This window comes from Erigeron canadensis, chromosome 2 (assembly GCF_010389155.1).
Source record: "Erigeron canadensis isolate Cc75 chromosome 2, C_canadensis_v1, whole genome shotgun sequence".
In the NCBI taxonomy this organism is placed as follows: Eukaryota; Viridiplantae; Streptophyta; class Magnoliopsida; order Asterales; family Asteraceae; genus Erigeron; species Erigeron canadensis.
The window spans coordinates 3557246-3618200 of NC_057762.1; the positions used below are offsets into that span (position 1 = coordinate 3557246).

At 34.2% G+C, this 60955-nt stretch overlaps 7 protein-coding genes and 1 long non-coding RNA gene across 13 annotated transcripts; 3 read left to right on the top strand and 5 right to left on the bottom strand.

Moving 5' to 3' along the window:
* The first annotated feature begins 5683 nt into the window (after window positions 1–5683).
* On the top strand, window positions 5684–8109 carry LOC122587528. Its single transcript, XM_043759713.1, has 9 exons — window positions 5684–5733; window positions 6125–6169; window positions 6248–6347; window positions 6436–6513; window positions 6612–6786; window positions 6874–6964; window positions 7049–7134; window positions 7697–7791; window positions 7874–8109. The coding sequence occupies exons 1-9, from the start codon at window positions 5684–5686 to the stop codon at window positions 8069–8071; spliced, it is 918 nt and encodes a 305-aa protein (XP_043615648.1). The 3' UTR covers window positions 8072–8109.
* Window positions 8110–10548: 2439 nt separating this feature from the next.
* LOC122587529 (lysine--tRNA ligase-like) lies at window positions 10549–14640 on the top strand. The gene is made up of 10 exons (XM_043759714.1): window positions 10549–10650; window positions 10740–10862; window positions 10956–11235; window positions 11512–11608; window positions 11705–11861; window positions 12802–12945; window positions 13047–13115; window positions 13656–13784; window positions 13891–13946; window positions 14425–14640. The coding sequence occupies exons 1-9, from the start codon at window positions 10549–10551 to the stop codon at window positions 13930–13932; spliced, it is 1143 nt and encodes a 380-aa protein (XP_043615649.1). The 3' UTR covers window positions 13933–13946; window positions 14425–14640.
* Window positions 14641–15981: 1341 nt separating this feature from the next.
* LOC122589761 lies at window positions 15982–18953 on the bottom strand. 4 transcript variants are annotated; one of them, XR_006322324.1, is made up of 6 exons: window positions 18923–18953; window positions 18183–18223; window positions 17314–17480; window positions 17059–17209; window positions 16878–16975; window positions 15982–16332 (listed from the first exon to the last, which is right to left on the bottom strand). It is a non-coding gene; the product is annotated as an uncharacterized LOC122589761 (long non-coding RNA). The 4 variants fall into 4 exon arrangements; XR_006322325.1 differs by having other exon boundaries at window positions 18114–18223; window positions 18923–18950; XR_006322326.1 differs by lacking the exon at window positions 18183–18223.
* Window positions 18954–21731: 2778 nt separating this feature from the next.
* On the bottom strand, window positions 21732–25326 carry LOC122587530 (lysine--tRNA ligase-like). The gene is made up of 7 exons (XM_043759715.1): window positions 25303–25326; window positions 24808–24951; window positions 24643–24711; window positions 23607–23741; window positions 23454–23511; window positions 22324–22469; window positions 21732–21791 (listed from the first exon to the last, which is right to left on the bottom strand). Exons 1-7 carry the CDS (start codon window positions 25324–25326, stop codon window positions 21732–21734), a joined length of 636 nt encoding a protein of 211 aa, XP_043615650.1.
* An 8784-nt stretch (window positions 25327–34110) lies between these two features.
* Window positions 34111–35379, top strand: LOC122587531 (protein ALP1-like). Its single transcript, XM_043759717.1, has 3 exons — window positions 34111–34315; window positions 34406–34741; window positions 34838–35379. The coding sequence occupies exons 1-3, from the start codon at window positions 34111–34113 to the stop codon at window positions 35377–35379; spliced, it is 1083 nt and encodes a 360-aa protein (XP_043615652.1).
* Window positions 35380–36833: 1454 nt separating this feature from the next.
* LOC122589826 (U11/U12 small nuclear ribonucleoprotein 48 kDa protein) lies at window positions 36834–42322 on the bottom strand. 3 transcript variants are annotated; one of them, XR_006322359.1, is made up of 6 exons: window positions 41031–42322; window positions 40601–40715; window positions 40259–40366; window positions 39137–39733; window positions 38383–38389; window positions 36834–37155 (listed from the first exon to the last, which is right to left on the bottom strand). XR_006322359.1 is itself a non-coding variant. In XM_043762147.1 (5 exons), exons 1-4 carry the CDS (start codon window positions 42320–42322, stop codon window positions 39218–39220), a joined length of 2031 nt encoding a protein of 676 aa, XP_043618082.1. In that variant the 3' UTR covers window positions 36834–37155; window positions 39171–39217. The 3 variants fall into 3 exon arrangements, 1 of the variants encoding a protein (XP_043618082.1); XR_006322358.1 differs by having other exon boundaries at window positions 38353–38389; XM_043762147.1 differs by lacking the exon at window positions 38383–38389 and having other exon boundaries at window positions 39171–39733.
* A 4725-nt stretch (window positions 42323–47047) lies between these two features.
* LOC122587533 (disease resistance protein RUN1-like) lies at window positions 47048–50050 on the bottom strand. The gene is made up of 3 exons (XM_043759718.1): window positions 49082–50050; window positions 48711–49001; window positions 47048–48619 (listed from the first exon to the last, which is right to left on the bottom strand). The coding sequence occupies exons 1-3, from the start codon at window positions 50048–50050 to the stop codon at window positions 47324–47326; spliced, it is 2556 nt and encodes an 851-aa protein (XP_043615653.1). The 3' UTR covers window positions 47048–47323.
* A 5956-nt stretch (window positions 50051–56006) lies between these two features.
* On the bottom strand, window positions 56007–59582 carry LOC122587534 (TMV resistance protein N-like). The gene is made up of 2 exons (XM_043759719.1): window positions 59085–59582; window positions 56007–56330 (listed from the first exon to the last, which is right to left on the bottom strand). The coding sequence occupies exons 1-2, from the start codon at window positions 59580–59582 to the stop codon at window positions 56007–56009; spliced, it is 822 nt and encodes a 273-aa protein (XP_043615654.1).
* Window positions 59583–60955: the final 1373 nt, after the last annotated feature.

Below are 60955 nucleotides of genomic sequence, written 5' to 3' on the forward strand. Positions count from 1 at the left end.
AATTGCAAATTGTAGAAACAAAGTATTTAAAACCATAGTGTTTAACCTTTTTCTTTGCAAGACTATGACAAAGTTATACATGATGCAACCAGAAATGTTAGAAAGAATTGGAAAAAAAAGTATTCTTATCCGCACATGTAGACACAAAGATGAAACAAAGTCACGGATTAGGTAGATATATACTCATGAGATATTCAATATGATGCTTTTAAAGAGACATTAGCAAAATGAGTAACTATGTCCTAATGATGAAAGACGTCACGGTTAAGATACATTACAACCCGAGTTGACTAAGTCACTAGTAAAAAGGCCTCCACTTTCTATAATCTCTTATAAAACAAATCCAAATTAACCTCACAAATTCAACCTTTTTCTCAGTCATCCATTAAATGTACCCAAAATATCCCTATTAATTTCAATCTACACAAATCTAGAATTTCAATCAACACAAATATACCATCAAACACTAATCTAATTATAAATCTATACATATATTATAAAGCAAATCTAATTTTGTTAAATTATAAGTTTCAACATTCAATAGTTTATCAAAACGCCATTACATCAATAACATACACTAATTGGAGCCACGACCACGTACCGCCTCCAACACCACTAATCGTCACCGGCACCACCACCAATCGATACCGCCAACACCATTGTCGCTACCGCCACCCTCCATCACCCGAGACCGTCAATACCACAACCGCCGTTACATCGCCACCGCTGCATGGCGCGGATGCCCTTCTAGTATACTATGACACAAAGTGAGCAAGAATGGTGTGGACGGTTTGAAAACTTGATATAACTCATTTGAAGTAAAAAAATTTAATATAATAGTAGTTTGCTTAATAAAGCCTAAGAGATATATGTGGGTTATTAACGGTATATAATGTAGAAGTAAAAGAAAGTGTTTAATCTTAAAGATATGGGTCTTTATAATGGATGTTTGTTAAAATGATACCTCGGGGACCATTCATGCATTTAACTCTCCGGTTTCAAGCATTGTAGTACGAAATCTTCATTTAATATGAAAGTAAAAAAAGTTACTATCTAAAAGAAGCTTTAAACAAATATAGAACTTTTAAAAAATTGATAATTAATTTATATCCAAAATAGTTGCATTAACAAAGCATTTATTTTAGTCCATAGTAAAAATTCGTATAAGATGTACTTTTTGAATATTCATTAATTAAGAAAGTAATAACAAAAACACCCTTTAGAAACACCTTTAAAGAAAAATAGAAGAATTTCTTAAAAGTTGATAATTTAATCTTTCAAGGAAAAAGTTCATATTAAATCATTCATGTTCATATTACATAAGAAAAGTTATTTACATGTTGTTATTTTAATAGTTTTGTAAGTGTAAAATCGGTTTGACAACCAAATGTAATTAACATTTGAGTTGGATTATTTAAGTAGAGGTACAACTCAGAGAAAGCTTCAAATGATATGATAAAGTTAGAGATACATATGATTGACTTACCTATGTGTAGTGAATGTGATTCCGAGGACATAATTATTTTCTGGGAGAGGTAATTGTAGCATTTTGAACTTTCTATGTCGATTATTGACCACGTCGTTAGTCAACATTTGCTTTCTATTAGGTTTAATATGTTTGAATAACAAATTTGTTTATGTAATAATGATTACAATCATTAAACTTGATTTATGTACTTATGAGTTATTGATCAATTTTTATATTTATAATAAAGAGAAGGGTTTAATATTGTAACATTATACACTTTTCGTTTAACCGTTGACATGAGTCGTTAAGTCAACACTTTGTTTCCATTAAATCTTTAGATCATTTAATGCATATGTGTAATTAATGTGTCCATGCGTTTATGAGTTTAAGGACTTGATGCAAGTGTGTATTAATGTATTAAGATGGTTTAAATATGCATAAATTATCATATGTGTTCCTGGTAGCTAGTTTTAAGCCTTATATGTGAGGTTTAGAGGTACAGGGACTATAAATGTCATTCTTGAAACTTGTAAATCAAATCAAATGGATTATTAGCCTCTAATTTAACCTAAAAATTCAGTTTTTCTATTCACACACACACCTATTATTGTTTAAAAGAAAGAAAGAAAATATCAAGAAATCCTGTTTTTATATACCACGGCCCAGAAAATATCCGATCCCCGAAGATTGAACCGTCAGATCATTTTATATTTTTTATAGTAGCATTCTGACATATAGTTCAACATTATCAACCGTTAAATTTGTCCCTGGAAGTCTAAAAGACGAGTTATAGGGCTGGAACATTGGTACACTTTGTTTATTAACTCTGGAATTAAGTTCTTATTATATATGTTACAAACCTTTCTTTATGAGTATGGTGACGAAGCCTACTACATATTGTTATTATTCTTTTTATGATGATTTCCTACCCGCCTAAATTTGCAATCAACAGAGGACTTCACTAACGAGGAATTGAACGAAGTATGGGATTCTACCATGGCTCAAATCGAAAGTGGACAACTTAGGCCATGTGCTCCAGATCAGAACCGAATTCACGATAACGGGAGACTTGAAGGATACGAGACCGACCCTGGTGAAGAATGACATTTCATCGACCGATTCCGTTTATGGTTGGGGTTAAATGGGTAATTCTTGTTAGTGTTTAACTTTTATTTAATTAAGTGTTAAGTATTATGTACTGTTTTAATTTCATGTAATGGATCAGAAACGAATTCATGATGACGGGAGACCTAAAGGATACGAGAACGACCCTGGTGAAGAATACGTCAACGATTTTCAATCGGAAAAGGAAGATTATCACTATGAATACCAACGCCGTAATGATGGTGACAATGACATTTCATCGACCGATTCCGTTTATCGTTGGGGTTAAGTGGTTAATTCTTGTTAGTGTTTAATTTTTATTTAATTAAGTGTTAAGTATTATGTACTGTTTTAACTTCATGTAATGTTTTAATTTTCTGTGATGTGTTTAAATTAAATGTAATGTTTTAATTTCATGTCAGATAAAATAAGTAAAACATAGATATATTAAATAAAATAAGTAAAACATTGATAATAATAAGACTAAAACATACCTAAAATAAGTAAAACATAGAGTAAAACATGCATAAAAAATGAAAAACATAGATTAATAACTGGAACATAGATAAATAAATAAAACATCTTCAATAAAATCACATCATAAATATCGGACTTGTTCATAGTAATCCCCACTCCGTGACGTACTGAAAATCAGGACGCGTAAGACGATACTCGGTCAAAGAAGCCTCGAGTGGCATCTCGTTTACTCCATTGTTCAAACGAGTATAGATGTGGTCGAACGTTTTAATTGAGTTGCGCATCTTCTACCATTTTCCAACTAAACTCTGAGTGGTCCTTTGCTCGCCTCGATGATTTTCTAGATTAATAAACACTTCCCTTACATGGCTCCAAAATGTTCTTTGTTGTTTGTAATTTGCTACATTTGGATCTTCCGTTACCACGAGCCAAGTTCTCGCTAAATTCGTATGCTCACCTACAATCCAAAGGTCTAGCCATTTGTTGTTTGAGAGTATAAAGAATGAAGAAAATAATAAGAACAGGAGATAAAATGAGGTATGAATTGTGAAATGGTAATGTATGTGTATATATAGAGTATAGATTTAAGAGTTGCTAAAAACAATTTTGAACGGTTCAAAATTCGGAAAAGACAAACAACATTCATCAATTCGGATGCGTTACAAAATCACCTGGCACACGTCTTAAGAAGGCGGAACGCCCCCGGGACCGAGTTTGACCGTTCTGGGGGCGTTCCGGATGAAAAAATTGAAAGGGAACGGGCTACTCCAGCCGGTCTTATACAACTTTGATGTAGATTTCTTTAAAAAGTTTGATATTGTGGTCATTAGTTGCTGCTCACTTGCAGGCAAAGTATATTGCAGTATTAGAGGCTTACAACTCATGTCACTATAAATGGAGGTGCTTTTTTTGAAATTGACGTTAATTTAGGTTAGTGTTTTTGCTTTTTAAGATAACGACATGTAAGAATCTTACATATTCTATCTTTTATAGTAATGAGAATGTATGTTGTTAGACGTGTTGACGAGGTTCAAAAATTTGGACGTTCTCTTTTATGTGACTAATGACCCAAAGTTTAAAACCGACTTACAATCATCAACTTAGGTTTATGTAATGACGTGGGCCAAATTAACCTATATGAGGTCAAATTAAACCAATTTGATGACCCATGAATAACAATAGTGGGCCAAATTGCCATCTTTAGACAATTTACTCATAACCCACCTATCTCATAGTGACTATTTATGCTACATTGCCATTCATTCTTATATTATTTATTTAACACTTGATAAAATAAAACCGCTTACGTATTGCAGAGAAATTTCAGCTTCACGAATGTATGAAATGGATATACAATACTCTATGACACAAAAGGATGTCATACTTTACAAAGGCTCTTTTTATCACTGGTGCTTAAATGTTCTAGCTAGGTTGGTGTATTTGGTTGATGTGGTTTTACGTTTGAAATTCAGGATGAAGGGAGGTCTATGACTGAAGTTATGGCAGTATCAATAACAAGCAGGTACCACCATTAAGGCATGAAACCAAAGTTTTAGTGACTCTACTTGATGAGGGTGGCTCTTTATTGACATATATTTGTGTTGTTTATAAATACGTCATAGGGGAGCTTACTTATTTAATAATTGTGTTAACAAATAGTGATGTAATGAGGACATTCGGTAGAAACGAAAATTTATTAGCAGGATTGGTATATATTTTGTTGCACTAAATATCATCTTAGGAGTTCAAATAGAACAACCAATAGATATTGTGTTACTATCTGTTAAATTGCAAAAGCATATAAATAAAAGAGTGATATCGATGATAAGTTTGTTCCCGAAAGTTGCAAGCAAGTTACCCATTTGCTGACAAAATGCACCTTTTACTTTAGGATTTACATTCTCTTAAAGACCCAACCTATAAATTTCATTCGCGATTAGTAAAATTATACATGCAAACAATATATTTCAAACCCATCGTATGTAACACGGGTACTTAAACCAAATGCACTAAAGAATAAAATTCGAAGATAAGATTAGAAAAAGGAATTAGTGGATACCACATGTCACCTTTTTAATATGTTAGGAGGATTATTAGGGCACGTTTGGTTCATATAATGTTTTTGGAAGAAATAGAATCTTTCATAGGAATTGGAATTTGACGGAATGTTTTTGTTTTTTTAAAAATTCAAGAGACGGAAGGAATGAAGATTCCATCAAATGATGGAATGTTTACAATCCTACGGAATGAAATTCCATCTTATTTGGATAACCAAATGCACTAAAGAATGAAATTCAATTCTAATTCTATTGAAATCTATCAGATTCTGTAAACCAAACACGAATTTAAGCTATTCAATTAGAAAAGATTTATCATTTCCTTTTTCAATATGACGATTCAGTTATTTCTCGGTTTTCGGGTCATTTTTTACACCCACGGGACATGAATCAACTAATTTATTATAACCCGACCAGAAAACCCCATGCACTCATGCCAATTCACCCGTCCCTGTGTAAACACACCTAAATACCTCGTACAAATATCGTCCACACCCGCAGTTGTACAAAAGGGAGGAAAACAGAAAACCCTAATAAACGCGATTACCTAGCGAGCGAGCGAGCAATCAATTAATCAATGGCGGATCATACTAAAAGGGATGTTGTTGAACCACCCGGAAAAGAAAAGTGAGTTTTTTATTGTAATTGTAATTGTAATAATTATATTATTAAAATTAAAATCTGAATTATAGATTACGGGGAATCAGTGTCGGATACGAAACAAAAGTGAGATTTTTTATTATATAAAATAATATATTGTAATTGTAACTGTAAATTTATTTATAATTAAACCTGGATTACAGATTTCTGTTTTATATCTATTCAAGTTGTTATCATTATTATTCTTATTATAATTATTTTTATTGCCAAGGATTTGTGAAGTGAATGATATCCAGTTAGATATTTCTTCTCCATCTTCATCTACTATGGAAAAGTGAGCCTTTTTGTTTAAGTAATTTCCCTTTTTTAAAATTTTTTTTTTTTTTGATGAAAAATTGTTTTTATTTATCTATTTTAGGGACTCTGAGAAGAGTATTTCTGATAGGAGGGCCTTGCTTAAAAAGTGAGTTGTTATTACTCCGTATCTTTTTATCTTATTATTATTAATATTAATGTTGTTGTTATTGTTAATCTGCCTCAGGGCATATACTGAAAGGAGGAGGGCGGAGCGAGCAAGGCAAGAAAGGGATGGAGAAGAATCGCAATATCCTGACGTAATAATCAAATATCTTGAAAGTCAGGTAATCGCCGACTTTAAATATACATAATACTACAACTGTAATGAATACAACAAGAAGTAGTACTTTATTATTATTATTATTATGATAGGCTATGCGGCCTAAGCCTGCTCCTAAAAAAGCTTTTGAAATCCCGATCTTAGAAGATGATCAACACTTGGATCCAACTGTACGTAAACTTCTTCGTTTTGGTTATAAAAGTTTGAATTTATTTACCCTTTCGATCAATCTTCACCATGAACAACACTAGCTTGTTCCCACTTGCAGTATTATCACTTCAAACGGTTGAATGCAATTGCAAATCGCAAGTACACAGGAGGCGTCGATTATACTAACAAATTGGTTATCACTGGGACTATGCCCATTCCTGACTTTATAGCCAAGTATAAAAGCATGGAACCCAACAACTTTTGTCATATGTTCCGTGATCATTGCCTAGCTGGTGAGCACAACTTTTGCTTTACTTTTTTATCATCATAATCTGACATTATTATCTATCATGGTGATTTACATAAGTTTATTCTTCCAGGGAGACTTATGAGCAAAGTATATTCATCAGACGTTATAACGTATGAGTTGGTTGGTTTTGGTGGACAGATTCAGGTCAAGGCTTTTCCAAGGTAATTTAATTATGTGTTACATATTCATATTATTATTTTCCGAAGAAACTACAATTCTCCACTGAAGTACACATCTTTTTTCAGGTTTGCTTTTGTATCAGAAGATTACTTTCTTGAGGTGCATTCTGATTTGAGAGTTGGAGACTATGTTTGTTTTAGAGGGTTTCCAGGTTGGCTTGTATTCGGAGTCGAACCTTATTTTTGTGAACCTGCTCCACTCATGCTTTGTAACTTTTTTTATTATTAAATATCCCATGTGATTTGGTTGATGTCATTGATACACACTCGGTGATATCATACAGATTTATTTACAGTTGCCCCGAATGGGTTAGTTGGAAGAGCTAGGTAGGATGGATAAAACATCAAATGTCTGGCACTAGTTTAGTTCACAAAATTTTAGTTCATTTTTGTTTCTCATTTTTTTTTTTAATTTATTATTTTTTTTTACATTTTTATATTTATTATTATATTTTCCATTAATTATATATATATATATATATATATATATATATATATTGAGAGTAAATGTTCTCTACCTATATTATTATGCTTTATTCTAAGGCTATATCAACACGTGGGATCGCTTTCTTAGCTATTTTTTAGAACTAATTTTACAAGATAGACATGAAATTTAACCCACTTTATATGTAAATGGATAAAATTTACCATTTCCAGATTTTTTTTGAGTTCCACATTTTTTCCCTCACTTTTTTCTTTGTTTTCCTACGTCAGCAATTATCGCAAGAAAGCTGTGTATGGTGCCACATTTAGTCAGGCGTTTGTCGTATTGTCTTTATAAGATGCCACCCATGCTGCCCGTTATGGAGGTAAAACTTGTGGCAGCAAGTTATCTTATGCGGTATGCCATGTGTTTTGTTAGTGACCTAAAATTGTATTTACAATCTACAGGAGTTTGATGCATCAACTCCAGAAAGTGGTGGGTCTCCCGGTGCTTATATCTTAAAGGATCAGGTATTCAATACTAGCGTCATGCAATATGTAACTCCACAGTTAGTGAACAGTTTATCGATCCTTTCAAGAATAAATTCCTCGATTTTAGGAAATGTCCCATCTTTAGCGTGTCAAATGGGCTTAAGTCTGTTGTGATAGATATCAGGGCCAATTGGTTTCATTTGGTCAAATAATATGAATCAAACTGTATTTTATAATGAATAAAACTGCTTAAAAACATTTCCTTATAAAATTAATTGCGTTATTCGTTTATGATGGAGGGATGACTGGTGGTAGCGGTGGTGGTGACGGGTGGTGACGGTGGCATTGTGGTTATCAATGTAAAAGTAATTGATATATATGGAGTAGTGTATAATGTATTTATTTTCGAGGGTTGGGGGATGTATGTTGTAATTAATTTCATTAAGGGTATTATACGTATATTAGGTAGAGATTTATAGATTAGTGAATAAAGGAGAAGGGTAATTTAGGTATTTTTAAGTCCGAAAGTTGAAAAGGGTAAGGAGTAGTTTGTTTTATATAGGAGTAAAAAATAGGAGTAAAGATATATGGGAACACCTATTTTTTTCTAAGTCCTTAATGTAAACCTTTATTCCAAATTGCCAATTTTCTGGCCATTTAGTGCATCAAATTTTCTATGTTCGCAGGAAACTGCAAGTATCTCTTTCTATATATAAATCTCTATGTCTTATGTGGCAACCCTTTAGTTTGACACGGAAGATATTATCCTACTTGGCGCTATTATATATGATTTTATTAATTCTGGTTTTGCCAACTAAATTGGCTCATTCAACAAAGTTACTATAGTTTAGGAAATCATATCCCAATTTGTTATATAGCGATTATGACCAAACATAAATAAATAAATTCTATGTCTTTTTAATTCGGTTTTTAATATGAATTTGAATTTCATCTTTTCGCAAGAATTTTACAGGTCGGTTTACTTTTATATTCATCATATCCTCCTTCATTTTCTAACTTCTAAATGTTTGTGTGTGTGTTTTTTCTAGTTTGTCCTATTTTTGTGTGTGAAGTTGGATTAGTTTCTATAAATCTCTTCTACTCATAGATTCTGAATTCATTTTCTTTATTGATGACATCAAAATTCTTAATTAACTACTTCCTGTTTGAAAATGGTTACTAGCTTTATGCCAAAAAATTTGTTTATGTATTATTATTTATGCCAAGAATTTTTTTGTGTGTGTGGTGTATAGAATGTGTTTGTGTTTTAGTTAGTATGGGTTTTTATATACGTTGGTAGGTTTGGACCATTTATTTTTACTATTGAAGTTAGGTTTGGAGATCCATGCTCTAATATAGTATACAGTGGATACATAGATAGATGGATGATGTAGATGCTAGACGCAAGGGGCATACAGTGTGACATGGGTCAATTGACGTGGCATTTAAAGTATATTCTTCAATGAATGAAATAAATATTAGGGAAAAGTATTTGTGTGTGTATGTAACCTGTCTTCAACTATTATCGTAGGAAAAAAAGTTTATTTGGGTTCATTGTATGTAAGCAACCCTTTAAATATGAATGAATCGTGTAAAAGATGAACTTCTGAAATGGTAACAGGTCACCCCTTTATTTTTATTTATTAAAAAGTGCTGATGTGGCTGCACACTCACAAACCTTAATCTGGGTTAAGGTACGTCATATGAACACCATCATCAAATTCCGGCATCAACATTAGATCTCGACATCATCAGATCCATATATACATACATACAACAGATTATATACAATTTCCAAAACATATTTGTATCCCCATCCTCACTCTCTTTGATATTTTCTACGGTTCTTTATTGAAAAGATTCCGAAATCAACATTACTACCATTAGAGTCCGGTGCCAATTTCACCACAATCATCAGCTTATATCAAATCAGATTATATACCAATATTAATTAGATCCATATATACATACATATAGCAGTTATATATAGAGATTATATAGTATATACACATAATATATATCGTCGCGGGTTACTGAACTATCCACCGCCGTCGCCGGTTCTCTTCCTCCATTCTCCAGCCGACATCGATGGCTTCCATTGATTTTTTGTTCGTAGGTATTAAATAATCTGGATATATATTAGATTAGATTGTTTTTTTCAAAAATACCCAATATTATTTTCTAGGGTTCTTCGTTGAAAACATTGTGAATTTATTTATACATATACATATATTTTTTTTGAGAGAGATATGTACCCAGATTGTTAAGATAATATTTGGAGAAAGTAAATGGATTTAAGAATTGCAAGGAAGATTTTTGGGTGGATTTTGTGAAGATGGAATCATTGTTGGGGAACTAAACAACAGATACAATTTCAGTGTTTTTTCTTTTTTTCTAAATATATGACGTGGAACCACGTGGCGGGTCATTTGGCTTTTGACTGGCAAGCATAATTTTTCAGCCGGTAATTTACATTATTCATTCACTTTACCGGGTTGCTTACATACCATGAACCCAAATAAAGTTTCTTTCCTACAATAGTAGCTGAAGACAAGTTACATACATACACCCTTAAATATTAGTGTGTTTCCAGCTTTTGATTATTTATATTAAAAATAATGTTAACTTTTACTAACATAAACGGTACTTCAATGAGTGACACTGCATTATCATTTGTTGATTGTCACATAATGTCTGTAATCATATTGGACACTTTAATTGTGTTATCATACAACTTGAATCGTGTTCCAACTGTTACAAAATTACCCGTTTATTTCTCCCATATTCATTTTCCCATTTTAACTCTTTACCTCATGACTAAATCGACTCATTATTGTGGTAGGAAACACGCTTTTGTCCACCTTCTCAGGATCTGATATCCCCGGAGATCAAAGTGATATACGATACACGGACAAAAGTTGTATCTTATATTAGACACTTCCTCGACAATCTTGGTTTTCTGAAGGTAAACCCTGAGCTGTTTTTTTTTTTTTTTGTCTAATTATAATTAGTGGTTGTATATTTAATTATAAACATGTCTATTTATTTTCTGTTGAAGGTCGATTCTCCCATATTAACCATGGTTCCTGGTGGATCTGATGTACATCCTTTTGTGAATCCTTACAACGACCTAGGCATGAAAATGTTTATGGAAATTGCTCCTGAACTTTATCTAAAGCAGTTCATTGGTGGTGGAAAAGAACGTGTATATGTAATTGGACAACTACTTAGGCACGATGGGATTCGTCTGATACGTTGTCCTGAGTTCATGTGTGAGTTTTATATGGTTCTTGCGGATTACGACTATTTGATGAAGCTGACTGAAGAAATGTTGAGCGGTGAGGGCCGTATTCTATTTCTGTCTGTAAAATCTTAGGCGCCAAAACAATTTTACAGAAAAAAGACTTACTTTCAACATTGCTCTAGTTTTCTAAATTTAACAAGAAGTTGAGGAACAATGTCAAGCTGCTTTTGACCTCTTTCCTTTTAAGCTTGTCATTTTCATTTTTTCTTTTATTTTACCTGTTCCGCGTGACCTGGAGTAGATTGGTTGGAATCGAACCAGGCATGTTTGCTTGTTTTAGCGACTATATTACTAACACATAATGAACCAGGCATGGTGAAGGAGCTGACAGGTGGCTACAAAGTTGCATATCATGCCAATGGGTATGATAATAACCCGATTGAAATTGACTTCACTCCTCCTTTCAGGTCATTTGCTTACTGGTGTACATCTTTGGTTTTATTTCACAGCCTTTTCACTTGTATTTTGCAACTGTTTCACTAAGCTGATCCAAATGTTTTCAGAAGGATTTCAATGATTGAAGAGTTGGAAAAGATGGCAAATCTTAGCATACCCAAAGGCCTTAAGAGTGAGGAAGCTAGACAATATCTTGCTGATGCATGCAACAAGTTTGATATCAATTGTTCACCACCTCAAACGACAACACGATTGTTGGAAAAAGTAATGGTTCTGTCTTCCAGCATCTGTTATATAGTAAATATCAGTGGGATATCGTATCAGTCCTCCTTCAGAATATCGGTCCAAATATATATATATATATATAAAATATATCGTATCGGTCCTCCTTCAGAGTTCAGAATATCGGTCCATATATATATATATAAAGTATATATATTATTAAGTATATATCGGTGGGATATCGTATCGGTCCAACAAGCTTGGATTTTGATATTTCTATGAAGTATAATTATATATATATATATATATATATATAGGGTAGAGATCTAGAGAGAAGGTTCTTAAGGAGAGAAGGGAGAGAAGGTCCGTTTTTTTTTTTTTTTTTTCGCTTGTTTTTTTGATTTTTTCACCTTCTTTATTCTTTTTTTAATTAACTCAATCCAAAAAAAAAAAAATTTAAAAATTAAAAAAAAGATATTTCTAACCCGAGTTAGTAAGCTATACATATAAGAGTACGGTACGGGCTTCGCCCTTAAGGATATTAATAAGGGGTAGCTGGTGGGAGTGATAGGTCACAGGGGTGATCGGTGATGGGGTGATCTACCAAATGGGCTTCGCCCTTACCTATCATGGCTCTGCCATAGAATGAGAGGCTTCACCTATAGCTTACGGGCTACGCCCTTTGAAAAAAAAAAATTTTAAAATTTTTTTTATTTGGAATTAGTGAATTAAAGACGTTCAAAAGAACAGGTTAAAGAAAATCAAAAACGAACCTTCTCTCCCTTCTCTCCTTAAGGTACCTTCTCATTTGATCTCTATTCTATATATATATATATATTGCATAATATTAAATTACCGCTATCCTGCCCTGATAACCAATATCTCAAATACCCAAGACTGACATTTGATTCTCCACCGCTATAAATACATAGTTTCTCATTAATGTATATCATGATATATGTTGCTATTATATATTCTTCAGCTTTCAAAGCACTTTCTAGAGGACATGTGTGTCAATCCTACTTTCATTACGGAGCATCCTAAAATAATGAGTCCACGGGCAAAATTCGTGAGAGACAACCTAGGATTGACTGAACGCTTCCAATTGTTTATTAACAAGTTTGAGGTACGACAGCTAGTTTTGTGCAATTTTGACATTTCTAATTATGTACCACATGTTTTATTTACGCTTCTTTCTGTTAATCCTATGTTTTTTTGTTCCTTTAGCTCCTAAATTCATACACCGAACAAAACGACCCTGTGTTACACCGCTTTCGATTTGCAAATCAAGTAAAGGTACGCCACATTTTATTAAAATGTGCCGATATTGATATGTAGAAGAATCTGAATTAAGAGTTCATAACCCATTATTTACACCTGAATGGGTTGTCATATTAGCCAAAAAGCAAAGGGTTGAAAGTGAATTGAGGCTATTTTTAATTTGTTAAAATTTTTTGATTTTTTTTAATAATTAATTGTTTTTGACTTTAGTAAGTCTGTGCAGTCCAAACTTGATATCAGAATCGCCTTGATGAGGTGGTACAGTGTTCACCAGAGTGTATTTTTAGCTATTGAGTTTTTCTAATAATATACGACTCACTAGTTACTTGTAAGTACATTTTGGGCGAATCGTACCAGTTTGGCTCAAACGGGTCAAATCGCCCAAAATGTGCTATTAATGTATTTCAAACTCATTTTCTTAACAATGTTTGATTATAATTTAAACAATATATTATTTATGTAGCTTTTTGTAGAAAAAGGGGTACGCCCAACCCATTATGAAACATTTCGGAGTTATTAACCCTACTTAAAATCAACTGTGAAAAATTCATCCAGGATCAACAATCAGGAGATGGGCAAACAGTGTTATCTATGGCTCTTGATTACGGTTTGCCAACAACTGGTGGGTGGGTTTTGGGTATTGATAGGCTTACAATGTTGCTCACTGATTCACAGATCGTCGAGGTTTGTCGTTTTATTTTTCTCATTTCTCTAGTGTTTTAACTTTTTTCATTGGTAATGATTTTGAGTACTTTGGTACTAACCGGTCAACTTCATTCGTCTTTGTCAGAAGTTATACTTTGCCGACCATGAAACTAGAACTACACCATGAACAGACTATCAAAGGTACACACATCCCTCTGGACTCATCTTCCAATTTCATTTGTTTGATGTGCGTATATACACATCCCGGTTTGTTAATGTACACATTACTATAAGACCATTCGCAAAGCTTAGGTGAAACCCTTAGGTGAAATGACTAAGCAAGAAGGTGAATGGTAGGTGAAAGCACAAGGTGAAAGAGGTAGGATAAACTCTTCACCTATGGTGAAAAGGAGAGTATGGGTCCATTTCTTTTGTTTGTATATTAGATATTTTATTTTGATTGGATGTTTTGTATGGTATTGTGGGGTATTAATTTTAAAGGTGAATGGTTAAAGGGAAAAATAGAAAGTGAAGGTGATGAGAAGTTGATGCTGATGTGGCAGAAAAAAGTGTAGGTGAAAAGGTGAATGGTTGAGGATGGTCTAAGTGCTGGAATCTTAAAGTCTATTGTATTACATAGAGAGATTATAATAATGTGTACATTACTGATTTGTTACAGAAGATATTGTGGCAAAGTGAATTTAATATAAATGTCTGAGGGTGAAGCTGAAGATTGTATGCCAACTCTAAAAATGGTTACTTCGCAAGAAGCACTTGTTGCTTATGCAGTCCTAAAACACTACACCTGAATGATGACATCTTTTACTAAGTTGTACTAGATATTGTATTATTTAAAGATTTAGTATTAATACTCTTGACGATTCTTGAAGAGGCAGATGACAGTTAAGTTTATCTATGTAGCTACTTTATTGTCAGCTTTTTTTTAGAACATGTGTTGAGCCAACTAGTGTATAACAAATGATTCGCCCTTTTGGGTTAGGTTCATATTTCGCTCGTCAAATTTGATCAAAACAACCCAAAAAACTAGGAATACACACAATAACTGGAGTAGTGAATAGTGATTGAGAGCCAAAATCATGCAATAACCTTCAGAAAATGAACAAAATATCGTCTAGAAAGACACCGGGTGCTAGGGCTTCTTTGGGGTAAATTGAAATGATTATAATTTAGGAGCCCTAATTTTTAATATGCAGCTGATACAAGTTTTTGAAATGCACACTTAAGACTCGAGCTGTAATAATGCTTCTACAACCTTGTTTAACAACAAAACATACCCTATAATAACATACACGACTCTTAACAACATTTCTAATCAGACGTAGTACTCGCCACAAACAAAATTATCGGCACATTAAAATTATGTGACGACTTAATAGCAAGCCTGACAAAGTTAACCTAGACAAAAGAGATCATTTTTCTAAAATAAAATTACTGGGTGTTTGGTTGGGAGTTAACATAGAAAAAAGAGATCATTTTTCTACAATAAACGTTGGGTGTTTGACTGTTTGTTTGGGAGAAATAATACCGGAGAAATTTTGGAGTCATTTCCATTTGGTATGCCAAAGAAATCACTTTATAACTAAGAGAAAATATCAAAATGTTTATATATCTATCTTTTTGTGTTGACAACTCATCTTTTATCCTAGGTGTAAATTTATGGTTAATTTTGACTTTTTTATTTAAAAATTAATATTATTTAAATCTAAATCGAATGCTATTTGGAATGTTAATAATATAAATATTAAAATGCTAGGTGAAACCAGCGTGTTACTGCGGACTATCTTATATCTCGCCGATTACTACATAATTGCTATCAAGTTTTTCCATCTTAAGTTTTCACAAAACAACCAAAGATTTATGCAAATATAGATTTTACGATTCCTATAAGAAAAAGATGTTAAAATAGACCAAGCTAATTGCTAACAACCATGCCTTGAATTCCAACTTCAATCCGACATGCTCAAAAATAATTCAGGATACAAAGAAATTTAGTATCTCGTGACCGATAGTATTTCAAGAAAAATTAGTATACCACTTCGGTCAAAAAGCAATGAAGGCTATTAGTCAATATTAATTACTGTAAAATTTATTCTAACATGGAATACATAGGTACAAAAGAAGCCTACTGAATGTAAAGCATTTTATGGTTTTCACCAATGATGTATGGAACTAAGAATAAACTCTCTATCATGTGAAGGAAATCAAAGAGTGACAATAAAATCGAAAATATATATATTATATCATTGTTAATAATTTAGGGATGTCAATTCTTTTTCACAAAAAGGGAAATTGGGATCCTTTATCTTTACTGCTTTAATCTAATGATAATTAAATTTAAGAAAAGAAATACTCAAAAGACATAAATTTATATATATGATATATATAAAGTTGTAGACTGAAAGTGGTGTGGTATTATGGTGGGGAACTTGCAACAAAATAAAAGCTACGTTAGGTTCGTTATAATGCTTATGGATGAGCTTCAAAACATACTCTGGCACGTAGTTCATCAGCTAACTATCTTTCAAGGCTGCCACTGGGATTGTATACATGCTCCATGAGCAATAACCTGAAACAAAAAACTCCCGTCTCTTGGTATTCATGTAGAAAAAATAGAGCTATTAATACTCATATGGACTCATTAGCCAACATAACCCTTTTTCCAGATCTACTCTACACTATGGCAGCTCAGCTATATGCTACTGTCAATGTAAATAGCATAAAAAACTAACATAACCCCTTTTTTTACATTTCAAATGTATATATGACATATAAATAGGTAAACAAAGATAAATCCTTATTGAGACTACCTGAATCCCCTATATACAACATGTTCATGATTAATCCCTATTAACTTTTAGATCACATATATACAAATCCATACTTTCTTATTTTAAGAAACACATAATAAAAAACTAAAATAATCTTTGAAAGAAACAAATAAATCATATGTTCATATCTGTTCCCATTTAGTCAAAAGAAAAGATGACAAAATAATATTAAAAATGATACCAAAATATCCTGTTTACCTGTTATTCCTAAAAATAAAAAGAATATAACCAAAAAAAAAAGCAGATAGATCTGATAAATATTAGTTATACCACAAAGATATACCTTGCACAAGATATAAGTTAAGAAAAGTGCAATTGAAAGCCAGTCCTATTGCTTTCGAATATGGACAACAATCCGGCAAGATCTTCACACACTACAAACTATACCAAAATATAACTTTCTTTTCACATGTGATTAATTAAATTATAAAACAAAATCATAATAGCAAGTCAGAGAAGCATACCTGTATAGTGATCCGCTATTGCCGTCTCTATGGACTTGATATTGCTTTAGCAATCAACTTTTTCATTTCAACTAAAGAAGGTTCAACCATTGGACTGTTTGCAGCTGCCTTTAATGCTTCTGCAGCTCTTTGCGTTTCACCAATCAAAAAACTGAAAGAAAAAAAGATAACAAATTCTTCAATATCGCAACACGTTATAGGTGATTAGAATGAAGAATTTAAAAGTGAACTCACTTGGCTCTTAATATTACTTACTTTGGAATCTAAAGCTACCTTCTTTGCTCTGCAGAAAGCCCTATTCTAGTAGTTTCGCCAATTAAATCGAGATAGTCACGATGAAACATGTTATGATCCTACAGGTGAAACACCATCTATCCCATGTTTCCCACACTGCGGCTGCAATCTTTGCCCTAGTTTCACCACTGCATCCAAAAAGAACAACACCTATAAGCGACAACAAACACATCGAATACATATATATATAATGAACACCAACCATGTCTCTGCTCTTCAAAATACACAAATATCGGGTCTTTACTGAAAGTAATTCCTTATTGTTTAAGACAATGTCTAACCGGGTTCTTTTTCTCTAACCCTTTATATGTAGATGCATATTCTAATGTTTAATGAAAAAGTAACCAAAATCTCCAACATACATATTAAAATCTGCATACTTAAGACCTGAAAACCTACATATTTAAAAGCTAGGCCCGACCAAAAGCAAAATATAGTAATAAAAATCACTTGCATTGAAATTATCTGGTATCCAACTGGGCTTCCCGCCTCGAGCACTAATGTATGTCACTACCGTCAAAATTAAAGAGCTAAAAAGTAACTACCTAAAACGGTGGTCAATATTGATAGCACACTACACAAGCCATACATAACATCAGGTGACTGGTCATAGAAAAACTCAAGCTGCCCAAAGAAAAAGAATACTACAACCTGAAGAACCCCTCGTGGCCTCATGCCTATATAAAAGTGGAAATTAACATGGGACATTTATAAGAAGATGATGATGATTAAGGATATAGAAGTGGAAATTACAATCTTACATGTTAAAAAGCGTTTGCAAAAAACAGCTTGTTACAAACTTTGAAAAACAGAAGTTCAATGTGACAAACCTCATTGGTTTCTTAGCTAGAGCTGGTTTCTTGGACACAACCTGTATTTTCATATTGTTAAAAATCACATGTTCAAAAAAATATAATATACAACATGTTTTATTAAATTGGTCCCTGGTTTCAAGATAGAGCTTCTGTAACTGGTAAACAACAACTGAACAAAGTTCATGTAAATGTTAAAAATGTTCAATCTATGTCATCAATAGTGTTGGTTGAAAACATCCCAATTGCAATAAATTATCCAAAGCCACTAATCTAACTACCACCTTACATATTGCCAAAGAAATCTTAAAGAAAATTGCCAACATTTAACTATTTATATCAAAATATACAGCCATACAGAATACATGTTCATGGTGAAAATACCCACTCAAAACATACACCATGTATAGGCAAATAATCTATAATGAGCAATGGGGATATAAAAATACATACGCATGTACATAACATACATCATCATGAACTCAAATAGATTTTCGATTATAAAAGTCACATAAAACAATAACTAAATACTATACATTATGGAATATAATTAGATATATCAAACAAAAATTCGGCCAACATTCATGATTTATATCTCGAAAAAACCATTTTAATCAAATATGATTGATATTTTCAAAACCCATTTCAAAAACCCCCATATACATATAACAATTTTCATGATTTCTAATCACAAAGATTCAAAAAAAAAAAAAACATTGATTAAAGTAAAATACAGTGAAAGGATCGAATATTGTTACCTGGAATAGTTGTGCATTTCGTGACGCTATTTTGATACATTTATTATCGTCTATTAGTTCATATAGAGTATATTATTTCCACATCATGATGATTGAATCATTTGACTACATAGAGCTTGATGAATGTTTAACTATTTGTTAAATAGCAATTATATACATACACAAAATAAAGCTTAAAAAAACCCTTTTTATAGAATTACTAATGTGATTACATTATATTACCATTCATCCTAAATACATACAAATGGAATCAATAACAAATGAATTTGTAATTGTACGTACAATTCTAACAAATATAAGGATTTAGTAATATAGAATTTGTAATCATACGTACTAATTGACGATTTTATTAAAAATAAAAATAAATAAATAATAATAATAATAATAATAATAATAACAACAACAACAACAACAACAACAACAACAACAATAATAATAAAGGGTATGTAAGAATTTGTGGATTTGTAATATTTTTGCCAAATTAATGTTGATCAATCCCATAAATATATTGTTTTTCATATACGATATATCCAATTTTATAGTTTTTATATTCTAAGTTATACTATTTTCTATAAAAAAAAAAGATTGATAATTTAAAAAAAAAAACATGGAGATGCCACATAGGATAAATCTTATGTGGCAACATTTAAGCATAACTTTGATTTAGGGAGGATGGCTTAAAAGGCTAGGATTCCTACTGTTTTAATATTTATATAGATATATAATATATAATAAATAGAGCTATGAAGATTTTGCTATCAAATAATATTTTATTTTCTTAACAAACAATTTTAGTTTGAATTAATTTTGGATAGTTAATTTGAATTTTAATATAATTACAATTATATTATATCTATTTTGTTTTGTTTATTTAAAAAAAAAATCTTGAGTCATTTGACATATATCTAAAAGTTTCATCCTTTAAAAATATATGTATGTTATAACGCTTAGCAAAAAATATTTTTTTATTTCAACTACAATTATATGTTAAAACGTCATCAATAAAAACTAAAATTAGTTAGAGAATCATAAGAAGAAACAAAAGAAAAAGATTGCTTTAATACAAAACATGGAATGTGAAGGAAATTCTACCCACTGGATATAACATGAAGGCCTGCTTTCAAGATCATACTATAGAGTTATGTAGCTACATATTGCTAATTCTGCTGTAATGTATTTGACAACTACATGATCCAAATAGTCTTCATATTTTCTTTTCCATCTCCATCACATAACTCATATAAGCATCTCAACACCTTAAGAACATAAAACATAACTTCAACTTAAAAGTATGCGTACAAATACACTTGCAATAACCTAAGTGCTCTATTCCAAGTTGTATATTCATCCTGTCAAAATTTAATACCCCACCCTATTTTGTTCTCTCAACTTGTTGAATGTGCACACCAACTAATGATATACACATACGGAGCTCTAGCTCCGTACCCAAAGCAAAAGCAGAATACGAAGTCACCTTCGTACAGGTAAAGCTATAACGAAGCCCGACCTCCGCTCAACACAATTACCCCGGAGCTCCAAAGGTAACAATTACCCAGCTCCGAGGAGATATATGATAAAGATCAATATAGATCTTTCCTACAATTATCTCATTAAACAAATATTGAAGCTCCGATATACTCGGACACGACTTGGTAACAAGATTACCACAAATCTCCTCAAGAAGGAAACAAGATTTATTCATAAAGGAGGAAGAGATTTACCGTAATTCTCTCACCATCCTCTCCAAGTTATCTACCCTCTATATAAATAGCAGGAGGAGCCTCAAGGCATATTCATTCACACGAACAATATACAAAAACCCTTACATATAGCTTATTCGATCCCCGAATAAACCCTAAACAAAACCCTTAAACCCTAAGTCGATCGAATCGACTTAGACCAATAAATATCCGGCGTAAAGCGGTTCACCGACCCTCTGACCATAAGGGAACCGCCGATCAACACCCACAACCTTACTCAGGTTGGGCCATAGTGCGATTATTTGATCGAACAAACGTGGCGCCATCCGTGGGACTCCAAAAAGAAAAAGAGAGAAAGAATACGATATAAGACCTCGACCACGATCACGATAATCAAAACAGAATGGCCAACGGAGAACACTCCCCGAGGACGCCTATCTCGGGGGGGGGGGGGGGGGCGAGATCAACGCAGGGGAGATTAGACCCCCAAGACAGTTTCTTTTTTGCACGCCCGGGCAAAGTTATCGTCCCTTTACCACCACAGCAGGCGGTTACGGTGCGGGCTCGGGCGAAACGTCGAATTCCCAAGGTGCCGCATGAAGGTCAGTACTTCAGAGTCCAGATCGAGGCAGATCTGCGAGGAAACTCCCAGAGATGTACCCAGGCAGAACTTCGCCACAAGATCGCACAGCAGATTACCCCGCTGCGGGGGAGCGCGCAACCAATAGGCCCGTGTCGCAGGAACGCGCCTTAGAACGTTCTGCTCCGGGGGAGCGTACGCCAGGAGGGCCCTCACCTGGACCAATCCGGTCCACAGCGACGCCGTAGGATCCAAGGTTAGAAGGGTCTACGCCGCAACGCCCGGGCCCGTTTGAAGTCCCAACACCTCCGCAGGGCCAAAACATAAGAGGTCCGGAGGTGACTCCATCAGACCAAAACCTCAACCGACCCGCGGCAGCCCTCTCCGAAGACGTGATCCGGAGCAGAGCAGGCCAGGTTTTACCCATATAAGTCAAAGAACACAGATTCCCCCGGAGGGAATAAATGCAGCATCAACATTGAGAGCGCACGAAATAAACGATGTATATGTACGGGCGAATTACGACGTACTAAGCACTATTATGAACCGTCTGCGGACAGCAGGTCAAATCCGCGGCATCACCAGAAATCTGGAAAACGAGTACGACTCCGATTCAGTTGACGAGCACATCGAAGCAGAGCCTCCTCCCTCGAGGACCACCGGAGGAACAATCCCTCAACAGGAACGATGGCCTCAGATGAATATGGTCCCACCAAGAAGGGTAGGAACATAAGCGGAGGAAAGACCAAGCCAAACAACCCAAAGAGAAAGAACGCTCCAGGAACAAACCCGCGGACACTCGCCCGGACTCCCCTGAAGCCCGGGCCTAATTACTTCAATTAAGACCGAAGCCCACACGAACCAACACCCCTTTAGTATAAATACAAACCTAATCTACAAAATTAGAGATGGATCATATTCATAAGTTGATATAATCACGAATTAAGGATACTTGTTGCTCGTGTGACCTCCTACACGAACCACAAGCTTTGTGCATCTTCTTAGGTTGATTAATTACTCATTAATCAGCAAAAGGCAATAGCAATCTAGTTATCTCAAGAGGATTCCGCACTCTTGACATAACGAATCACATCTTATTACGATCTACGCAACCATAGGACCTCAGATATTCTGCTGGTGTGTTCTGGGAGCAATAGAAGGCTGCGGAGAGTTTTAGACGCGGCAAGAGCTTCTTGTACCGTAACTACACTGCCCGTTGACATATCATCCTCAACATTATTATTAATGCCCGTTGACACAATTTTCCCTGGAAAAAAAAAAACCAAAAGTGTATCGATAACATAGTTGTTAAAAGCCATCGCTTTTGGCGCCTAGGCACTGGGCGCTACAGATTTTCAACTAATCGCATCCTAGCCCTAAGCCCAAGGCCCACTAACTTAATGCGCCTTTTTTTGGGAATCAGAATTAGAGATACGTATCACTCACATATAATAACTAACTAGGGGTGAGATAATTTGAGACCACCTCTTATTTTAGGACCAACTAGGACCATTGATTTTAATATATATATATATATATACACTTCTATTTTCACAGAATACATATCAATTCTTCCTTCTCTAATTCTCTGAAACGTTAGTCATTGTTTTGTTCATTCTATTTTATGTTTTCTTCATCTTTTTATTCTTTCTTCAAGTGAATTCTGTCATTATCAACCGCTAACCATCAACATTAAGACCATCATCATATATAAGTATAATTGATGAGGATTCCCTGGAAGTCGAAGATAATTATGTGTTTGATTATTACTTAAGTTTGGTTTCTTAGGTTTTGAACTATCTGGTTTAAATATTTGTGTTTTCAATTTATGAATACTTTGTTTACAAAGTGTTGGCTAAATTGAATGTTGGTTTGTGAATGGTAAGGCGTTTTTTTTCTTGTGTGCTTTATTTTTCTCGGGCCCGCGCTTTTTTGCGCATCTCGCCCAAGCCACATTAAGTGCCTTTGTGCATTGAGTGCACCTCGCGCCCTTGACAACTATGATCGATAAATTCTCTCTTAGAGGTGATAAAAAAAATTTTATGATCCTAACACTATCTACGGAGATTTTACTGTATGATACTTATGCTTACAATAACAATAATTGATCTAGAATGAAGAGGTTCTATGTATTTAGATACACTAAAGGCAATTTACAACATCCCATTTGTCCAATTGAAACTCAATGTGCCTATAATCACACCAACTCAAAATCAATGAAAATGGGATTCGGGTCCTGAAAGATGTTTACCTTTAATGAGTGGTTCAAAGTGTGGTGATGGTTTCATAGCCGGGAATAGTAGAACTTCCTGTTTGACCAAATATGAATGAAGTTTATCGATCTAACGCAAGTCTTCATAAAAAGTTTAGAACATTGGAGGAATGACAAAATACAACCACAAACCTTGATGTTTAGTGAATCGGTAAGCAACATTGTAAGCCTGTCAATACCCAAAACCCAGCCAGCAGTGGGTGGAATACCATATTCAAGAGCCCTACAGAATATCTCATCCAAACCCATTGCTCCTGATTGGAAATCCTGGACATGTCCAACAAATGATGCATAAATCAACAAATTTTGAATTTAGATGTGGCAAATTCATGGCTGGGTATGATTCAAGTCAAAGAGACAATTTTAATAATGTTCCACAACAGGTTACGCTGCAAACAGTCTTCTCTAAAATGCTTATAAAGAAAATCTAGTTTCAATAATGATCACCGGAAAATAAAAAGTCAAAACTTTATTTCAATAGTAACCAGATTTCTTAGGAAAATGGTCAAAAAATTTTATACATTAAAAAGTAAACTTTGGGCAATTTTCACCCACTGTGACTCATTTGATTCAGGCAACTATGATTTTGAATCCAAGTAGGTCAGGTTGTCGAGGTCATCAAGGAACACTTTTTGTCAAAGATATACTAGCAAGTCTGTGTCAAATATAATAATCGTACATTCTGAATAAAATCAGTTACAACTATACAATAACTCAATACACATTTTGGGCAACTTTCAACAGCCAAAACCATTTGATCGATTTTGGATGATGGGTAAAAGCCTCCGTTTCAAAATCGTCCTGGTCAGTTGGATTTTCGTCAAATTAAACATGGGAATCCTAAGTAGTCAACTATGATTAGAAAGTTGTACAACTATGATTAGAAAGTGTTAACGCATTAAAAATTACTCTAGATCAACTTTCAACCCGTTCTCGTTTCCACAAACAGATAGCGAGTCAAAATTGCTACTTCTATTTCTAATATATATCAATATTGCACAAAAATCCTCCTAACAATATGATGAGGACACTTGAAAATAAAAAAGGGTAAGATTTGGAAAGAGAATGAGTGGAATCCACATGTCATATTTACATGCTTTTAGAAGGATTTTTTGGCTAATGATTAAGAGGATTAATCATTTTCCTAATATTATATAAGGTGTTGTACCTTTAGTTGATCGGAAAAATGCTGGCCTTGTACCACTGGATCATTTTCTACAGAGTATCCATTAACAAGCTAAAAGAATAGAATGAAACAGCAGAGAATTAGCAAAAGAAATTAAACAGAAATTTAATAACTAGAAACTTAAATAATCCTAATTTAACCTCATACCTCATGCTTGTTGATAATCAAGGTAGAACGTTCCGTCAGTCCTGGTTTGTATTCATGAGCTTTGGCCAGTGGACTTGTTATCTCAGGATGATCAATTATAAAAGTAGGATTAACACATGTGACCTCCAGAAAATGTCCCACAAGCTGAAAACATAAAAACATATTTTTGATACAATGGTTTCTGTTAGCAAACACATATTACAAAATACAAATGATGCACCTTTAAAATGTTTTTATCAAAATATCCATTTATTAATTTGCAAACTTAATACAAGCTAATGCCAATAAAAATAAGCTAAAACGTTAGTTAAATCTAGGCACAGTTAACTATTCTGGATATCATGAACCCTAAGGTGACAAATTGGGTGGGGTAGGCGAGTTAGGCAGCACCAGGAGTGATGAAGATACTGGTTGGCCCGTAAACACAGAAGAATCGACCCGTTATAACCAAACAAGTCTATGGGCTTTACTTTTCTGGGCTAACCCGTGACAAACCCGTAAACCCGAAGACATGTACATGTTTTCATATAAAATTATGTTTCCTAATTATCATATTAACCTGATTGACGTAATCTAAGATATACATGCAATGCAAAATTTCCTTATCTATATGCGGTCTATTGTTGGGCAAGTATGGCTGCAATGTGGTATATAACATGCTGTGTATGTGTGACATATTTATATATTCTGGGATTATCAGGCAATATTTGACACTGTTTGACTGGTTTTACATGCATGATATTATAAACTTAAATCAGTATATGTACACATTTTGAGTTGACATGCATCCTTTATTACTTTTGCATTTTTATTATGGAGAAAGTTTAGAAGAGTGACAATTTTTAGAGTGGGCTGGATGATGATAATTTTGACCAACAAAATCAAAGAAAATGTTATTCCGCAGACTGCAGTTACACTATCTTTTTACAAACATGGGCTTTGCCAAGCCCGCAAAAAACCGATCGGGACATATAACCCGAACCTGGTCCACCTTTTTGGTAATTCCCGGTTCTCAGGTCTTGCCGAGTTGAGGCCCATGATCACCCTTAGGTAGCACGTGAAAAAAATGTTAGGGTAAATTTTGTTTTGTAAATCTAGAGCACCTTGCATATCAAAAAAAATAAGAGTTTAAAGATAGAACCATTACTTTCTCCAACAATCGTGCTGCGGTTTGAGGTGGTGGACAATTGATATCAAACTTGGTGCATGCATCGACAAGATATTGTCTAGCTGTGTCACTCGCAAGGTCTTTGGGTAAGCTAAGACTAGCCATCTTCTCCAACTCTTCAATCATAGAAATCCTTCTGAAAACATTTTGATCATATTAGGGTATTAAAATAGTTTCAAGTACAAGTAAAAAAGTAGTAAATTGATACCAAAGATATATACTAGTAAGCAAATGACCTGAAAGGAGGAGTGAAGTCAATTTCAATTGGGAGATTATCATACCCATTGGCATGATATGTAACTTTGTAGCCACCTGTTAGCTTCTTCACCATGCCTGGTTCATTATGAGTTAGTTAGTAAACCATAGTCACATGGAACGCGGTACGATACGGTACGCGGAACGAAAACGGGTACGCGGTTCGTAGGCCTCCAAAATCCGGTACGAGGGGGGTAGGTTTATTCGGAACGCCAATTCAGTACGCGAAACGACGTACCATTTTCGGTACGTAAATTTTGTACAAAACATATAAATAACTAACATATATAATAAAGCCTTGTTATTCATACTAAAATCCAAAAGTTGTTCATAATCAAAATCATAGAAAAAAAAATCATAACTAATCGACCTTTAGGTTTTTAAAAACCTAAATATAAAAGAGCCTATATGAAAATTTTTATGGCCAATATAAGCCCACTTCCTTATAAAACCTAAAATATCTTATCCCACTTTAAATAAAAAATAATACAACCGCTATATGTCACTTTCTCCCCCAACGGAAAAAAAGACGATTTCTCTTAGCCGGAACGTCGATTTGATATCAAAACAGAAATTATATGAGTGTTCTTAAAATCCCATGCTTTTTCAATAAATATGTCATTCGATATATTTTTGACGAATTGTTAAATTCGAGGGCGCAGCTCGGGCGGCTAAGGTATTTGGCTATCACACTCTATGAGATATCACCCCACCATCTTACCGTAGAAACGCACGGGTAACTTTGTCTCGTGTATATATATATATATATAATACTAAAAAAGGTTGGTTTGTGAGAGGTGATAATCTCCCACTCGGAAGAGTAATCAGATCTTATTTTTAACCATTTTACTTTTTGTCACATAACTTTTGAAGTTTTAACTTTTGTCATGAAAGCTTCGTTTTAAAGTTTTTGTTTTTAATTTTGCCACGGAAAGTTTATCTTTTACCACATAACTTTTGGTTTTTAAATTTTTTCCGCCAAAATTTCATCTTCACTACTTTTATATTCACAAAACTTTCATTTTCTTTGTTTTTAACACAAAACAAGTTTTTTAACTTTCGCTTTAAAAAATTATATTTTTGTACCTTCTTCCCCATAACTTTGATTTTCATAAGTTATTTTTTTTTACCACGTAGATTTTGGTTTCTGGGTTTCTAAATTATATTACCAAAGTTTCAATTTTTTAGTTTTTATTACAACTTTTAGTTTCTAAATTTTGGCACGAAAATTTGTTTTTTAGCTTCATGTTTTTTAACTTTTATCGTGGGAGTTATGTTTTTCTCCTGGGTAAAAATTTTTATAGAAACTAGAAAGCAACGAAGTTTTTGTTAGCTTACCCCCGGAAAAATGGAGCTTTAGTTTTATAAGTTTATAATCTCTACGGCTTAACCATTATTTTAGTTCTATCTATCTATATTGACAATAATCTTGTTGGACATTCATAATTTATTACGAGTATATGTTATTAAAATGATTTTGTTGTTAACAACCATTGGGATAAAAGCTTGATGAAAGAGAAAATAGTGTAGCACATATAACACTCCTCATCATTTCAATACCGTCTTTTAAACATCGAATCTTGGTCTTACATAAAAATTTGCTCAATAATCTACCAAAATAATTCCCCATTGGATTTACTAAACACCCATTGTGTCACCGTATTGTTGACCATGTATCATTTATGTTCTTACTTTCTTTGAATTTTGATAATCTCCGTGTCTACTCACCTGTGCGGCCGTGACACGAAGATGAACGTCAATAAACAATGAACGTCAATAATAGGATAATCACCTGCTAATATGAATCCATTCTTTACTTCTTCCAAGAGGTTTCCATAAAGAGGCGGTAATAAGATACATATCTTTAGACTGGGCCCGCGAAGTTACTTCCGCTTCCGACAATCATTGAACCTGGATTTAAGATGCACAACGATAATAAGAGTTAATCGAGTCATTCTTGGAACGAATTGAACATTTCACCCTAGAAGATTAAAAATAAGTCATGACGATAGCAAAAGCAAAGACAAAGAGCACCTAAAGAGCTTTTTCCCTAATACTTCTTATTATCCACTTGACCACTACCTGAAAATTCTGAAAGAAAGTAAGAACATAAATGATACCCTTCTTAATGTTTATTCGTCGAATCATTATAATTCCGGCCTTTTAGGACCAACGGTCTAAAATCTACTGGTTGCCTTGTCGCCTATGGCTTTGTTGAAATATCCAGTATCCATCTTCATGTTTACCTTTACTGTCGTATATGCTCTAGCTACGTTTAATATCATCATATCAGTTTCCAGTTTTTGTCTCTACAAATTCTACATGCTTATAGTAATAATTTTTCTAACTATTCTAGATTCTTTTAAAGCATAATTATAGTAGGAAACTTTCAACACACTTTTGTTGTATCACTATGGCACATCAAACACAATTTACTTAATGTCAACAGCAAACATCGTATTTTTTATATGGGCATGGTGTCATAAATATTTTTGATTGAAGAATCGGTCTGAATACCATAGAGAGACGGCTGACATAGGCTTAAAAATAGTAGGATGACCTACTACACATAATGTCCACATCTTTAACAAACCGATCTGACCAGTCATTTTTTGAGATTTTAAGCCTAAAAAAAGAGTCAACGTGCCATAAAAGCAAGTATGACCAAGTGCAGTACAAGTGATCAAACAAGCTGATTATTTTCTAAAGACCTGTATAGTCAGGAAAACTTTCATTAAACACCTTAGGTTCAAAAACCAACCACAATACTATTAGATTTACTTTATTTTTAATCTGTGTGATGTTTTTGACAGTCTCACTTCTCAAACACATTTCGAAGGCAGCATAAAAAAGTCAGATATTTCGACTTAAGAGGAAACACACCAAATAGGTTTAAATTTTTATCATACTTCAAACACCTTTGCCATTTTACTCAAAAAATTAGATTATAACTGATATGATTTTGTATAATCAAAATGAGGCACTAAAACCCGTTCAATATTGGAAGATTTGGTATAATCGAAATGGAATTGCAATTTAATAGTATTTTGATATTTTCAGGTTTTATGTTCAAACTTAAAGGAATCTAAAGAAAGCTTTCCTTAAATGGCTTCAGGCGTGGGTTCTAATTTCTACTACGGATATGAGCCATTAGTAGCAGCTTCACGATTTTCGTTTATCTGCCTGATGTTTATGAGAAAACGTTTATATAGATAGGCCAAAAAATACATAATTCTCAACGTGGACCCAATGACTAACTCGCACATGACAACCTTTATTCATGATCTATAAAATTCCCAAACCTTTTAAGCATGTAATGCTTTATAAACAAAAGAAAGTAACATTTTTCATTAGATTCTATAGCCGACATAAGGCTCAGACTGTTTTCAAGACAAATGAACATCTAGGGAGCTTTACACTACCTGTGAGTATGAGACTCTGCCTCTGTCAGCATGTCCCCAATAGAATGCTATGCATAAACAAATTCCACATATCACATATGATTAAATCTATATGAATATTGGATGCCACCTGCATTACGTAACAGATGTAAGAAAAATTCTAACAATAAGCGATGAATATCATACTGCCCAAGAACCTTCATGCTAGTGAAATTATACTCCCAAAAATGGTACCGCCCATGAACCACATCAAGGATTTGTGATGGTGCTGATGGTTATTAAAAGAAAACAAGTGGATGCACGGGAAAAACAGGTAGTTTTTGGATAAATTACAGGCAGTCTAGATATTGTTTCGTTTACCAAATGAAAGTGGGTGCACCCACTGCCCTCGATTTTCCGCATACTCTTATATTGTGATTGGGTTTTAGTCCGTATATATCATGAAGGAAAGGACAGACAGAAAAGTGTAGTTAAGCTTGCCTGCACCATTAGATCATGGTGCAAGATTTAGCACCAGTAATGATATCATATCATTTCTCTGGTCCCTTTAAAGTTAGATGATTTATAGCTTGAGTAGTGAATAAATTTGAAGAGAACTTATATAACCAGCTACTAATTAGATGCCTAGTTGAGCTACATACATATACCATCAACGACATTTTTTTATTAAGGAAAGACCTATAGGGAACTACATGATAACTGTCTTAGATGAATTTGCACCATTGATGCCATAGGTGGTACAATCTAATTTCATATAAAAGGAAAAAAACTAATAATATCATACCAAACGAAGCCACCAGCAGAGTTCAAACGCGTCACAATAACCTGTCAAAAATATTTACAAAAATACATAAAAGCGTTGAATAATCTATAAAATATAATAATGTTCTATATAAACTTATCCCGAAACAATATCAATTTCATGATCTTGAAAATTTAAAATTCATGTTCAATTACCACAAAAATTCTGAATTATTAAAATGAAAAATTACCCGGTTAAAAGCAATGATGACCTGAAGTGTACAATCATGCCACTCTATCATGTTGCTTCAACTTGTAGTCCTATCTTAGCAACTGAGAACAACTTCGAGATTGCAGGCCTTCCTGCCATCACTTTCAAACAACCCGAAGAACATGGATAAATATCATAATATACTATTGTTAATTAAAATCACCCCTAAGATAAACAAAAACAAAAATCAGAGAAGTTCAAATACAACCTCTTCTTTGAGACATAACAACAAAAACCTTGAAAGCAACAAAAATCTAAGAAAACTAAAAGAAGAAGATGAATCCATGGATTGTAGTATACTTTTAAAGGCCATTATCATATTTTACATCCTTCATTATCTAAAAACCTTTAGATACACTTTCAAGTAATAATTGCAAATACATATATATACATATATCTATAGCACTACTAATAACAGTTGCAAAATCTGAAAAGACGCTCAATAATTCATATATCATTCATAAAGCAGGAAACTAACACATAAATTAACTATTCAATTACATCAAATATTCCACTCAACGTACACGAACCATAAACAACATACAAACAGCATAAAGCAATTAGAATTGAACATAAGAACACATCAATACATTAATTCCCTCATAAAATCTCATCATAGTTTTCATCATTACATCTGTGCTTCACTGATTAAGATAAAGATGATACTATTTTCTCAAAATCCAACTTTCAAAATTACAAATAAATCAGTGATAATAGAATACTAAACTGACAGTTCTTCCAAAAAGAAATAAGTGCTAGTAGTTTGGACAGTCAAAAATCTTCCTAAAAGGTTAACAGGTTAACTTCATTCACTTGTTTTAAACCTGAACTGGCCGCACTTCCTCAATCACTATAGACAAAAATAAAAAATAAAAACTCGGTTAGGGCATGTCAAAAATATCTTATGACAAGAAGAAGAAAAAAAAGACTTACGATAGCTCCCCAGCAACTACGTCACCATTATGATAACGGGCCCAGTTGTTGAACCGCGGATCGTTGGATGGCATGACCCTCCGGCAGAGAGGGCAGGCGAGAGATTCGGTAAGTTCATGCATATCGGTAAGACACTGCACATGCATTACATGTAAACATGGCAGTAACCTTAACGAGGCTACATGTTGATCCCCAAGACATCCGGCGCAAGTCAGATCTATACTACGGTCCCCACGGTAGTTGGAAGGGTGGTTGTTAGGATGAAGAATAGCTGGACAAGGGGCGGGTAGTGGTAAGTGGAACCCAGTATCCACAAGCTCCGCAGTGCTGCGTTCTTGATCAAAAAGTAATACAAAGTGATAAAAGCGTACGTCAACGCCTGGGACTGGAGGATCCGGAATTACTTGGTAGGAAATTATAGAATACGGAAACGATCCAGGGTTTTCACGAGCTATTCTTGCAAAGTCAAAGTTGACTCTATCCACCAAGTAATCAAACGGCCGATCAAAAATTAGAGACACAATTCAGGAAAAGACGGACAATCAGATATCAGATGGTGGATTCATATATTTATATATGGGGATATCTTCCATGCAAGTGTATGTAGCGATTTTCTTACATTAACTCTATTAAAAAAAAAAGCCCTCAATTATTCCTAATTTGCCGACAATAAGGTTCAATTTGTCTCCATACTTATTAGTATATTTAAATGCAAAATATTTCATTGAATGTTAAAACCATTATCGCTTTCTAGAATTACAGTATTGAAATAATGAAAATGATGACTACTAATAGTTTCATCTGGCAAAAAGTGTAGTGTATAATGGTAGGAAAATGTATCCCAAATATATAATTACTTCTCATGAACAGATAAACTTTTTGTTGGAGATTGTTTCAATAAAAATTGAAAACGAAATCTTTTCTTTTAAAATTTTTTTTAGTAAAAGTATAATAGGTATATTTCGATACTCTATGTATTTCTACAAAGTACAACAACAGGACTCAATCCCTGCGCGGGGTATGGGGAGGTAAGCTGTAGACAGTCTTACCTCTACACAAAGGTAGAGAGACTGCTTCCATAGGGACCTCCGGCCACAAAGGAGTGCAAGACGGAAAATGAGAAATGTTTAGAAAATCATATCTGTCTGCCGAGAATCTGAAAAGAAGAATTACTTGTCTGCTGTGTTCGGCTACTATGCGGGTCGAACGTTTATCAATCATGCATCCTACCGATAGCTTAGAAACATGTTTGACAATACAAATACGAAAGCAACCATATTGGGCATATTTAACAACATAAAAGTAGCAAACTAATATGTAACTCGAACAAGTAATGGGAAACAACCAAGACAAACATACATATAAATAAGAAATGACAAAACCTGAAACGATTCGATTGAGCCAAGACAGTAATTTCTTCTAAACAACCTATGTATTTCTACAAAGTGAATGGTTTTAATATACAATAAAATATTTTATATTTAAATATACCATTAATTATGGAGGCAACTTAATTCCGGGGAATTTTTTATAAAATGTTAATGCAGGAAAGTCGCTACATACACTTGCAGGGAAGATAAATATAAGAAGAAAAAATTTGATAAATAAAAGAACAAAAAATTATACCTATGTGCATGACTGAAATAGCCTCTGTCTCTGTAATGCTCAATCAGTTCTGTTGATTGAAGAGAGAACATGGTGCTTAAAGCTTGCCTATTGTGTACCCTACGAATATTTATTAGCTGCTGATGAGTTATGTTGAGAGGGCGAATGTTGTTTCCAACTCCGAAAAACATAATTGAACCACACTCAGGGCAATTAGGATAGTATGCGGGCCATATACGATCACAATTCTGACATTCGAGTCGGCCGTCGCCTGATACATTCACCGTCGCCATGTTAAACCCCTAAGACTATCCGGAATAGCCCGTTTCCTCTCTTGGAAACCGTTTGGAACGCCCCCGGAACGCCTCCTCTCGGCCCCGGGGGGCGTTCCACTTACTGAAAAAGCGTGCCCCTTTGGTTTTGTAACACGTCCAAAATGGTGTTTGCTAGTGGGCATATAGCCGTTTCTCCCTTGGAATAAACAAAATATTTTTTCTTTTTAATTTTTTATTTATAACATTTCACCTTATATATATATATATACATACACATATATTCTTACATAACTAAACAACCATCTACCTATCTATATTCATTCTTTCTTCAAATTTTCTTTAAAAAAAATACATACACATATTCTCTTATAAAATCACCATATGGATTCCGATGATTCATCTGGATCTTCATCTGGATCTTCTAACGGTCACGACGATTACGCAAATCGTTTCCAGGCTATACTACAATGAGTTGCCCAAGTAGTTCAAAGTCGTCTTGCTGACCAACCTGACGCAGTCATTCACCGAAGGCTTCCAGTTGACCGTAATCGTATTGAAGCACATGCGCGTTTGATGTATGACTACTTCAATGATCAACGGCGATACAACGCGAGACTTTTCAAAAAAAGGTTTCGTATGACAAAACCTTTATTTATGCGGATAGTCGGTGATTTGGAGGCTAGGTACCCATATTTTCAGACAAGATATGACCGGGCTGGGAGAAAAGGGTTCGCCGGGGTACAGAAGTGTACATCTGCAATTCGCCAATTGGCATACGGCGTGAATAGTGATTTCCTTGACGAGTATTTGCAGATGTCTGAGCGAACTTCAAGGGAAGCGTGTCTAAAATTTTGTATCGGTAATATTTTTTACAGTGTATATATAATTATTATATTATATATATATATTATTTACAGAGTATTTATACTTTTATATATATCATTCAAAGGTATACGGGAAATTTATGGGCCAACATACCTACGGAGACCAACTCCGACCAATCTGCATCGTATGTACTATGTCCATGAACAACTTCTTGGTTTTCCCGGTATGATTGGTAGTATTGATTGTATGCATTGGCCATGGGAGTTGTGTCCGGCGGCTTGGCGAGGTACTTACACGAGCGGTCATGTGGGTAGATCGTCATTGATATTGCAGGCTGTAGCATCCAACGATCTATGGATTTGGAATGCTTATTTAGGACAGCAAGGTTCACACAATGATATCAACGTGTTTGAAGCATCACCGATTCTTGAGGAGATTATTAACGGCTTGGCACCTAGTGGTAAAAGTTTAATGATAAAAGTTTAATTAAAATGTGTAATTGTAAATATTAATTTATTATTGAGTCAATTTTTGTATGTTTTAATTGTATTTGTAGTTCCGTTTTCGGCAAACGGAAATCATTATGAGAAGGGCTACTATTTTGGCGACGACATCTATCCTGAATATGCTATGTTTGTGAAGACGTTTTCCGACCCGATTGATGAAAAAAGAAGACTTTTTAAGAAAAAACAAGAGTCGGCACGAAAGGGTATTGAGCGGGCTTTCGGTGTGCTTAAAAAACGATGGAAGGTTCTAAAACATCCGGCGCTATATTGGGAGAAAAAATCAATTCAGGATGTTTGTTATGCTTGTATCATATTACATAATATGATTCTGGAAGACGAAGGGAAAGCCGTGTGCCAAGACTACAACGCTCAAGAACCGAGCCTAAATCCCGCATATTGGAGTCAACAAACTCCAATGGAAGTTCGGATCCAAAATCTGCGTACCGTTAAAAACCGAGAAACCCACAACATGCTAACGGCAGATTTGGTTGACCATATTTGGGCGAACACACCACATGACTTCGAGCCTCCAGCCGATCCCTTCGCCGATCTTCGAGATTATGTTAGCACCGACGATGACGACTCTTATTAGTTTTATATATTTTTTTATGTAATGTTTTTTAGTGTGATGTTTTTTTTTAATAAAATTTAGTATGTTTTATATAATTTTCTTTTAAATCAAAAAAAATAATAATAAAAAAAAAATAGGGAATGCCCTTTGAGGCATTCCTCCACCTCAAGGGAATGGTGGGAATGCCCCAAATGATTGAAGAGTGCCATGTGTCTTGTTTTGAATCGAAGAGGGGCATTCCCACAATGGGCTACTCCTAGTAGTCTAATTGGACTACTTTCTTTCTTACAAGCAAAAGTTAGGATTCACTAGTCCAGTACTACTAGTAAGTAAGCAAGCAGTGAACTTTGAATAAGATGCATTTTTTGGTCCCTGTAAGATCACACTTTATATAACTCTGGTCCAAACTTATGCAAACTTTAAAATACAACCAAAACTAACTTGAATAATGATAGAAACAATTACTTTACTAGTCGTATATACAAAACTAAATCTAATAAAAAAGTTTAACAAAAATCTGTTATAGAATTGATTGGTAATGGAAATGGATGCTTTGTTAATAGTGTTGGGGTCACAAATATTGTTATTACGTGTTTTTATGCAAGATGTGATAATTATGAGCAACATCCCAACTGCATTTTAACCATGTTTATATGTTGTCACACTATCCAAACCTAAATTTATTTCATATATAGTCGCCAAGTATATATTTTTTTTGGGTCATATGCAAGTTGTTTAGCCTCCAAAAATAAAAAAGAAAAGTGCAATAAAAAGAATTAAAAACAGATTAAATATATAGGAAACAAAAATTCACAAAAGAAATAGCTAAAATGATAAATCAAAGCAAAAATCAAAAACATTATTAAGACGGAGAAGGAGAAGTGGAAAACTAAAATACTCTAAAAGAAATATATAAAAAATCAAAATGTCATACAACTAAAAACATAAGAAATCATATCTAAACCAAAACTATAACTAAAAGTCAAAAAATAAAAATAAAAAAGTAAATGATTGAAACTAAAACTAAAAAATCTTTAATTAAAACAAAGAAAAAGAGAGTAACCAGAATTTATATATCATTTCATCAAATATAAAATTGTAAGGTATGATGAAAGCATTTCTTTTTCTAAATAAAATATTTTTGAAATATCCTCGGTTCCTTACCAACGTGACATATAATGATTTTTTTTTAAAAACAAAAAGTAATTAATATTAATACAAGGATGTTAAGTAAAATAAAATAAGTATTAAAGAAAAAAATTAAAATAATAGTTTTTCTCTTCACTGAAAATCATCGTGTATTATTGTTTCGTAAATCTCCGTGTATCAATTTATTCATGATCTAAGGGTCAAGATCTTATCCTATTTGTATTACTTTAATACTTATTTTACAATACACTAACCCTTTAATACCAAAGCTTTAAAAAATCCTCACCAACGTGACAAATAAAATACCATAAACTTAACAACATTCATTTACCCTTGAAACAAAAATAAAATTAAAAACAATATTCACGGTACCAGTAATCCAGTATCACTTCCCAAAAGCAAAACTATCCATATTTCTTATATATATACATACAAGTACTCAATTATTACACACCGTAAGAAAATTCTCAAACTGAACATGTTATTTCACAGATAATTAATAGGCAATTAGGCAGTATAAGTTCCAAGGATCTACTCAGCTACAACGAAATATAGAAAACATCGAAAACATTACGAAGTCATTTCAACTCCTCGCTATTGCATATTACTCTTATACTTTTCTAGCAGCACAAACCAGCTCATTTTCACCTGCAAATGGGAGAAAATAAAAAGAACTTATTCAGATTCCTTAAAGAAGCAAGTGCGTTATAAAATAATTTGTGCAAGAAGCAAACAATGAAGTATGTGGATAGAATTGAAAGACAAAATAACTACTGTGCAAACCAAAATTTGATATACGTGATAACATCTACACAAGAACAACAATGCACAACTCCAAACCTCAGCTGTTAGCTATTACAAAAATTCGTCAAACTAGACATGGTTGATTACTTTTTCTACCCGTTGTATTGTGCTCGTATAGCAACCCAACCATTATCTGAAGAGGAAGCGAAAATATAAAGCTCAAAAAAAAAAAACTACACAAAATTCTTCAAGAGTATTTTATGCACAAAAGAATTAAAACCTAAAGTTCCTGTCGATAAAAAGCCTTAAGGTCTGGTAGAAAATTGAAGTAGATTGTCTGCATAGATTGCATACGGGCTCATCAAATGTCAACTCAATTATAAGATACAAAAACCATCTAGAATTGACGGGCTCAACAAATGTGAACTCATTTATAAGATACAAAAACCATCTATAGTTTAAGGGGAGGCAATTAAAGTTATTGAGTTGCAGAGAATGATTCTTTGATTCTTGTCAGATGATCTGCCGCTCACATGATACGAGAAGTCAGAGGGAGCCGCGAGCGCCTCCATGGCTCCCAATCTCTACGCAGTGGCCGACATTTGCCACTTGCAGTGTCCTCCAGGAGTAACTCTTGTACAAAAATAATTATAGGTACATCAACTACAAATGCATGTGTAATGTAGTTGTTACTCGTTAACCCTATAGTATCAAAGTAAATAAGAAAAGCTCGTAATGCATCCATGAACTAAGCAATCACACTAATCGACTAAACAATGTAATTGCCACGTGTTCTTAATATTCTACAGATTTTACTAGTGCATTGTCATTCTCTATGGTGTGTTTATGAGATGGCGTATCCATGGTTATCTTAATATAACAACCCAATATGATCACTTTAAGGTAAACAAAAAGCAGATTATGCACTTGATGCATGTGTTCAATTATAACTGGCCCTAAAAGAATTATGATCAAAGATCATACCCTATGCTATTATCGTAAAAAAAAAAGGAAGTAATCAAATGCAAAGAGCATTTGTAATGGGCATCAATAATAACAAAATTAGAACATCAAAGACTTAAAGGATACAAGGGTGGATACAGATTTTTGAAACTGCTGAAGCCTGGATACCTTCCTACTGCAAGTTTGGTGAAAAAGGTCACAACGCAAATTAAAGCATGCTATCTGCTAGATGTGGCAAATTTGACTCATTTACTCATAGATGGGTATAGAAGGGTTATAGCTTAACTCTAACAGGTGAAAGGAAAATATAGATTAGACACAAAAGGTCCATCGAATCAAATGCCACCCAAAGTGTGCTCTAAATGCCTAAGGGTGTGTTTAGTTGTAATAAACTTTTTCTAATATCCATTGTCAGTTTTCAAAAACATGGAAAGGGTTTTTCATCTCTCGAAAACCTTTAAAAACTTTGGAAAAAAAAAATCTTTGGAAACACGTTTAGTTTGCAACTTTCGAAAACAAAAGGGTTTTCCATTTCTTAAGTGGAAAATATTTAGAAAACTATAAAAATGAGTTTTCCAAGAGGTATTTATAAGTTGGAAAATTATTTTGGAAAATCACTTCTGAACACGTTATCTGTTTTCAGTAAAAAACTTTCTAGAAAACTCGACTACTTTCTACAACTAAACACACCCTAACACTTCCAGACTCAGTTTCTCCAAAAATCCAGAGCTTTACTGAATTAACATAATCTTTGTAATCAGATTTGTTACTCTAAATGATCATAAACAATTTTTACAAAAATGTTTCAGGGGAACCCAACTAGGATTGTATGACAACATACCCATTTTGACCCATTACTCAGCCCGGTCATTTTGCCACATCTGCTTATTACCAAGAACGAAGGACAATTTCAAAAGCATACCTCTTTCTAGAATTTGAAGCCCCTACATACTCACCAGAACAACAATGGCAGGACAGATTGGTTAATCATACTAGCTATCGGTTAGAGATCATCATCATCAACGTCATGCGATTTAGAAGGATGATATCTGTCCTCAAATTCAATGGTTACATTGGAAGATGATCTCATGTTCTTGTGCTCACTCCTTCGGCTATTAACATGTGACCTGCCATGATCGCTATCAGGGTTTGAAACGTAGCTTTTTCTGGAGTGTCTCTGCTTGTCTTGTTGTCTATGATCATGAGAACGGCTACTACTTCTACGCCCATTGGTTTTCTTGGAAAAATATTCTTCATGTTGTTCATCATGTCTCTGCTTGTCACCTTTTTCTTTGATCACGTCCTCAGATCTTTCGGATCTCATACTGATATCAGAAGTTTGTTTTGGTCCTCTTCGGCTAATTTTGTCACGAATATGATTGTTTTCATATTTATCTGCATGCACATCACTCATGGCAGAAGGTTCTGATGCAACGCTTGTGGACTCTACCAGAGGCTGACCACCCATGTTTGCACACTTGATTTCTTGCATGTATTCGTCAATTATATCTCTCATGACCTTTTAAAAGAACGAAATTACATAATAAAATATCAGAGCGTGTGGTGAACATCAAATGGATGCAAGTACCAATAAGCAAACAAATGAACATTTACAATTACATACAAGCCACGAAAAAACGTATCTACATCGCATATCTGATCGTTACGGACAAAACAAATGAATACCAAGAGAAACAGGTTACATGGCTTAACGTGTCAATCGTATCCCAAAGTGTCATTTCACTACAAAAGAACTAAAAAATCATTTTATTCGTAGATACAGATTATTAATTTATTTTTATTATTAAAACAATGCATAGTAATCATATTTGACCCAACCAGAACCAATGAATTCCCTGTGTTGACCCACTATCAATCAGCCTATGTTGCCACCTCTACTTAAATTCCATACACTGAATCCAGTTGCAGAAATACAGATTATCTAATATCAGGCAATGCCAATTTTTATACAAGAGATGCATGGACAACAAGAAAACACAAAGATAACTAAATAAGCCTATCTATAAAAGATATAGTTGCTAACCTGAGTAGTACTTCTTTTCATTTTTTTGCCACGATATGACATTCTTCGCCTTTTGTAATCCCTTTCTTCAGCTAACAATTCCTCTCGTGACTTATTTTTATTCGAATCCTACAAAAACAAAACTAATGAGTTGAAAGATATAAAATACAGAGCAATAAAAATTGTACACAATAAAAATGATGAACTAAACAATAAATTGCGTATACATTTTAAGGTGCATACATATAGCACGATGTTTCAAACAAACAGCAAAAGTATCATAATTTATAATGAATAAAAATAAAAACAATTACATCTTTAAGTTATTTGTCATTACATATCCAACAGAATGTCTTAACATACCTGGTTACCTCCACGATTCCAAAGTACACCGTCATGTTCGATTATAGGTCTATAATTTGGACGTTTTTTGCGCTCTTCTTCGGCCATTTTTGATATATATGCGTGTTCTTGCACTCTGCAATAGAGTACCACTAATCAGATGTTTTATCACATAGATAATATAAATAGATAATGCATTAGAACAGCTTATTTAACTTTAGATGGTCACATAGAACAAAACTGAAGACCACGAAAAGATCCAAATCACATAGTTATATGAGTGGCATTAGTAAGTGACTTCAATAAAACAAAACTATTTGTTAAAGGTTGTCACTTTATATACATCGTTCCAAAATCAAATCTTTCTAACATTATATACTTATATTACATCACATGTGCAATTAAAAATGTATAGTGCGGAAATAACTGTTACGATACTACGGGGAAATACCTTTGATAAGCCGGAACAAACCGTGAAGCCCGTATCCCTTTGATTCTTGTCTCCAAAGCCGCACGTTGATACAATGCAGCAACAGCCGCCGCTACCTGTGAAACCAAAACCACCGTCGTTCCACTTCCATCTTTTTCCTCAGTCAACCTAACGGATTCCCCGACCCTGTCCTCACCAAAATTAAACAAAGATCCCGACGAAGCAATAATTAACGATTGCTTCAACATATTAACCGCAAACAACTTCCCGTTCACTTCCCCATACAACACACCAAACTGTTCACCTAACCACATCATCACTTTCACCAAAACCGGACACTCAAACCGATAACTCCCACCCGTCCCGACCCCTTTCAAAACCGACATTAAATACTTACTAGCTTCCCTAGCAATAGCTTTCAAGCAAACCTTAAACAATACAAAAATATGATCCCTCATAAACGCATCAACCACAACACCGTAAAAAGGTGAATTAACTAAAATCCATTCCTTCAACTCCTCGTTTCCTAAAACGTAACAACTTAAAATTGTACGCAAAACGGCGTAAGAATAAAAGCTCGGGTAATCCTTCCATCTAAATATTTCTATTCTAACATTAAAACATTCAGAAGCAAGTAATCTACACAGCATAATATCAATATCTGTAATAATATCATCATTAGTATTTTCACATTCATTAAATAAAACAACAGGAAATGTAAAATTACTATTTTCACTCGTGTTATCGCGAATCGGAAATGTAACGACAGCAGGGGAGTTTAAATAGAAAAAGTTGGGAGCAAGTGAGGTGTGGTGAGGGTTTAAGGAAATGGAAACGACGTCGTTTTGGTTAGGGTTTGTGTTTGGAATAGTGGGAGGGTGATTTAGGGGAATGGAAACGACGTCGTTTTGGTTGGTGTTTGTGTTTGTGTTTGGAATGGTGGGAGGGTGATTTAAGGGAAGGGAAACGACGTCGTTTTGAGGGGAGATTGGGGAAGGGGAATCGGGGCAAATGAGATGGTGGTGAAAGAGGGAAGAGGGCGGGAGATGGTGGTTGGGATTGAACTGACAGGGGACGAAGGATTTGGAATTGGAATTGGAATTGGGTGGGGGAATTGGAAATGGGAGGAATTGGGCAGAGAGGGAATGGAGGGTGGATTCGGAGAGATGGATGAGGTGTTTTAGGGATGAGAGTGTGGTTTGGAGATTCGGAGGTTGGGAATTGGTGATTCTAGGGTTTGGATTTGGGTTTGGAGGGGGAGGGGGAGGGGGAGGAGGAGGGAGAAAGGTGAACGCAGGAGATGCTGAATCCATACAAGAAGACTGTTGTTTCTTTGGTGGCGTTTGTTTTAGCTTTTTTATGATATGATTTTAGTTGGTTGGTTAAACCGTAAAATCATACATATAATCTGGAAAATTATAAATCCTCATAACCAATCCTCTAAATATATTCCCTTGTTGACATTGATTTTTCACATATCACGATCCTATCAATTAGAACAAACCCGCTCAATTCCCTGCTTTCCCTTTGTCTTAAAAGCATTTTAAGTTTTAAAACAGATGCTCCCCTCGGGATTTTCAATCCGGATGATTCACTATTTCCCCATCACACACAGATCTTATCTTACTCCCCTTGCCGCCATCACCACTCCACCTTCAAGCCCCCTGCCGCCGCCACCAATACTCCACCATCTATGACGCCATCACCTTCTTATCTCATTCCTGGTAAATGTTCAAGCCCCCTTGCCGCCACTTCACCATTTACAACGTTGCCAATTCTATTATAATTAGCTATTATAGATTAAATTAATTTAGATTTAATTAAAGTACTATTTATTTATGATTCTTGGATTTTTTATTTTCAAGGATCAAAAACCAACCAAGGTGATACGTTGTTTGATGATATTCGAAACCGACAAAGCCACAAAACTCAAAAGAAGCCACATATAAAGAACAGCCGAGTCCCCCTCAACTGGGATTGATTTCGACTTACCCCGTCTGTATTCCTGGATGTGTTCAAGTGACATACTCCAATTTTAGTGACTCCCGAACACATTGCAGTTGGTGCTACATATTCTAAAGGCATGTTGGGTAAAGGTTCAACCGGATTTTTTTTATGAATCATTAAAATAATCATTGTAATATGGAGCAACATGATAACAAAACACATAGTCTTTAAATATCAGTTGAACATTTTTGTATATATCAATATCAGCAATTGAAAATGCTTTGTGAGACTTTATATCCTTTTAAACCCTTCAACCCATTCCATTTTTTAGCTAGGTTGTTAACTCTGTAGAGTAGCAAATGAAGAAAAATATGCTATTTGGTGTAAACTCCTGGTTGCAGTTGTTAATACCATTATCATATTTCGGGAAAAATCAATATAGCAATTGTAAGCGGATTGGCTAAAACAATAGAAAATCACTTCCAAAAACTCCCCCTTGCTGTTGTGAACATAAACGCGGGCCAGAGGAACTTCAGTACAAGAAGTGGTTTCAAATCTAGAGCTTTGCAACTTTACACCATTGTATCATATAAACCAGTAGCATGCCCACTGATATTATGATGTGTTTATTATACTTGCGTAGTTTTGCTATCACAAATAGTCAAATAGTACATAGACATTCTGCATTTTCTAAGCTGCTTTAGTGATTTTACAAATTATGTGGACTGAATATTCTATGTCTTGCAATATATAAAGACATGATAACTGTTGGATCAGGGATTCGCTGAGGGACTCAGCGAGTGACTCATTCAGCGAGCTCTCAGCGAGCACATACATCTGCAAGCATGATCTATCATCAAAGTCTAAGGGATATATGTTCAATGACTCATTGTCCAGTATTTGTAAGTCAAATATGAGCGGGAATTTGAAGAATAGAAGAATGGTCCCAAGGACACGTGTTGAAAGATCAAGATAAAGACATGTGACTTTGTACTACTTCGGTGCAATGGAGTTTCTCTTTCATACCGTTTTTGGAAACAAACAAGATGAAGGAAAGAGACCTCTGCAGATCTGAATGATCCACCAATAGATAGTTGACAACTTTCATGTGTCAACATCTACTAGGGTAGTCATGTGATTCCTTATCTGCCTATAAAAGGAATCACTTGACCTAGCCACAAAACTGTTGGTGTGTTCCACAGTTTTTACTTTATTCTCTTTAGTTATTTGTTAAGTTTTTGTGTGTTCAAAAACTTAACATATTTTTCGGTTTATTGTTGTTGTTAAACAACCATCCATGTTTTCATCGTTTAGTTTGAAATACATATAACTAAACAAAGTTCTTTACTTCTCGTCTCTATTCTTGTTATTTAATATTTATATTACAAGTTAGTTAATTAAACACAAGTAGTGCATTCACAGACCAACAATAACTAATGAGTGTTATTGGCTTTATTCTTTTGCATAATATATATGAGGCATGACCTGTAAGACGATGCATCGTATGTTTAAAGTTAAGGTTGGCACTATGCTGCCATGCTGGTGTGTCACTCTCTTTTGCTATTCTTGAACCACATTGCTCAATCTCATACCTGAATTTACTTTCATACTTGAATTTACTTTCATACTTGCCCTCTTTTGTTTCTCGGTAATCAGGACATCTAACCCCTGTCAATTATATCCGCCGCAACGCGCGAGTACCATGCTAGTATTTAATAAATGTCTTTTTCAGGGTTAAGTAATTATAGCTTAGTAATTATGAAACATTTGGCAACGTCTAAGTCCACGTGATCTTAAAAGATAATGAAATGTCTAAACCGCTCGATTGAATCATGATTGTAGGCTATTAGTTTTATGACATCCAGAATTTGTGTTTCATGGCATTGATTATGGGGCGGCTGATACATGTTCGAATACGGCCCCAACTTCAATTAAGAAATTACGACCTCCTTTTTAAAATACTAAATACGACCTCGTATTTGAACAATACGAGCCCAAGAACCGATTACGACCCCAAGGTCAAATACGACCTCGCAAAACAGATTTACGTCCTGGGTGATTTACGACCTCGTTTTTAGAAAATGAATACGATGTCAACAAAATGCGACCTCGCATTTAAATACGACCTCGTATCGCGATTTGCGACCCGGAGGTGTTTGCTACCTCAGATTCAGATCTGGAACTTGGTCTATTATGACCCCGACGAGCTGTTTTCATAAAACTCATATTTTTCACCCTAGATCACGATTTAACTAGTTTTTGGGTTATAAAATGCATAGATTTTGAACATAAACATAAAAATGAAGGTTTGATTCACTTTCTTTACCCAAATCCATTCTTTTTCTTGACTTTTAAGATTAAAGTTTATAAAATAAAAAGAACTTTTAGATCTAAACTAAAAACGGGATCTAAGCCATAAAACTCACGATTTGGTTATGGAATCGGGTAGCTATAACCGATCTATGAACAAATTTGATGATAACAATCTTAGGTCTTGGATTTTGATAAAGAAAGTAAGTAGATTCCTATAGAGATAAAATGGGATAGTAAGGATGGGGTAGCAAAACTTTTAGTGAGAGAGTGGATGAGTGAAAATGATAAGGAAAATGGGGTAGTAAGGATGGGGTTAGCTTGACACAATTTACACATAATCTATAAATGTAGATTATGGGTTTTGGATCACGTTGGGTTAGCTTCGGGTCTGTGTCAGGTTGAATCAGCTTGGGTTCTGGGTCAGGTTGGGGTTGGGTTAGTTCAGCTTGGGGTTGGGTTGGGTTAGCTTGGGGTTGACCAAGCTGACCCAGAACCTGGGCTGACCAAACTGACCCGAGCTGACCAACCAAGCTGACCACCCAAGCTGACCAAAAGTTTGATTTATTTACAAAAATGTCACCGCGCAATTTTTTTTAAAAAACGACGTGTCACACTCTGATTGGTTAGTATAACATTCTTTCCCTTCTCTCCTTAACACACCTTCTTACTTGATCTCTCTCCTATATATATATATATATTATATAAGATGGGCAAAAAGGGGTTTCTCAACGACGACCTTGATAATTGTTAACATGTATGTAACAAAATACGTGATCACCCTTGAATTATGGCCCAAGACATGATCTTCTACAAGGGGAAATGATGACATTTCTTGATCCCCAAATCTTCTCCTTTCTAACACTCCCTCAAGTTGAATAGTGGGATTTCCAATATTCAACTTGGATTGGTTTTGAGTTTGAATTGAGCTACCGCCTTCTTCAGACATGGTAGTTTTGGGTTGGGTTACCGCCTTCTTCAGACATGGTAACTTTGATTTGAGTTGCCGCCTTTAGACATGGCAGTCGTTTCTTTTGAGCTGCCGTCTTCAGACATGGTAGCTTTTGGTTTGATCTACCGCCTTCTTCAGACATGGTAGATTTTGGTTTGGACTACCGTCTTTTTTAGACATGGTAGTTTTGGTTAGATCTACCGCCTTCTTTAGACATGGTAGATTTTGATTTGATCTACCGCCTTCTTCAGACATGGTATATACTTGATTTGAGATACCGTCTTCAACATGGTAGTCTCACAATTTTGTTTGTGAGATACCGCATTTGGACATGGTATTTGTTTGTTTTAGCTAATTCGGAACTTAAACCTTCGTCGCCGGCAGCCGCTATAGTGGCTTAGAGTTTAATGGCTTTGAGTTAAGCAAGAATGAATAGATGATGAGACCCGCTCAATTATCGGATCTGTCGAAGTCGAACTAAAAAACTGAACTGATGCTTACGAAAACCAAAGAAACAAATTGATATCCTTTTTGTCCTTTTTCTGCACAATCCCCTTACGGCACCTTAACAGCACCTCAATATTAATTGCTAATTGCTTTTAATGTTGTTTTTGTTGTTTGGACGAGTGGATAGCACGAATGGATCGGTAATATATGAATTGATATTATTGTTATAGTTGTTGAGATAAACAAAACAAATTGGTTTTGGTTCTTTGTGATTTGTTGGTTTCGACAGGTGTGTCGAATTATTTTATTTTTTTAGGGTTTGGTTTTTTTCTTGGCTCTAATACCATGTTAACAATTTGATATAAAAGATAGAGATTAATTATTATTAATAGGCTTTAGAAGCCTTCAAGAAAAACAAACACACGAAAGGACTACATTGTAAATATTGTGATTCTTAATTGTAATACTAAAGCCTTTATTTATAGGCTAGACAATGTGAAACACACTAAGATAAATCATGCAGAAAATAAAGAAATAAGTAAATAAAATCTGTCCGGTGAATTATGCCCTTGAATTATGGCCAAGACATGATCTTCTGGGAAATGATGACATTTTCTTGAGCCCCAAATCTTCTCCTTTCTAACACCATGAATGTTAATCAGGAAGATCCTATAACCCGGAGATCTTTCAATTGGGAAATGCTCTCTGAAAGATTCTTTAACCTCTTAGCTGTCCCCCCTGAGACGTTTAACACTTGCAAGCTTTGTAAATGTCGAAAGTCATCAGGCAGTTTCTCAAGCTTACGGCACTGGGAGAGATTCAATCTTTCCAAACGAGTCATGTAACAGATGCAGTCAGGAATACTCAGTAAGGATTTACAACCCCGTAGGATTAACTTCACTAAAAACTCAAATCCATCCAGATCGTCGGGTAACTCCTCTAGCTTCCTACAACGTGTAAGGTCAAGTACTCTCAGATGATGCTGCAACATATAAATGCAATCCGGAAGACGTTTCATTTTATCAAACAAACGCAACTTCTTCAGAATTTTTAACTTGTCCAGTAGATCTGAAAACGACCCATAATGTTCATCACTATCATATTTAAAGACTTCGAGGACTCTAAGCCTTGGAAGTTCAACAGGCACATAGATATTTTCAAAGCCTTCACAATATTCAAGTCGCAACTTTTTCAGTTTAGGGGCCTGCACAAGGTTCAAGTTACGTAACTTATCGTTGTCACAAAGGGAGAGTTTAGTGAGCATTGGACATTCAACAGGCATGACGAGTTCCTCCAAGTCTTCACATTGTTCAAGTATTAGCCTCTTCAGATTAGGAGTCAACCCAAGGCTGAAGCTGCGTAACTTGGTTTTCAAGATGGAGAGTTCAGTGAGCATTGGACATTCAACAGGCATGACGAGTTCCTCCAAGATTTTACAATCTTCAACTGATAACACTTCCAGATTAGAGGCCATCTCAAGGTTCAAGCTACGTAACTTATCGTTGACCTTGAGGGAGAATTGAGTGAGCCATGGACATTTAGCAGGCATGACAAGTTCCTCTAACTCTTCACAACCTTCAGCTGAAAACACCTCCACCTTATAGGACTGCCCAAGGTTGAAGCGACGTAACTTATGGTTACCATTGATGGAGACTTCAGTGAGCTCTGGACATCCAACAGGCATGACGAGTTCCTCCAAGGCTTCGCATAATTCAACTGATAACACCTCCAGTAGAGGTGATGTACAATCCTTAGAAATGGTGAGTTTTTTTAAGGCTTTACATTTGGATAGGTCTAGCTTCTTGAGATGCGAACATTCATCACAAATGTTGACTTCTACCAACTCATAACATTCACGAAGAAGTAATTCTTTAAGATTTGGAGTCATCCCCGCAGAGTCAAAGGTTTTTAGATTAGAACCACTAAGGTTAAGGAGCCTGAGTTTGGGAAGAACCTATCAAATGAAGAAATAAAAAGATTAATATACGAGCTAGTAATAATTAACACCATGCAAATTAAGATAAACGAATTAACGAGTATTCTACCTTTTTTTCTCCCCCTTTCCAGAGTTGACGGATAGAGCTATCGGGCATGTTGATCTCAACAAGTTTATCTCCTTGAAATGTTTTAGGTAAATACCTATAAGGGTATCCTTTCCAATGTAGAAACTGTAAACTGTTTGGAAGGTAATTGCGGCCAGCTTTATTGCTTCGGTACCCTGATAACAACTCCACTTGAAGAAAACATAGTCTTCTCATCTTTCTAAGACTTTGTGAAAGTTTAGCTGGACAGAGATCCGAATACAGCAGTTTTATACCTCTTATTGCTTTGGTACCCTATTATATAAAAAGAAAACTGACATGAAAATTTTATCATAACAAATATAAACATGGTACAAAATAAACATGAACCTTACCATGTCATTTTCTATTATATCTTCAATCTCATCTCTATTCCATAACAGCTTATGTTGCTGAGGCTCGTTAGGATGCAGACTGCGAACAATATGCATTCCCATTTCTTCTATATGATCATGCATGTCCAACCTCTTATAATCATCATCAATAGCAATATTAAGATAATCATACTTATGACGGAGAGTAATTACGGATTTCTGCTCGAGAACTCTTAAACCAACTCTAGCCTCAAATCCTAAACTTTTTAGTATTCTGATTGCTTCCTTTTTGGTTTCACCTTTAAATAGGCAAGCCACATATAGGAATATCTCTTTCTGATCCTCCTCTAGAGAATCATAGCTTATTTTTAGCGTTCCCAAGGTATCACTACATGGAATCTTTTTCAGTCTTTTGATGGTGCCTTTCCAATATTGCACAAGACCATCACGAAGAGATGAACCTAAAGTTTTGATGGTTAAGGGAAGACCAGCAGCATATTTTACAACCTTTTCAGATAGCTTTTCATAACCCTGAGCTGGACTCTCTGTGTTAAAAGCATACTTACTAAGGAGACGAATTGCATCCTCATGTGATAACGTACTGACATCATGAATATTGTGACTCTGGACTCCATGGGCTACCAATACTTGCCTATCTCTTGATGTAATGATGATTCTACTTCCTTTCTTAAACCAACTTGGTTCTGCTAACGCCTCAAGTTGCTTTGCATCATTCACATCATCTAGAACTACAAGAACTTTAATACTAGGCATCCTCCTTTGCATCGTATTACCCCCCACAAAATCACTTGGAACGGCAATGCTTTGATCGCATAACACAGAAGTAAGGATTTGTTTTTGCATATCCTGCAAACCCCTGGCGTCTTTTGAGCATTCTCGAACATTCTCAACAAAGCTTTTACCATCAAACTGATTGGCAATCTGATTAAAGAGTACCCTTGCAAGAGTCGTCTTCCCCACACCACCCATACCCGTGATTCCTATCATCCGAAAGTCATCAACGCCAACTTCTAAACTTAAAATTAATTTCTCTACCGGGGCTTCCGTTCCTACTAATTTATGATTAACACCGAAGCTGGCGAAATATGGCTTTTGTGAAATAGTGCGAACAATTTTTTCAATGAATTGAACTTCATGCCTGTGTAATTGACAATAAGTTAGTCGGAATCTCTCAGGACCAGTTAATTTCAATTGTTTGACTTACACAATCATATCATATATATATACATTAATTAGTAAATAATTATTATTAATAACATAGCGACATACAGATTAAGAATTGAAATATTACATTATAGCTAGTATTATATATTTTTTATTTATATTTATATTTATATTTATATATCTATATCTAGGTGCAAGTTATATTAGTACCACTTATCTTAAGACCAATTTTAGGACATGTGTTTTTTGTAACTTACACACCACCATGATCATTTCCGACCACCACCATGATTTTCCGGCCACCACGTCGCCGGAAAATCATGTGTAAGTTGCGGTGGCCGGAAAATCATATGTAAGTTAACTTACACATGATTTTCCGGTAGGCCCGTCGCCGGAAAGTCTTTGTGTTTTTACAATAAAAAGTGATGGTGGTGTGTAAGTTACAAAAAAGCACATGTCCTAATTGGTCTTAAAATAAGAAGTGATCCTAAAATAACCCACCCCTATATCTATATAATTATATATATCTATATAATTATTAAAAAAGTAGTAATCCAAGTCTTTTAAAGCCATCTTCAAAGCCAAACTTATGCTAAAAAGTTTCCACGTAGAATTTTATCTACATGGCATCTCCATATGTTTTTAAGAATATTTATCTTTTAAATAAATATTAAATAAAAAAACCAACGTATATTAAATAAAAAAACAAACGTATACTAAGACATCAATATATTGCATCCAATTATTTATCATTAAATCTCATATCTCGTATAGAAATAATAATATTAGATTCAAATTTTGTAGGCAAAGATAGTTACATATATTATAAATCTTTAGTTTTAATTGATTCATAATGTGTATATTTGTGTTTTGAACTCTTTGATAATAAAAATAATAATATTATATTCAAATTTTGTAAGCAAAGATAGTTACATATATTATAAATCTTTAGTTTTAATTGATTCATAATGTGTATATTTGTGTTTTGAACTCTTTGATAATGAAAATGGCTCTTTATTAGAAAAACTGAGTTATTATCTTCATGTGAATTGGTTTCTAACTCTTATGCATATATCTTTATATATGATCAAATTTGAGTTTTTTTTATTGATGTTCGGTTCATTGTTGTTACGGGTTATAGATGTCCGTTTTTTTCACGGGTTAGTAATTGTTTTAATAAGACATGCGTTGTGATAAAAGACACTCTTTATCAAACACGCTGCTCGGAGCAAATATGCAGCCACAAGAGACCGTCCATCTCACTCAAACTAATTCTCATAATTTAGGTAGGAAAGTAACACCATTAGGTTTCTAAATATGTTCAATTAAGTTTATAATCTTTTGTCAAACATTATCATGTAAAATTTTATCTAATGTGGCATTTTCATACTTTTCTTTGATTAATTTAATTTATTTATATATAAAAAATCTAACAACAAATTTTAAAAAATTATTCAATTCGACGAATCTGTTTTGTCTATACAAATTTTAAAAGTACGTAACTATGGCTGAAAAATTATAGTGTGCACGAATTCAAGTCGACCTTTAATGTATGCATGAACTAAGTAAAAATGTTTAAATCATGTAACTTTTAGTAACCGACCAATCAAAAACTTACACATGACAACTCATATAGTTGCCACGTATGCCATGTTACATAATTGGAACATTTTTTGAAAGTCCACGCATACAATAAAGGTCAACTTGAAATCGTGCACATATAACGTTTCAGCCATAGTTAGTTACATTCCGGCGCACTTAACCCTATATTATTGCCCTAAAAAACCTTTTTTCATGTATGTATTAAACAATTCTTTTACTTGTCGCACATCGTGCGGGTAAAATACCCAGTTTATATATATATATATACCAATATTGAGGTACTTTTAATGTTACGTTTGTCACGTTACTTGATCGACATGTGTCAATTAATTTGATTCGTAAATATGTTTCCTACTTTTAGTTATGTTGTAATTGTTATCAATTTCTATATTACCTATATTAAATATTAAATAAATATTCAACTTACAATATAGTAATATATATATATATATATATCATTAAATAATATTAGTCTTAATACCCGTATGATGTACGAATTGATTTTATATATCATGCTAGTCATAATACCCATACGATGTACGGTAGCTATATAGATTGTATCATAAAGAAATTCGAATATGTCTCATACATGATTCGTGAGTATGAAATAAATTTTGGTTAAAGTAAATCGATGATCAAAGCTAAATTATAATAAACAGTAACGATAAATATAATATATGTTTGGCTAGTGTTTTAGATTTACCTTAAATTTATAGAATCACATCAAAATCGGAACTTGTAAGCATAGTGGATGATGACAAATAGTCTTGTGAGTTCGGATCGTAAATTCAAAATTTTGAAGTCTTCATATTAATAACTTATTATAAGTAATATAACCAATAAGAGTTGAAAATTTGAGAAAATAAAAAAGAGACATTTTATTAATGAGAAAACAATTAATCAAATAAGGTTATAATGTATTTGTATTAATAAGCCAAAAGTTAATACAAAAGAAAAAAAGCCAAAAGTTAGAGTTTATATATAAGTCTAATAAAGAAAATTGAATTTATAAATAATTGAAAAGACCATATTGAAAAAATAAATAAATTAAAAGGACATGTGTCAATCAAAGATAATGCCATATGTCGTTTCAAAAACATATCAATCATGTTTTAGTTCATTGGTAGATAAGTAAAAACCCATAAACTATAAGAACGTATGAGATGCAACCTATGACTTTGAAAACTTCTCCAATAGTCCAGTCCAACAAATATAAGGTGTATGACTCAAACCAGGTAAAGAATTCGATGATTATAATAACCTTAAGGATTTAATAATCTTTAAAAAAAAGAAGAGGAAAAAGGTCTAGAATTTAGGACACAAACAATTAGATTATTATTGTATAAATAAAGTAATTCCAAATTATTTAAAGTTTTTTTTCAATAAATCTGTATTAGAAATTCTAATTTCTAATTAAAAGTTATATAATAATAATAATAAATATTGTTTGAAAGAAAATATGAGATATTAGAATTATGATTATGATTATCATTTATAGAAAGTTTGACAAAATCTCTTATATAAATAAAGTAAATTGTGATGACATATATATTTTTGAAGAAAATTTTATTTGGCATTATTAGACTATTTCTTTTAAATTATGTTTTTTTATCTAATTAATTTATAACATCATCTTTTGAATTTTAATTTTTAGTCCCTTCTTTTGAAATTTTTAAAACCATCAAGCCTAATGTAAAATAAGTCTAATATGTAATAACATTTCCTTTTCTGATATAATAAAGGTTAAATCTTCTTTTTTTCATTATAGCAACATTGATAACTTGCCATTAAAAAAATAAATCTTTTAATAAAGCGAAATTCTGAACGAGCTTTAAGGATTGAACTTTTAATCTCTATCTCTATATACATTAAAAGACAATTATGATTACATCATCATTTTGTCTAAATATCTTATTTGGCAACTCTAAAGTTTTTTTAAAAAATTATTTCACTTTTTATTAAATAATTTACGACATCATTATAACATTAAAACTAAATTATTTAATTTATTATATATATTTAAATTCTTATCATATAGTTTAATAAATATCTTTATTTATATTCTTAAAGTATATATTTTTCGATCAACATGAAAAAAAATTGAAATAAATTAATTGAAAATTCATTATTTCATGAATTTTTTTAACTGTTAAGTCATGGATTCGTTGAGAGACTCAGCGAATGACTTCGTCAGTGATCGTGTATTATCTTTAAGTTCAGGATAAGTTCAATGACTCACCGCCAAGTTTTGTAATTCAAATACAAGTGGAAAAATGAAGATAAAAAGGCTGGTCCCCAATGACACGTGTTGATCAAACAGAATGAAGACATGTAACCTTGTACCAAAATGGTACTTTGGTATTTCTCTTTCATACCCGTCTTAGATTTGCTCGTGAGTAGACGAGCAATCAAGCTTGTGAAGGCTGTAAAGCCAAGAATTCTCTGGAAAAACCTAATGGGTGAAGCAGCGGAGACGTTTAGGTCGACGACCAGCAGGAGGTTCGCAAGGGAAACTCAAGACGTTTCGCATATGGTAGCTGATCAGTTGTGGACACACTTGGCAGAGAGGGTGAGGGAGACGGCAAAGGAGGTACTAGGGGTAACCAGAGGGATAGGTAGGCAACGTAAGGTGCGCAGGGAATCTTGGTGGATCAGCGAAGAAGTCCAGACGAAGGTCGCGACAAAACATAGAGCTTATCAAGAGCAAACGAAGCGGGACAAATGGAGAATGGTCCTTGGCAAGGCAAAGGTACCACGAAGCCAAGAAAGAGGCAAAGAAGAGTGTAACTATAGCAAAAGAAAGAGCGTATGAAGATTTGTATAAGAAACTAGACTCCAAGGAAGGCGAAAACGATATCTACAGAATTGCTAAAGCAAGGGAGAAGATGTGGGGATTTAGGGGACGTCATTTATATTAAAGACGGAAGCGGAAAGAGCATTGTGAAGGAGGGCAACATTAGGAAAAGATGGGAAGAGTACTTCGTCAATCTGTTTAATGGGAGAGGGTCAGAGAGAAGTGGAAAAGGATTGGAACACGGTACACACGTAGACACACGCTACGACGACGACGAGGCAACGAGGATCAGCCAAGATGAAGTAAGGGCCGCCCTAAAGAAGATGGAGAGAAACAAAACAGTAGGTCCAGATCAAATTCCTATTGAGGCATGGAGATGCCTGGGGGACGTAGGGATAAGCTTGTTGACAACCGTCTTTAATAAAATCTGGATAAGTGCAAAGATGCTAGAAGAATGGAGACTTAGTGAGGTTATACTGATCTATAAGAACAAGGGGGACGTGCAAAGTTGTAGTAACTATAAGGGCATAAAACTCTTAAGTCATACCATGAAGCTATGGAAGAGAGTGATCGAGACGAGGCTTAGGAGGTTTACGAAAGTGTCAGAGAACCATTTTGGTTTTATACCAGGAAGGTCGGCGATGGAGGCTATTCATATCACCAGAAGTCTCATGGAGAAGTATAAGGAAAGACAAAAGGCACTACATTGTGCCTTCCTAGATTTGGAAAAGGCATACGACAGTGTACCACGGGAGTTGATCTGGAGGACGCTACAAGCGAAAGGATTTACTAGGAGATTCTTTAGTCTTATCAGGGATATGTACGATAGGGCTAGTGCTAATGTTCGAACCCCGGTGGGGAACACAGAGCTCTTCTCCGTAGAAATGGGTCTACACGAAGGTTCGGCTCTTAACCCATATCTTTTTACATTAATGTTAGACTTGTTGTCGCGTGGACTACTGGAGGAACTACCGTGGTGTTTGATTTTCGCTGATGACATCGCGCTCATCTCGATATCGACAGAGGAGCTAAATCGTAGGTTAGAGAAGTGGAGAGGAGCACTTGAAGACAATGGTTTGCGCGTGAGCCAAGAAAAGGCTGAGTACCTACGATGTGACTTCGATAAGTTGGAAATAAGACAAAATGGGGTTGAGGATATTCGCACTGGCGAGCGGATACTGTGTCCGAAGGAGTCTTTTAGATACCTGGGATCGGTGATACACAAATCTGGGGATATAGATGAAGACGTGACACATCGGATCCAAGCGGGATGGATGAAGTGAAGAGCAGCTACCGGAGTCATGTGAGACAACAGGATCCCGCTGAAACTCAAAGGCAAGTTCTACAGAGTAGTTATTAGACCGGCTATGTTATACGGGTCGGAATGTTGGCCGATGAAGAAAGCCCAAGCGTCCCGAGTGGAGGTGGTTGTGATGAGGATGCTAAGGTGGACTTGCGGGAAGACCCTAGCTGACAGGATCCCCACAGAGCTTTTAGAGCCAAACTAAAAGTAGGGTCCATCCTAAACAAACTAAGGGAAGAGCAGACAACACCACTAAGGAGAGCAGAATCTATTGAAGTTGACGGCATTCGAAGGAGGGGAAGGCCTAAGATGAGGTGGGAGGATCGTCTAGCGAAGGACCTAATAGAGCTTGACCTATCGAAGGACATGACGGCAGATAGGATGGTCTGGAGAACCAGGATTAGAGTAGAGGAGTAGGTTAGGGTAGGATTTACTAAGATAGACTTCTTTTCCCATATTGCCTTGCCCAAGGATGTGAAGGACGGTTGGTCAGGAGGATTGGGCCCAATTGAGGGGACTCGAGGCTACAAAGGGATTTGACTCGACAGGAGGAGAGGTAGGTCGACGGAGGTGGAAAGACTGGTTAAGGAAGGTCCCAAGAGAGAGAGAGGAAAAAAATTCATGGCGGAGGAAGTGGACAAGGAGGGAAAGGCATATGGGAATAGGTTATTTTTAGATTTTATTTAGATTTTGGTTTCTCTGTGACCTCCGTAGTGGTTTGGCTGCCCAAACCAGGGGGGGTTACTCTAGCGTTGTTGCCCCCAAATTGCTTAGTCGGTAGGAGGACATGACCAACAATAGTTTATAGAAGAATAGGATTAGTTTAGGGGTTTTGAGAGTAATTTGAGAGGACTATGATTAGTTTAGTTAGGTAACCTAAGTTTTTCAGGTAGTTCAGTGCATGTTTTATGTCTGGCATGGTAGTTTTTCATACTGTTATGTTTATATTGCTTGGTTGTTACCTATCATTTGGTGGGTTACTACAGCACGCTACGATTTTATGTTTTATAATTTTATGTTGTTTAATATGTTCATATGTTATTGGTATATGTATTGCCAAACCTGTGTAAGTATTTTTAGGTCGCATGTCGGCTACTCTCCCCTACTCCAAAGTAGCCAGGGATACTTCAGTGAACAGGTATATTTATTTTTCCCATTCTGCTTTTGACTGACAGGTATGTAACCTATTCTCTTTACACCTTTTCGACTTTTACCTCTTTATGGCCGTAGGTCCTTATAGAAGCAGTCTCTCTACCTTTAGGTAGGGGTAAGACTATCTACAAATCACCTCCCCCTCACCCCGCTACGGGATTGGGTCTTGTTGTTGTTGTTGTTGTTGATAAATATATATAAAATAATAAAAATGAACAAATTTAAATAGGACGCATGTCATTCAATAAAAACGCCAAGTGTTATATTAAGGGTAATACAACTCTATTTTAATTTATTGATAGATATTATTTATGATAGTTAATCCATAATAATAATAATAATAATAATAATAATAATAATAATAATAATAAAAAGCTAAATAGAAATAAGAATATTAATCCCAATCCAATTCCAACTTAGTTAGTTTTACTAATAATACTTGGATGTTCTTATTTAATATAAACTAAATTATTACCAGCGTAATACGTGGAAAACATATATATTTATCTATATTTATACTATATTATAAAGCAAAAAGTCCATGTCTAACATTATAACTTTCAACAATTACTTCTCCAAAATGTCCCATGTATATTATGTATTTACCTAAATAACTATATTGTCCTTTTTCTCTCCTCAAATATCAACCAATCTTATTTTTTTCTCTCTCCTCTACAAATCATTTATTCCTCCAATTCATTCAAAATCTTTTATCTCAAAAATCGTACATCGATATATCATAAAAATTATATGGGTGTTCTTAAAATTTCATGCTCTTTCATTAAAGATGTCATCCGATATACTTTAGACGAATTTTTAAATCTAAGGGCGGAGCCCATACGGCTAAGGCATTTAGTATCACCTTATATGACCTATCACTCCACCATCTCACCGCCGCAACGCGCGGGTACTTTCTCTCGTATTCAATGACATTTTAACAATATCATAAATTGAAAAATATTCAACCAGGTAAAAATTAAATCATTAAAAAACATAAAGTTACATTAGTAGTCGTTTAGATTCTAGTTAACAGTGACCAGACAGTTGAAAAATGGATACATCATCTATTAGAGGTCTCGATAAGTAAGGTTTTCGTTCATTTGGATGTCTTTCATTCATCCGGATATGTCTTCATTGTCATTGTACTTGTGCTTTAACGTAGTTATACACTAAAACTACCAAGCAATTTAATTATTAATCTATATATCACATGTTGTGTTAATCTAACTTAAAATTATGTATAATATCATTGCAATTTTTATACAATATATAATTGTGATAGCTTATTATAGACTCCATATTTATCTTTTAGTTTTATATTAAAAAGGCCGGTTTTTAAAACATTGATTTGATAAAAACATTATATGATAAAAATTCTATACAAAAATTCTTATAACTAAATTTTATTCGCTATAAAATTCCTATACAAAAATATAATTTAATAAAAACGTATTACATTAAAAATGAAAATTTTACTGTAAGAAAATTAAAAATTAACTTTAAAGATAAAAAAATGATTTATAATATAAAACTATTAGTTTCTATATTTATATCATTAACAACAATAGTTATTAATATCTACAAACTTAAATAGGAAATAAAAATAGTTTAAATTTATTAAAATAAAATTAAATTTAAAAAAGTTAAAAAGTATATGACATCATCATTTGATCTAACGAATCTAATTAAAATTTAAACTTTATCTAAGAGTCCATATTTTTTCAATTATGAATAAGGTTTCTCTTTTATATATATTTAGAGATAGTATAGTATAATTCGACCACATATATTTCGTTTTCTTATTAATTTTATAATTTTTCTAGCTAGCCTGTTTTTTTATTTATATAACTATGCATACATAATACTTTGTTTATTTCAATCATAATGAAAATTGTATGGATTAGTATAATTAAATCATTAGCTCATAGGCGTAATAAATAAAATATATTTCGAATTATAAAATATATATTAGGATTAGTATATAGAACACGAGACAGAAGAGAATACCCATCACCAATCTTGGACAACTCCAACCCTTCCATAGACGCTGCTTGTGCCATAGCAGCCCTCCATCTCCCAGCAGCCTCGTTCTCTGAGTGTTTTGCGAATGCCTTTTTAACTCGCCCCTTTTGTTCGCGGACGTCGCTGGGTGTCACATCATAGAAGATCGGGTAAAAAGTTGAGTGCCCCGGCTTCTGTGACTCTAAGATATCCGCGAGCTCGTTTAAGCACCAATAAGAATCTGCATATCTCTTGGAGAAAATAACCATGTGAAACTTGGAATCTTTGATGGCTTTGGGGAGCTCGTCACTAATCTTTTCTCCAACCTCAATGTGCTTATTATCTCTGAAAACGATAATGCCTTGTCTCCGAAAACCTTCGCAAAGATGATCAAAAAAAGCCTTACGTAAATCTTTACCCCTAAAACTTATAAAAACGTCATATACGTAACTCTTTTCAACCGATGAAGTTGAAGCCGACGCCATTGGAAACTTTTTATCCGTGTGAATCGACTGTTTATTACTGAAGGAAAAAGAGAATAGATTTTTTTTTTTTGTACATTGAAAAGAAAAAAAGAAACAAAAAAATTTTGAACATTGAAAAAGAGAATAGATAATCTCAATTCTCTCAAATCTAGGATACGATGGATCTTCAGTAAAATAGAAATTTTTGTTTGTGTGAATCAATCAATCAATCATCTTTTTTATATTACGCTACCCATCAATTTAGTCAAATAAATTATGTGAAAAGGTAAAAACTCCATCAAGTTAGTCAATAAAGGGAAAAGGTTTCCCCTGATGAAAGAATATTAAACATGACACATATGATTATCGGAGAGATTTCGTAGGAATTTAGAGATCTGTGGGGTATTCATTTGAAGGTTCATGGTAAAGTGTTACAAATGGAAATTCTTTAATCTTTTTTAGTACTGAGGGGCTGAGCCAGGACAAAGAAAAAGAGGACACATAATAAATACAGGGAAAATGATTTATGATATTAACATCATCTTTGTTGGATGATGTTGTTCTCACAAACTCATTTAAATCAATTTTTACACATGTCAAAAAGCCCCCATGATTTTTATGGTTTGTGAGAACAACATCATCTAACCAAGATGATGTTAACATCATCTAAGTTATCCCCTAATCAATAATGCATTTCAAAAAAAAAGATAATCAAAATCTTTTAGGACTCATTATATGTTTTTGGCCCCATCCAGACCTCTTTTCCGCGAAACATGCCACCTCCAAATAAATTTATGTATGTAAAAAGTGAATACCATTACCAGTCTTAAGTTAATTAGTCAATAAAGAGTTCCCACTGAAACAATATTAAACAAGAAAAGTGAAAAACATATATGATTATTTTTATGGGAAAATGATCCGTACTGCAGACTTTACCTAAGCTTAGGTACTGCTACATTAAAAAAAGTTACATATTAAACCTTTGAATTTAATAAACATACATAACCCCCTTGAATTTTACATAAACTCCCCTGAATTTAACATAATTACCCCTGCTTTACCTAACCTATAATAAAGACTAAAGAGCCTAATAATAACATTTATAGCCCTAAATAATATTTGCTTTCATAGTGTTTACAACCTAAAAATAATTAAATTAGGCTGAATATTATTAATAACATTAAGCACAAGATCATACATTTGAAGTAATATATTTATTCCCTCGCGATGCAGCGGCAATGATATTAACGATGGCGGTTTGATGGCGGTGGTTCCAAAGCTAGTGAGAGAGGGCAGAGGCTCAAGAAGGAGGTATGTTTTAGGGTTAAGATTTAAGATATGATTTAGGGATGTTTACACACATAATTAGAATTAGGAAAAAAGTAATTAGGAGT

Bases quoted from the DNA above. Each gene is read 5' to 3' on its own strand.
- LOC122587530 (XM_043759715.1), bottom strand. From the start codon at position 25,326: ATGTACATGTCTTCGGGTTTACGG. The intron at 24,712-24,807 runs GTATGAGGTTAA...CTATTCTTTTAG, and splicing joins TGATTATCAACAAGCATGAG to CTTGTTAATGGATACTCTGT. The intron at 23,512-23,606 runs GTTTGTGGTTGT...TTGGTCAAACAG, and splicing joins CCGATTCACTAAACATCAAG to GAAGTTCTACTATTCCCGGC.
- LOC122589826 (XM_043762147.1), bottom strand. From the start codon at position 42,322: ATGGATTCAGCATCTCCTGCGTTCACCTTTCTCCCTCCTCCTCCCCCT. The intron at 40,367-40,600 runs GTATGTTAAGAC...TTGTTTTTGTAG, and splicing joins GGAATCGTGGAGGTAACCAG to GATTCGAATAAAAATAAGTC. The intron at 39,734-40,258 runs GTTAGCAACTAT...TTCTTTTAAAAG, and splicing joins TGAAAAGAAGTACTACTCAG to GTCATGAGAGATATAATTGA.
- LOC122587528 (XM_043759713.1), top strand. From the start codon at position 5,684: ATGGCGGATCATACTAAAAGGGATGTTGTTGAACCACCCGGAAAAGAA. The intron at 5,734-6,124 runs GTGAGTTTTTTA...TATCTATTTTAG, and splicing joins GAACCACCCGGAAAAGAAAA to GGACTCTGAGAAGAGTATTT. The intron at 6,787-6,873 runs GTGAGCACAACT...TTATTCTTCCAG, and splicing joins CCGTGATCATTGCCTAGCTG to GGAGACTTATGAGCAAAGTA.
- LOC122587529 (XM_043759714.1), top strand. From the start codon at position 10,549: ATGAGTGACACTGCATTATCATTTGTTGATTGTCACATAATGTCTGTA. The intron at 10,651-10,739 runs GTTACAAAATTA...TTATTGTGGTAG, and splicing joins ACTTGAATCGTGTTCCAACT to GAAACACGCTTTTGTCCACC. The intron at 11,236-11,511 runs GTGAGGGCCGTA...ATAATGAACCAG, and splicing joins GACTGAAGAAATGTTGAGCG to GCATGGTGAAGGAGCTGACA.
- LOC122587534 (XM_043759719.1), bottom strand. From the start codon at position 59,582: ATGGCGTCGGCTTCAACTTCATCGGTTGAAAAGAGTTACGTATATGAC. The intron at 56,331-59,084 runs GTTCTATATACT...CTGGTTCTCCAG, and splicing joins GGTATTCTCTTCTGTCTCGT to ACCATCCTATCTGCCGTCAT.
- LOC122587531 (XM_043759717.1), top strand. From the start codon at position 34,111: ATGCGGATAGTCGGTGATTTGGAGGCTAGGTACCCATATTTTCAGACA. The intron at 34,316-34,405 runs GTAATATTTTTT...TATCATTCAAAG, and splicing joins GTGTCTAAAATTTTGTATCG to GTATACGGGAAATTTATGGG. The intron at 34,742-34,837 runs GTAAAAGTTTAA...TTGTATTTGTAG, and splicing joins TAACGGCTTGGCACCTAGTG to TTCCGTTTTCGGCAAACGGA.
- LOC122587533 (XM_043759718.1), bottom strand. From the start codon at position 50,050: ATGGGTGGTGTGGGGAAGACGACTCTTGCAAGGGTACTCTTTAATCAG. The intron at 49,002-49,081 runs GTAAGGTTCATG...TTTATATAATAG, and splicing joins ATATAATAGAAAATGACATG to GGTACCAAAGCAATAAGAGG. The intron at 48,620-48,710 runs GTAGAATACTCG...TTCATTTGATAG, and splicing joins GGAAAGGGGGAGAAAAAAAG to GTTCTTCCCAAACTCAGGCT.